The 72,089-nt window shown below is 41.3% G+C and overlaps 4 protein-coding genes and 4 pseudogenes across 4 annotated transcripts; 3 read left to right on the forward strand and 5 right to left on the reverse strand.

Moving 5' to 3' along the window:
• Positions 1 to 12,833: 12,833 nt before the first annotated feature.
• LOC114706974 lies at positions 12,834 to 13,305 on the reverse strand (annotated as a pseudogene).
• A 3,282-nt stretch (positions 13,306 to 16,587) lies between these two features.
• Positions 16,588 to 17,671, reverse strand: LOC114706973 (keratin-associated protein 9-2-like). The gene has a single exon (XM_037200944.1). The coding sequence runs from the start codon at positions 17,635 to 17,637 to the stop codon at positions 16,888 to 16,890; it is 750 nt and encodes a 249-aa protein (XP_037056839.1). The 5' UTR covers positions 17,638 to 17,671; the 3' UTR covers positions 16,588 to 16,887.
• An 11,202-nt stretch (positions 17,672 to 28,873) lies between these two features.
• LOC114706980 (keratin-associated protein 9-8-like) lies at positions 28,874 to 30,019 on the reverse strand. The gene has a single exon (XM_028889561.2). It carries the CDS (start codon positions 29,980 to 29,982, stop codon positions 29,323 to 29,325), a length of 660 nt encoding a protein of 219 aa, XP_028745394.1. The 5' UTR covers positions 29,983 to 30,019; the 3' UTR covers positions 28,874 to 29,322.
• Positions 30,020 to 30,374: 355 nt separating this feature from the next.
• LOC114706975 lies at positions 30,375 to 30,927 on the forward strand (annotated as a pseudogene).
• Positions 30,928 to 41,742: 10,815 nt separating this feature from the next.
• On the reverse strand, positions 41,743 to 42,444 carry LOC114706982 (keratin-associated protein 9-1-like). Its single transcript, XM_037201221.1, has one exon. It carries the CDS (start codon positions 42,408 to 42,410, stop codon positions 41,766 to 41,768), a length of 645 nt encoding a protein of 214 aa, XP_037057116.1. The 5' UTR covers positions 42,411 to 42,444; the 3' UTR covers positions 41,743 to 41,765.
• A 358-nt stretch (positions 42,445 to 42,802) lies between these two features.
• LOC114707005 lies at positions 42,803 to 43,356 on the forward strand (annotated as a pseudogene).
• A 7,868-nt stretch (positions 43,357 to 51,224) lies between these two features.
• LOC114706983 (keratin-associated protein 9-9-like) lies at positions 51,225 to 52,337 on the reverse strand. Its single transcript, XM_028889562.2, has one exon. It carries the CDS (start codon positions 52,293 to 52,295, stop codon positions 51,651 to 51,653), a length of 645 nt encoding a protein of 214 aa, XP_028745395.1. The 5' UTR covers positions 52,296 to 52,337; the 3' UTR covers positions 51,225 to 51,650.
• Positions 52,338 to 52,687: 350 nt separating this feature from the next.
• On the forward strand, positions 52,688 to 53,240 carry LOC114707006 (annotated as a pseudogene).
• Positions 53,241 to 72,089: the final 18,849 nt, after the last annotated feature.

Genomic DNA, 72,089 nt, shown 5'->3' on the forward strand with positions numbered 1-72,089 from the left:
TTCCCCCACCCTGCAGAAAAAAACAGCAGATAGCTTGGACAAATAGGAGCCACAGGAAAAAAGAAGACAGTTTATTTTCTCCCATTGACCTAGCAACGTATAGATTCTTAACATTTTCTACTAATCACATTTAAGATTATAGTTGAGCTCGTAAGATTCCCTCTTCTTAGATGTTACCCGAATTTAGCCTTTAGTTAATTCATTTCTCCATTGGTCACTTCCATTTGCGGTTGCAAATGATAATTAATGGTTATTGCCTCCCTATGTGATTCTTATCACGCCTCCGTTTGACCCTGGAAGCCTGGCTTTGCACTGCCAAGGGATTACTGCTTGTAAGTGTATATTAACCAGGACTTCCAGGGCACAGGAGGACAGAGAAGAGAAAAGAGAATGGAAGAACTAGATGGGTAAGAACTTGAGAGGAACAAACTGAGACGGGGAAGAACTAGATTGAAGGGCTAGAAGAGAGTACTAGAGGAATGAGATGGAAGATGAGAAAGAGTCAGATGGGAAAGCCCTAGCTGGGTAAGAACAAGGTGAAAAGAATCTAGATGAGGCAGAATTAAGACGAGAGAATTATGATAGAACTTAAGAGGGAACAGTAGATAAACAGAGAGAAATCAGGCAAGAAAGGAGCTAGACATGAGAACAGAACTGAAGCTGTGTATAAAGGATGTTATGCCAGAGGAATTAAAGCAAGTGAACTATAGAGCTCGGTGTGCTGAGATTCTATTTCCTGAAAATAGTCCTCGCCGTTAGTAGTTCTCTGTCCTGAGCCCCTGGGATGTATAATGTGAAGGCTGGTCCTTATAATATTATATAAGAATTTTCAAGAGTCAGGTTCTCTCCTTTCTCCATGCCAGGATCATTTTCAAGCTCAATACAGATGATACTTAAGAAAGAAAATATAAATGTAAGTCCTGGAAAGTAAATGCCAGACAGAAAGTGATACCACAGAACAGGTTGGATGACACCAAGGCTTTACTGGGAGGGACTAAGGGAGGCTTCTGCAGAGCTGGGAAGATAATGTTAAGCAACCAGGAAAAGAGGATAGCAAGACAGAAGAATGAGTACATTAGAAAAGCTGTGATCACAGTCTAAGGGAAGTGTACCCTTGGAAGAAACATGAGAAAACTCTCATACGTGTTTGTATGTTCGATTATATAGAGGGCATGTGATCATTTTCCAAGGTTGAGGCGGTGGTGGTAAGTTACCTTTCCCAGAGGTCAAGAGCAGATAAAGGCAGAGGAAATTAGGGCAAAGGTGACTGCATCTTACTGAGCAGACTCACAAGATGGCAGCGACATGCTAGGTGCTACCAAGGTGTGATAATGGAGTTTGCAGCAGAAACCAAGGAACTTGGCTTTGTCACATGATTCTATGGTGGGAGAGTTAGAAACAGGAAGGCTGTCAGCATCTGGACATACAGGAAGGGTGGTAGGGCAGCTAGGGAGGCAGCATGAGTGGTCTGACCATAGGCAAGCCTGGAGCAGGCCTGGCAGGAGTTGAATCCATAGCTCTGGGATGACGGCAGGGTTTTGTGGACAGGGGGCAGCAGGGAATGGTGCCACAGCCGGGCTGACAAGGGGGGGCAGCAGTCACAGGTCATCATGTGGACAGTGGGGAGAGGGGTCTTTTTCACAGGTGTTTTCCAGGGTGTGACTTTTTGTTTTTTAAAGTCTGGACCTTCTGAATGTCAGGTCTCCAAAGTCTGGACCCATCAGCAGGGCTTTTCTCAGTTGTTGCTTACATTAATTTCCATATTCATTTTGGACATTGACAAGGACGAGGTTGTTCCTCAAATTCAAATGTCATGAACAGATTAAGAAAGCTTAATCTGTTCCTAGGAACATTTTTTTTTTTAAAAAATTTTGGATAAAAGGAAGATGGTTACATCATCAGCATCCTTCCTGCCACAGTCCTCATTTGGTTATCTGAAAGGTCAGGGTAGTGGTCACTCCACAGCTTGATCTCTCGGGAAGTGTCTCTGATGAGAGCCATCACGCTGCTGTCACAGCGAAAGGCTGGCTCCACACCTGGTGTCAAGGGTGTCCGGGCACCACTTTGGCTCAAGGTTACCAGGCACCTGTCTCTGCAGCAGGTCTTCCCCCTTTCACATCCCAGGTCTGCCACAGGCACTCAGAGACTGTTGGGCACTATGTGTTCCTCGTAGAGAAGGGGTGAAGTGGGGTACAGGAAGCCCCCAGGTGGACAGTCATCATGTCTGCTGCATCACACTGAGCAGGGTGTGAGACTTTCCGCCATGAATGAGGAAAGCTGTGGGCCAGCCGAGATGATAGTTGCTCTAGTTCTGACTGTTCACGAGTCAGATGTGTCAGGTGAATCACAAACTGCTCCCTCCTTCCCTCTCCTCTCCTCTCCCCTCCTTCCCCTCCTCCCTTCCCCTCTCTCGCCCATCCCCTCCTCTCCTCCCCTCTTTCTTCTCCTGCTCCCCTCATCCCTTCTCTCCCTTCCCCTCTCCCCTCCCTCTCCTCCCCACTCCCCTCTTCTCCCTCCCTCTCCCCTTCTTCCCTCCCTTCCCCTCCTCTTCTCCCCTCCCCTTCCCTCCCCTCTCCTTCTCTTTCCCTCCCCTCCTCTTCTCTCCTTCCCTCCCCTCTCCTTTCTCTTCCCCCTTCTCTCACTTTGCATCCCTCTGCTTCTTTGTTTTACTGTGCAGCTCAGACTGGCCTAGAACACCTGATCCTCCTGCCTCAGTCTCCCAAGGGCTGGGTATTATAGCTGTATAGGACTACAGTTCTCTCCTCTCTCTCTCTCTCTCTCTCTCTCTCTCTCTCTCTCTCTCTCTCTCTCTCTCTCCCTCTCTCTCTCTCCTTTCTACCTCTCCCTCCTCTCTTATTAATAGTATCTCAACATATTTAATGGTAATTTATATAGTCATATCCATAAATGATGTTTTATCTACTTGACAGTAATTTGTTTAATTACAAATTATTCTTGCCTTAGTATATTGTAAGGCATTTTTGTATGATATGCAGGATATACTTATATTCTCCATATATGAGGGAAATTTCCTGATATTCAAAAATTAAATATTATTTTTATGTATATTTTCCCACTGGACTAATATAATTTTTATCTTCCTGATTTGCTAAATTATTCTATCTTGAAAACATGTTGATGATTTTAAAACCCTTTTATATGCAAATACCTGTGATTATTCTGCCTTTTTCAGTCAGTGCAATGAAAACCGTTGATGAATCCTAAAGTATTAGAGCAACTTTGCATTTCCGGTAATAGTGTAAGAGGGTGGTGGTCATACGCCCATGGAACTGAATTTGGTATGCTTAAATTCTGTTTAGGATGGACACTGATCTGGGCTTCCACTATTCAGCCCTCCTGTTCTTCCTATACTGCATCTGCCTTCTCTAATGAAGTCAGTTCTGAGGCTGCCAAGATTCTCCACCCTTTTATGACCCTACTTGGATTTGCCATGCCTCTGCATTGATTTTTCTACAGAATCTCATGCCCGTGTGTGGCACCATTGATTCTGTTGCACAGGTTGGCTTGGGGAAGAGCAGTTATCTTTTCAGTAAGAATGTTAGATCGACCCATGGGCCCTGTTGTGGAACATACGCTATGGGAGAAATTTTAAGGAGAAACTTGTGGCCGAATTGTTGAGCCTCACTTTGTATTATGAACAAAAGCAACAGAGTACAGAACAAGTTTATGAAACCAGTACTGGGGATTTCTACAATATTACCAGAGAACATGAATAAAGAAATGTGTTTGGGGTTGACATTCACTCCTCTGGGACACTGTCATTGCAACCACAAAGAGGCCCAGTCCAGCCTCCTTGAGGACAGGACCACAGCAGAAAGCGACCTGGCCTTCTTCAGTGTCACCGCCCACCCATTGGAGGAATCCGCAGAACTTTCTGCATGCAGCTGTGTGGAAGGACCTGGGGTTACCGAAGTAAGATGAAGCCAAGGACTCACCGAATTGTGAAAAATGATAAATGGCATATATTGGAAGCCATTAAGTTTTAGGGTGGTTCGTTATGTGGCAATAGACAGATGATCAGCTTACTAAAAGGTTGATTTATTTAATTACTCAAAAAAAAAAAAAAAGAAATGTGTTTAACTTTTAACTCAAATTAAGAGAAAAATAATTTACTTTAGGCATATTTAAACTTCAGTTAAACTCACCAGTTCTCACTGAAGAGAACTTGGGAGAAAAGCATGCTCTGCAATCACATTCAAGAAGCAGATTTCCGTCCCCATGCCTTGTTATTACTTGCCCTTTCCCCATTCTCCTTAGCTCCCTCCACCTCTCACGCTGGCTTCCTGTGCCTCCTCTCCTGCTTCAGGCCACATACACTCCAATGTCATCTCTGTTTTCTTCTCTCCTTCCCATGAGATCTCTGCTTCCAACACAGTCCCCTTTCTACTTTTGTGCCCTCCTAGACATGTATATACACAAATAAATTTAATGATAGATTTCATCTATGAGAGGAAAAAATGCAGTGTTTGACTTTGTGAGTCTGGCTTATTTCACTTAATTGATCTCCAGTTCTATTGATCTCCTGGAAATTTCATTCTTTCCGGATGAAAAAAATTCCATTGTGCATAATGTGTTTTAGTCACACTGCTAACCCTCTCTTTCTTCTCCCTCACTCCTGCTAACCCCCTTCTTCTCCCCAACTAGCTTCTTATTTTAGTTTTCAGAGGAACCCCATATTGATTTCCACAGTGGCTGGACCAGTTTGCTTTCCTACCAGTGGTGTATAAATGCTCATCCCTCCCCATATCCTCAGCAACGTTTGTTGTTGTTTCTGGAAAAGAAGTTACTAGCAAAGAACTAATCCCAAGAACCGACAAATGGGATTACAGGAATTGTAAAAGCTTTGCAGCAAAGGAGTTCATCAGGAGAGTAAAGAGAGACCCTACAGAATGTGAAAAACCTTTGCCAACCATCCACCAGATATGGCATGAATATCTAGAATGCATAACTCTAGATATCAGAATATTGAATTTCTCATGGCATTAATAATAGCCACAGTCAAGATACTGGAACAACTGAAATGTCCATTAGGAAATGAATGGGTGAAAACTGTGGTAGGGTCTGGAGGGATGGCTCAGGTTAAGACCAGTGACTACTGTCCCAGTATTACTTTAGGGGAAGCAAAGATCTCAGATTTAGAATATGACTTAATGAAGGACACACAGTTAGGGAATGTGTATCCACGAGCACCAAGGAAAGACGAGTGCCTCAGAGTAGCTCAGAGCTCGTAACAGAGTAGATGGTGAATGAACACTATCGGTGATGTGCTGGTGGTTACCAAAGAGGTAAGAAGTGGGCTTGTATAGGTGCGACAAGTCAGTTGCCAGCAAGAGTTTGTGCAGATATTAGTTCTTTGAGAATTTCATCATCATCATCATCATCATCATCACCTTTATCATCATCAGCAGCAGCAGCAACAGCAGGGCTAGTGGCAGGGTGTGCTGCAGCAAATAATCATGCAGGCTGGTTCTCAGCAGGTGGTCCTGCAGCAGGAGGTTGGCAGCAGTTGCTCTGGTAACAGGGTGTGCAGTTACTGGGAGTGCAGCATGGTTGGCAGCAGATAGATCCTCAGCAGCTGGGCTGGCAGCAGCTGCTCACACAGCTGGGCCTCCAGCAGGTGGTCCTGCAGCAGGTGGTCCTGCAGCAGGTGGGCTGGCAGCAAGGGGAGCAGCAGGACTGGGTCATGGTGTTTGACGTGGAAGGCTGGGCTCCTGTTCACTGGTCAGCTTTCCAGAAGACAATGACTTATTTCTGTGCAGGTCTTTTATATATCAGGTCTTTATAGTCTGGACCAATCAGCAGGTCTTTCCTTGTTTTTGTAATATTTCACATTCGGTTTGAAGTTATCAAAGTAAACATTGCTGGATTCCTGGTCTCCGGGCTTGGACTTGCCTCTACTGAATGTGCCTCCACATGGGAGGCTTTGCCTTCTTGTGGGAGGGAGTGGGGGATGGGTTGGGAGTGGAGGCTGAGGGGCTGGAGGAGGGAAGAGGGGGATCTTTGATTGGTGTGTAAAACGAATGAAAAAATTTTCTTAATAAAAAGAAAAATGAAAAAATCCACGAGAGAAGAAACTAGACTGTGAAGCTCATTAATACCATTTTGTGTGTTTTATTTTCTAAACAGGAAGCTCCTGAGTTTAAACTGTAATGGCTAAAGAAATAAATGAATTAAATACAGGCTTAGATTTGACACTGATGTTTCTACCAATCAACCTAATACAACATTTAGTTTCAGGTCAATATTATTAATCATATATATTATTTCTTTGTCTAGTATACATATCTATTTATGTACCAGTTACAGTGTTCCTTGCTGATGATACAAAAAAGGAAATAAAAATAATAATTAAAAAAAAGAGAACACTGCTCTCTCAATGTTATGAAGTTTTTCAAAGCAAAGATCTTAACTGAGAGCAACTCATAAGAAACCTTTGCAGGCAGAAGGAAGCTGAACCTACCATCAGCAGCAGCTTGATTAGATCATCAATTGATCATGTAATCACGCCTGGAACCCTGGGAGACTCAGGGTAGTTGTCCTTTCAAAGATTTGTTCCATTGGCTCTAATTATATTGGGAAGAGACTGCTTGGTGGTTCTCGGAGATGGACTGAATGACTAGTTCATTGTTTACTCACAGAAGCCTGACTCCACAGGCCAGTCCAGGCATTTTTTCTGTAACAGCTCCTCCACCTGGGTGTTCCAGATGCCTTAAAGACATTTGAGGTGAGGGACTGGTGATGTAGCTCAGGTGGAAGGATGCTTGCTTAGGGTGTATGAAGCCCTGATTTAAATCCCTACCACTACATTAGCCAGGCTTGGTGGCACATGCCCATAATCTCATCACTTGGGAGTTGGAGATGGAGGATCAGAAGTTCAAGGTCACCCTCAGATACATAGGGAGTTTGAGATCAGGTTGGGCTATATGAGATTCTGCCTAGAAAAACAAAAGACAATCTGGGAAGATGTCCAGTACAATGCTACAGTGCTACTACATTCATAGTAGAACACAGCTAGACAGAGCAGGTGGACTAAAGCAGCAGGATACACTGGAGGGAAGAGAGTATTCACAGATGTAGTGATGGTTTATTGTCATTTCCCAGGTCTGAGGTCGTACTAGGATAAACATACAGGACTTGAACTGTTGCTGATCTGAAAAAAAACCAGGATCCAGACAAATACAGTCCTAATCTGTAGAGAAGTGTCTCTAATGTTCTGCCTGTCTGAGTTTCATTATTTGTTTAACCATTCTCTTTTCTTTTTTTCAAGGGAGAAATGTGTTGTTGTTGAACCTGACTTAACTGAGACATTAACTGTTTTACTTAGGTCTGTCAATCACCTTAAGTGAGCATAATTAATTTCCAATCCAAGAGAACATCATGAAGTGAACACAATCATGTTGCTGCTATGGCTAGAGTGGGAAATAGAAATTAACTTCAACCTCTACCAAACACATACTCTCATCCCCTGGAAAGGAACTGATGTCTATGTGATCTCTTTTGTTTTCAATAACTCTCTTCCAACTGACTTTAATTTTGGAGGTCATCAACTTTGGAGGCTGTGCTAAGCAATGTTGTTAGGTGCTCACCAATTTTGCTCTAGACAACACCCATGCTATGTGATAATAGCAGGTCCTGATGATAGTAGTTGCCTGAGATGTTTTGTAAGAATCTGGAAGACAGATTCATCTAACTCAATGGGGTTGAAACCATTGATACTTCAACTGAGACTGTGGACATTTCCAGTGGGTGACTTCTTTGAGGTTGGAGGGTGGAAAAGCACACTGACAGGCTATCTCTTCACCTGTGTCCCAGACAAGCCATGGTGTTCAATCGTATATGTACAAATTGTGGATTGGTTCACTTCTCATCTACCCACTATGCCCAAGCCACACTTCACTCTGTTTCTCTATCACATCAATATCCCTGGACTGTATCCCTAAGCAGGTAGATTTGAGACATGCTTCCTATCTCTTTGTTTAAATGCTTTGTGAGTTAACCCTTTCTCTTCTGCAGAGCTCCTCCTTTGAGTGAAAGGTATGCTGTGTGATATGTGGTGCTGATTTACAATGCTAACAGCAGATGGATCTCTGTGAGTTTGAGGTTGGCCTAGTATACAGAGCTGATTCTAGGACCAGTCAAGGCTACACAGAGAAACCCTGTCTTGAAAAACAACAAAACAAAACCGGAAAACTCAATGTTTTAGAATTCATATATATATATATATATATTCTGATATACCACCCATTCCACCCCCAACCTCTTCCAGACTCCTTCACTGTGTCTCCCTCCAAACTTCATGTCTTCTTTTTGGCCCAGTGATGAGTCAAATCAGTACTGTCCATATGCACATGGGTGTAGGGCAGTAGTTCTCAGCCTTCCTAATGCCGCAACCCTTTAATACAGTTTCTCATGTTGTAGTGATCCCCAACGATGAAAGTATTTTCATTGCTACTACGTTCTGTAATTTTGCTACTGTTATGAATCATAATGTAAGTATCTAATACGCAGAAAATATATTACACAGCCTCAAAGAGGTCATGACCCATAGATTGAGAACTGTCAGTGTAGGGCTATCCACCGGAGTGTGGGCCATTTCCCTCAAAAATCTTGAAAGAACCTTTAAATTCCTTACCCCGACAGTCTTCAGAGTTCAAAGCACCTCAGTTAGGGACAGAGCTTTTTACCTCTCCTCATATTATGGAATTACGACTACGTTGATTTTATGCAGGTCTTGGGTAGGCAATCACAGCTCCTGTGAGTTCATGAGTGCAATGTTCTCATCATGTCCAAGGCATGGTTTCACAATGATCTTTCCCAATCCTTCAAAGCTAATAAAGAAGAAACCTACAGTGAAAACTATAAAACACCAAAGAAAGAAATTAAATATGCTAAGAGATGGAACAGACTCTCACGATCATGGATTGGTAGGAATAAAATTGTGAAAATGATCACAATCCCAAAAGCAGTCCATAGATCCCAGTGCAAACCCCCACGAAAATTTCAGCACAATTCTTCACACAAATTGAAAAAAATAATCCTAAAATTTATATCAAAGCACAAAAGACCCCGAATAGCCCAGACAATCTTGGACAATAAAAACAGTGTTGTAAGCATCTCCAGTCCTGATTTCAAGTTATACTACAGACTATAGTAATAAAAATGTCCTGGTATTATGCACCAAAAGAGACACATTGATTAGTGGAATAGAATTAAGGACCCAGATAAAAGCCTATGATCCTAAAATTTCTAACACTCAATTAAAAAAAAAATAGTTCTTTGAGCTCAAGTATATTTTTTGCTGATTTTTCAGATTGTGTTTCAGTCACAACATTTCTCCTTTCCATTCCCCCCTCCAAAGTTCCAATATACCCCCTCCCTACTCTTCTTCAAATTCATGCTCTCCTTTTTGACACATGATTTTTGACAAAAATGCTGAAAATGCACATTGGAGGAAAGACAGCATTTTTAACAAATGGTACTTGTAAATTAGATCCTTCTCCCCCCTACCTCACCCACACACAAAAAACCCAAATGCATTGATCTTTTGTAACATGCTTTTAGTTTAAAATTTGAGATATTTGATTATTGTATCTTTTTTTAGTGAACATGGTTAAACACTGAGGCATGTTCAAATGTTAGACAAATATTGCCTTACTGAAATCAATTTGGTTTGGTTATAATTTGTGTATGTTACACTGGATTTGACTCATGGATACCTTATTTGGAGACATATTGAATATATATATATATTATATATATATATATATATATTCCTAAATATAAATTTCCATTCTTCCTGTTTTTACCTCATTTCCTCTAGCTCATCTAATTGAGTCAGTCTTGAATTTATCTAGATTCCCCACCACCTCAGAACACAATTTGGCTTTGCTTTGTCTCCTTATATTTATTTTATTTTATTTTATTTTATTTTATTTTATTTTATTTTATTTTATTTTATTTTATGTGTATGAGTGCTTTGTGTGCATGCATGTCTCTGTGTTACTTGTGTACCTGGTGCCCAAGAGGCCAGAAGAAGGTGTTGGATCTCCTGGAACTAGAGTTACAGACAGTTGTGAGCTGCCATGTGAAGGCTGGAAATCAAACCCAGGTCCTCAAGAAGAACAGCCAGTGCTTCTAACCACTGAACTGTCTCTCCAGCCCTCCCCACTTTGATTTACTTAAGACTTCTCATGCCTGTAGAAAACACTTCAGTGATTCAGAGCTGGTATGGAGCTTCTCTCTGTACATACTCTATGGGGGATTCCAGAAAGCAACATGTGGCCAAGTTACTGATCTATTGTCTATATTTGGAACAAAGAAGACAAAGTATCAGCCAATTGTATGGAACTAACAATAGCCATTTATGTAATACTGAACTATTACAGATAATAAAAGTGAAAAAGTGTCTTTAGTTGTCACCTAGTCATCAGAGGGGGAGTTTTTCTTCAGTACATGTGCCAGCTGAACTTTCTGAGGTGTGATGCAGAAAATGTGAGAGCCCCTGGCATCTCTGGAAGAAAAGTTTACTATTTTGTTACTTTTGTTCATTTAAAATTTATCATTTTGAGATGTATATTTAGCTTTTAAAACTTGTGGATGAACCTCTGAGTTACTCAAAAATATAATTAGATTTGTGTGACAAGCAATGTTCTAACTTGATCTAAAATATTATAAAAGAAAGGACCAAATGAAAATGCTGCCAGTTTTTGATCCCAAACTGGGTTCTTTCTCCTTCAGGTATCATGGAACCAACAACAGAATCTAGATCCTATTGAGCGAAGGATTTTGGAGAAATAATTGGCATCTCAGGCCCTTACCCGAACAATGGATTTGAAGTCAAAGAGATGAAGGGGAAGGTACTATGAGCAGGAACATTATTCACCAAGATTTTGTGAAGGGGGTAGAGTCCATCTTGGAGATGGGAGAGTCCTGCCCTTTAATCTTCAGAGTTGGTTTGCGTCTGAGTTGGAAGCAGGATGGAACAAGATTATATGGTTGGGCAGGGATTTTACTAGGGTAGTGTATGACAAGGAGATGGTAATGAGTCTGGGGGTGAATAGCAGGTCAGCCCAGTGTCCTCTCAGCACGAAACCTGTTTTACCTGGTGCATTTCTACACCTTGTTTTTCCTAGAACAACCAAGATCCTGGGTGTTGTCACCAGCTGCAAAAGAAGGTATGGTGTCTGAAACAGAATTCTAGTTAATGAAAAGAACTCTTTCTCAGGCTTTGAGGGGTGCCAGCTTAGTAACAAATAGAAATACCAGCATGACAACTGTGCACTGAGGTGCCCTAGGACCAAAAGAAAAAGAATGAAGAGAATTTAGGTTCGTTTTGACAAGGGGAATTTGACATAGTTAGAAGAACTGCCAACTTATGAAAAGACAGTTTCAGGAGAGCTGAGCACAAACTGAGCCCAATACAGGGGAAAGACTTCTTCCCTCTGTTGTCAGGTTTACTAGGCACACGGCACATTCTGCCAGACTAGTAGTATATTATTGGAATATTATTCAGCAATTGTAACATTGGAATACTATATCCATCTATTATCAGAAAACAACTAGAGACACAGGTGTTGACAAGGATGTGGAGAATTGAGAATCCTTACACAGTGGTGGGATGGAGAAGGGTATAGCAGCTAGTGGAAATGTATGGACGCTTCTAAAGCAATCTTAAAAAGAAAAGCAAAAATATGTCTGGGTAGGGTATAAAGTCCTTTGGGCATATGCCTAGGAGGTTATAGGTGGGTCACATGGAAGTTCTTACTTTAATTTTTAGAAAAACTTCATACCAATTTCCATAGTGGCTGTACTAGTTTTTATGTTGAGGTTTGTTCTCTCTACTGCTGCGTTCTCAAGGACTTTTATTATGAAGGCATGTTGAATTTTGCCAAAGGTTTTTTCAATGTCTCTTGAGATAATTCTGTGGTTTTGTGTTTCTAAGTTCACTTATGTGGTTTATTGCATGTAGTGACTTGGGTGTGTGTGTTGAATTATCCCTGAATCTCACAAATTGGTTATGGTAGATAATCTCTTTTGATGTATGTCTGTACTCGGCTTGCAAGTATTTTATTGAGTATTTTTGAGTCTATGTTTATCAGATATATGATGATTTCTTTTTTGTTGTTGTTGTTGTGTCTTTACCTGGTTTGGGCATCAGAGTGATACTGGCTTCATAGATGGGGTTTCTAACAGTGAGTCGATAATCAGTGAGTATTTCATTTCAAATATGCAAGATGAATAACTCCAAGAGACCTGCTTTGCAGCGTTGTGAGCTTTGTGTCTGATACAGTGAAACATACTGTACATTTAAAAACTGATTGTGCATGTAGATCATGTATCGCATGGTTTTACCACAGAATAGTAAACACAGACAATATGGAATGAAATATGGGGCATAATATATTAAGAATTTGTGAAGGCTGTATACGTTTTAGGAGACAGCTTGAAGTGACCAGGAAGAACAAAGTAGCCCCAGAGTGTGGAGTGCGCTGTAGAATGAAGCACGATTATAAAGGTGCATGAAAGCATTACATTTTTAATGAACATGCTCTCCCTAAGTGACTTAGAGGTAGAGATGAAGACCTTGGCACAGAATTTAAGCTGAAGCAAGATTTTCACGCGAGATGGCATGAGCTCTGCATACCAGGAAGAGAGTGAAAGTAAGAACTCTGTATTCACTCAAGGAAATTAACAAGGTTTGAACAAGAATTTGATAATTAACAGAATTTTGGGGCTTAGCCTAATGGCTTTTTAGCACAATAAGAAGAGAGTTTACGTAAGTTGTGTGGATATTTGTCTCTTGGGGAAATCGATCAACAGCAGCAGGGCTGGCAGCAGCTGGACACACAGCAGCTGGGCTGGCAGCAGGGCTCACTGCAGCAGCTGGACACACAACGACTGGGCTAGAAGCAGGGCTCACTGCAGCAGCTGCTCACACAGGTTGGTTTAGAACATGTGGTCTTATAGCAAGTGGTTTCATAGCACGTTGATTGACAGCAGGGCAGGCAGCAGGATGTGATGCAGCAGGGCAGCTGGCAGCAGCTGGTCTCATCTGTTGGTTTGCAGCAGGTGGTCTTGTAACATGTAGTTTCACAGTAAGTTGGTTGGCAGCAGGGCTGATAGAAGCTGCAGATGGTGTTAATTTGGCCACAGCAGCTGGACCCACAGCAGCTGGGCTGGCAGCAGCTGGTCGGTCACACAGGATGGCTTACAGCAGGTGGTCCTGCAGCAGGGGGTTTCACAGCAGCTGGGCTGGCAGCAAGGGGAACAGCAGAAGTTGGTCATGGTTTCAGGTGTGGAGGGTGGTGTTCTGTTTACAGGTGAGTTTTCTAGAATACCATCCCTTCATTTTAGTTGGGTCTTTTATACATCAGTTCACCTAGGTTTGGGCCAATCACAGTTTTCCCTGTTCGTTACATTATTTTCCATATTTAAAGTTTGTTTATCAAGGAAGAAGCTGCTCCTTAATAGGAATCTTTTTTTAAAAGACTTAATCTGTTTCTTATTTGGGAATAACTCCTGGGAACTTTTTCAGATGAAAGGAGGGAGTCATACCATCAGCTTCATCACAGTTCTGGACTTCATGCAGAATGTATTTGCTCCTTGGGGAAGAGAGCGTTGGGAGAGTTTTGCTTCTATGGCCTTCTTCCTTAGTTTGGACTTCGATTAGGAAGTAGCTATGGATAGCGATGAGATGGCTTTATGCTCATATCAATTAGCTGAATGTGTAGCTCCTTGTCTATTCATCCAGAAAAAAAATGTATCTTCAGATGAGTCAGGCATCTCTGTTGGTACCAGCTCTATCCCTGTGTCCCAGATGTGTCAAATGCATTTGGGAAGATGACGTTTGGTGGCTGTGTATCTGTGCATTGGTTTCTCAGTACTATATCCATCACCATTGGTCTACCTGTCTCTCTTTATTCCTATACAGATGGTTTGTGTCACTTTTGTTCTGTAATATATTTTGAGGCCATGCATTTTGAAACCTCTAATAGTGTTTTGTTCTGTGTAGGATTGCTTTGGATATGTGTAGTCATTTGTATTTCACATAAAGTATTTGACTTTTTTTTTTGAGTTTTGTGAAGAATGTTACTGGAATTTTTGTGGGAATAGGGATCAGTCTGCAAATAATTTTTTAGCATTATGGTCATTTTCAAACTATTTACTTGCCAACAAGAAGTGTGGAAGGTTTTTGCATCATTTGATATCTCCTTTCATTTTGTTTTTTAGCATGTTACTCTTCATTGCCCTCGTCTTTCACATCCTTTGTGTGTGGGGAGCTATTGCGAAGGGAATGGTTTTCCTAACCTCCTTCACAGTGGGTTTATTATTGCTATGTAAGCTACTGATTTTCGTATGTTGGTTTTGTATTTTGCAAATTAAAAGTGCTTGCTAAACATAAAAGTTTTCTGGCAGAGTCCATGAAGCCTTTTAACTATAGAATAATTAACCTGTGAACAGACGTAATTTTGCTTCCTCCTCCCATGTTGTTGTCCTTTCATATCTGTCTCTTGTTGTTCTGACTAAGACTAAGCACAACACAGAACAAGAGTGGAGATAGTGGGGACCCTTGTCTCAGTCCAGGCTCTACAGGAAATATTCCCAGTACAATAGCAATTGGGAGAGTTTAGTGCCCCACTCTCATATTGTACCCCAAATCATAGATTATGAAAGTGAACCTCAGCAAAGAAACTTTAGTGTTGAATTCTACCATATGTCAACCGGACTTAATAGATATATACAGAATATTCTACCACACACATAAAGAATACTCATTCTTTTCACCAGCACACGGAATCTTTCCCAAAATTTATCACATCCTACATCCTAGGCCACAAAGCAAGCCTTAACAAGTACAAAAAAGGACACAATTCCTTGTATCCTACCAGGCTGCAGTGGAATAAATGTAGAAATCAATAGTAAGAGCATGTACAAAAACTACATAAATTCTTAGAGACTGAAGAGATTGCTTTTGAGGAAACAAGTGGGTCATCGAAGAAATAGGGAAGAAATTAAAATTTCTAAGATGCAAATAAAAATCAATGGGTAGGAAAACATCTCCTCTGGGGAACAGTTTAAGCATTCAATAAAGTTATAGCTATAAGTTTTCCATACACAAAACCCCAAAGAAATCTCAAACAACCTAATGATGCACCTGAATACACTAGAAAAACATTAAACAACTAATCAAAAACTTAGTAGATGGCAAGAAATAATAAAAAGTAGGGCAGAAATTAATGAGACAGAGTCTAAAAGAACAATATTTAGATTCAGCTGACAAAGAGCTGATTCTTTAAAAGCTTAACCGGATGGACAAACCTATGGCCGAATTAATCAAAAGGAAAGAATGAGAATGTCAAAATGAATAAAATCAGAGAAGAAATGGAGACGTTACAGTGGACCCCAGAGAAATTCAGATCATTAGGAGATCCTGCAAAAATTATTTTCCCTAAAACTAGAACAGACCCATAATGAACAATGAGATTTATGTAGTAATTAAAGATCTTCTCACAAGAAATGTCTAGAACATAATCACTGCTTAATTCAATCAAATTTTATGAATCTGATAACAATGTTTCCAATTCTTTTATGAACTAAAAAGGGAAGAAACAGTACCACATTCATTCCATGAAGTCAGGGAAGAAGAGAGCAGGACAATTCTTTCCAGGGAATGGGGTAAGGGCCATGGGGATCTGGTAACCATTGGCTGTTAACTTCCAATTGTTCCAGAGATCTGATGGATAGCATTAGGTTCTCTCTCTGTCTCTGTCTCTGTCTCTGTGTTCTCTCTCTCTAAGTGTGTGTGTTACAGTACTGTTCTCTAAGCCAAAGAACTGCCATTTTGGAGCATTCAGCAGTGGCCCTTGGTAAAAGATCTTCCCAGCTGGGCTTGGTTATTGTTTACATCCCTCACAGAGAAGTATGTGTGTGTGTGTGAGTGGTCCAGGAGTCCCTCACATAAGTACCCAGCTAATCCCTACCACCAGTTTTATGCACTCTGCTCTAACTGAGGGTGGTCTTGGAGAGGGGACATGGAAGACTAGGGGTGGGACTCCATCCATGCAGCTATGGGAAAAGCCCTCATTTCTGCTAAGTAAAGTGCAGCCTTTTCAGGGAGGCACACCCATACTCCTGTAAGCAGTCCCTCAATTGTGCTTTGAAAGGAAACATGATAAATTCATTGGCTGCTCAGAGTCAACTTTGGTGGAATCCTTCTTTGATTTGTTGATGGGACCTTAGGAGGAGTAGATGCTATTTATGTTTCCTGCTGGGAAGAAGTTTTAACAACTGTGTGTGTGTGTGTGTGTGTGTGTGTGTGTGTGTGTGTGAGAGAGAGAGAGAGAGAGAGAGAGAGAGAGAGAGAGAGAGAGAGAGGAAGAAGAGAGCTTATTATATTGCACAATAAAAAGTCTTTTGAGCATGTGGAGCTATGACTTATCAAAGTGACTTATCAAAGTGTAATAATGACAGACAATATGGAATGAATAATAGTCCAGAATTTATTAAGTTTCCATACATTTTTGATAATTTTAATTAATGCATTTTTCTCATTTGTTTAGAGGGAAAGATAAAGATCTGGGTTCAGAAGAGAAGCAGAGGACTGGGCTCCATACAGAGAGAAAAGGAGAGAGAGAGTGAATGGACTTGCATTCCACCAAGGTGACTGACAGGCTTCCAAAGTGGTGATAGCCTCATAGTCAGATGTGAGCTTATACCCACATGGCAAGATTGGTGTGACAGAAGTACAGTTGATTGGGTGTTGCTCAGTTGGAAAGTTGTTCAGCAGTGGGGCTGGCAGCAGCTGGACTCACAACTGCAGGGCTGGAAGCACCTGCTGGTCACCTAAGTAGGTTAAAAGCAGGTGGTCTAGCAGCAGGTGGTTTCATAGCAGGTTGGGCAGCAGCTAGGCTGGCAGCAGCTGGACTCACAACAGCTGGGCTGGCAGCAGCTGGATTCACAACAGCTGGGCTGGCAGCAGCTGGATTCACAACAGCTGGGCTGGCAGCAGGGCTGGCAGCAGCTGGACTCACAGCAGCTGGGCTGGCAGCAGCTGGTCACACAGGTTGGCTTACAACAGGTGGTCCTACAACAGGTGGTTTCACAGCAGCTGGGCTGGCAGCAGGGCTGGCAGCAGCTGGTCACACAGGTTGGCTTACAACAGGTGGTCCTACAACAGGTGGTTTCACAGCAGCTGGGCTGGCAGCAGGGCTGGCAGCAGCTGGTCACATAGGTTGGCTTACAACAGGTGGTCCTACAACAGGTGGTTTCACAGCAGCTGGGCTGGCAGCAGGGCTGGCAGCAGCTGGTCACACAGGTTGGCTTACAGCAGGTGGTCCTCCAACAGGTGGTTTCACAGCAGCTGGGCTGGCAGCAGCTGGTTACACAGGTTGGCTTATAGCAGCTGGTCCTGCAGCAGATCGTTTTGCAGCTGTTGGGTTGGCAGCAGTAGCTGGTCTCACAGGTTGGCTTACAGAAGGTTGTCCTGCAGCAGGTGGTTTCACAACACCTGGGCTGGCAGCAAGGTGTGCTGCAGCAGGTGGTAACACAAGTTGGCTTACAACAGGTCATCCTGCAGCAGGTAGGCTGGCAGCAAGAGGTGCAGCGGGAGTTGGCCATAGTGTGAATTGTGGTTGGAGGGTTCCTGTTCACAGGTGAGTTTTCCACAATATGGTGAGTTCTTCCATTCTGGACCTTTTATATGTCAGGCCTCTAAGATTTGGACCAATTAGCAGGACTTTTCCTTGATATTGTTTACATCATTTTCCATATTCAGTTTATGGTTCATAAGGAAGTGTTTGCCAATGCTATGCATCATTGGAAAGTTTAATCTGATTCTTATTCCAGAATAATGTCTAGAGATTCTTTCAATAAAGGGAAGACTTGCACTACTGGTCTCAATTGTATCCTTGATCATCATCTGGTCGTGTGGTGGCCCTTGCTGTCTTGGGAGAGTCAGAGTATCTGTTTGTCTACATTTTGTCTCTCCTTTGTAGGTGGATTTTTCTTTCAGCCACCAGCTCACAAAAAAGCCACAAGGATTTATTATTAATTATGAAAGTTCGGCCTTAGCTTAGGCTTGTTTCTAACTATCTCTTACAACTTAAATTAACCCATTTCTGTTAATCTATGTGCTGTCATGTGGATCATAGCTTTTACCTCTCCTCCTGCATATACTGTTTCCTCTGCATCTGGCTGGAGACTCCTTTCTTTTTCTTAGACTTCTCTGTCTCCAGAAGTCCGACTTAACCTTTTCCTGACTACCTACTGGCCACTCAGCTCTTTATCAAACAATCACAATGACACTTCTTCACACAGTGTAAAAGAATATTCCTCTACATTCCTTAGTTCATAAAATATCTACATGATGGTGCTATGCTCACAGTGTTGAAAAGTTGGGTCTCTGTCCTTTTACACACAAAGTCCTCATTTCAGATTGGCCCAGATATCTGTTTCTTTAGCAGCTCCTCCACCAGTGTGTCTCAAAGGCAATTGGGATGAAGATATCTGGCATAACATGTTTCATGTCAGTGCAGACTAGAGGACTGATGTGTAAGTGGAAGTATATTAGAGTGAGAAGATGTGTGTGTGTGTGTGTGTGTGTGTGTGTGTGTGTGTGTATGTCTGTGTGTGTTGTGTGTGGTTGTGTGTGTGTCTATTGGTCCTGACTTCTCCTATGCTGAGGTGCTCACTAGGAGGATCATGTTGGGATTCCTGCCATATAACAATTCACCTGAGGCAAACCTGAGCATGCAGGTAACTGCTGATAGCAGATTCAAGGCTCTCAGGTTAGTGTTCTTTTCTCTCTTTCTGTCTTTTTCCTTCTGTCTGCTTGTCTTAGCATCTCATTTTGTGATCCCCTCTTGATTCTCTTCCTCTATTGCTTTTCTCTGTGTGCAGTGATGGATTTGAGATAGGTTGAAATGATATCTAATGATGCAAATATACTTAAATTTATTTAAAATGTTTACACAACTTACTATATTTTGAAAGGCAATAAATAATGTCATGATGGAGAGAGAATCACAAGATGAACATGTCTGTTATTAATCAGGTAAGAAATAAATATTCACCCTTTTTAAAACTGACATTCTCTCATTCTTTTCCAAGGCGAGACGATTGTTCTATGTCAACTTTACTTTTCAGCCAATGATGCCTCCTTTGGCTTCTTTGGCCCTTTGCAAATAAAAATTATAATTGGTTTCTCCATTCAGCTTATGATTGTGAAATCCATCAGTGTAATGATCTATTCTTTCTTCCTCTCATTGGCCTATATTCTTCCCATGAATGAATTTGACAGAATCTCTGTGTGGGTTTTCTTTCTAGAAACCTGCAGCCTGTTTGCAGCTTGTGTAAATTAAAATTAATAATTTGATAAAAGCTTTATATGGCACATTTGTCAAGTAGATATGAACACTTCTGTTGGGTTGTGTAACTATGTAGATGATTGATTATAGGATTCCTTTTCGAAATGTTTATTCCTTTGTACATTTTGAGCCACACTTAATTCATAGCAGTATTTACATATTAAATAACACTGTAATAGAATAATCTGATGTTATTTTAAGCAAAAGAAAGAGAACGTTTTCAGGTTACAGAGCCCTCCACATCTTCTGAACACATTTATAAAAAAGTCACTTCTTCTAAATGGGTCAGTGTGACAAATGTCTGGCCTATAGTTGACTAGATTATTCTTAGATATTTGATTTTTCTGCTACTATATGTGTTCTAATTACAAATATCACATCTATTGCTTGTAGAAATGTAGAACAGATGAATTTTATTAGCATATATTAACTGCTCAAAATAATATATTTGATAGTGACAACTTCTTGCGTGTGCACAGCACACTCTGATCACACTCACCTTTGCCATAACGCTCTCTGTTACACTCACTGCTGCTCACTCAGGTCTATTTTTCTCCCGTTACGTTTATGGCATTTTTTTCTTCTACTTTCCATATGCAATACTTGCCCTTCTGAGTCTTATTTCCCCTAATTCGGCAACTCCATTTCCAATCTTTTGGGTTCAAATCAAGTAATTTCATTAAGGCTGAATGATTTCAATCACTTATATACTACACATTTTATCTGTTCATTAAATACAACCATGGGCTCTTGGACTGAACTTACAAACTGACTAATGTAATCGTCGCTTGATGGCCATGGTGGCAGACATTTCTCCATTGTATACCACTTTTGGTTTCTTTAGATGCATACAAAGGAGTAATGTAGCTTGATCATGTGGCAATCTTATTTTTAGCTTTATGAGGAAACTCCAAACTGATTTCCATAGGTATTATGCCAACTTATATTCTAATCAACACTGAAAAGAGTTCTTTTTTCCTCCCTAAATAAGCATTTATTGTTTGTTTCTTTGATGGCAGCCTTCCTGACTGGGGTGAGATGGAATTTCATAGATAGTTTTGATTTGCATTTTCCTGATGACTTCTTACATTATAATTTCTTTTATGGATTTACAGGATATTTGTACTATTTTTTTTTTTTTTAGATATTCTGAACTTTGACCCACTTATGGATTGGTTTACTTGGAATTTTGTTGGTAATTTCTAACATCATTGTATATTCTGGTTATGAATGACCTGGATGAATAGCTGGCAATGGGTTTTCTTCTGTTTTTCTATTCTGTTGGCTGTCTTTCACTCTTTTTATTGTTTCCTTATTTTCAGCGAAGCCATTTAATTTGATGCATTACATCTGTCATTTCTTCCAATTGTTGTCTGAGCTATTGAAGAACTATTGAGAATCTTATTGCTTGTGCCCATGTCCTGAAATGTTTTCCTCAAACTGCTTCCAAATTTTATATAAAGTTCTTTTATTTTAATCATTTTTATTATTATTATTATTATTGTTATTTTATTCTTATTATTATTTGAGTATTTCCTTTTTTTTTTTCAACACAAGATCTCATTATGTAGGTCTGGCTGGCCTTGGAATTCACTATGCAGACCAGGTTGGCCTCAATCTCACAATCTACCTCTGCCTCTTGAATGAGGGGATTAAAGGCTTGTTTCACTATGACTTGTAATAATGTTATATATTTAAACAACATATTTTGATCATTACATTTCCTCACCACTCTCTTGAATCTCTCTTCCACTGAGACTTTTTTTCTTCCTCCAATGTTTACCTCCTATGTTCATTTGTGTGTGTGTGTGTGTGTGTATGTGTGTGTCTGTCCGTCCGTCCCACTCAGTTTAATTAGAGTTGCTTGCATGAGCATGGGTAGGCACTTATGGGCAACATAACTTTGATTACACTACTGAAGAAAATCACTCTTCCTCTGCCAGGGGCCAATAATTGTCAGTAGCTCTTCAAGGAGGAGTGGGGACTCATGCTCCCTCCCCCACCTATGATGGAATGTTCATAGATCCTATCTCTTTCAGAAAGCTGTATTCCACAGCACTCCTCCCCATCATCTGGCTCTTAGATCAAAGTTCTCCTCTTTTTCAAGCTGTTCCCTGAGCCTTGGAGGGCATAATATTGATATTGGTTTAGGGCTGTACTCAGTAATTGCTTGTTTTAAACCCTATAACCAGTCATGTGTCTCTGCCAGAACCATCATCACCCACAGCAAACAGAAGTTTCTCTCACCAGAGATGAGAGCAGCAATAATTTAAAGGTTAAAAACTTTAATATTTAGAAGTCAGTTTGACATGGTGTTTATCACAGTATCAGTGTAGCTTCTGTCCTAGGTTCTATGAGCTCCCCGGCAATGGGCTTTGGACCAGATGTTCAGTACACATTATGCATGAATTTCTTCATTTAAAAGGAAGTTCATCGAGTCAAAAAGTGATTGGTTACTACCATAATATTCATCCCACCATTGCACAAATGGACACATCTTTCCTGACTAGTTGGTAAAGCAGCTTGCAGCATTTGTAGCTAGATAAGACCCTTGATTATTTTTCTTCCCTGGCAGCTTGCATCACCATGCTGGTACCATGATGTTAGCTAGCAGGAAGGGAACATCCAGTTAAATTCTGGCTTCTTTTCTCTATATCCTGTAACCAAAGTATATGATGTCTTCAACAGCAGAGTCTTACTGCTAGGTCTGGTGGGCAATCAAAAGAAAAGCTAATAGTGTGTGTTGTTATGGAGACCTGTGGGCTTCTCATAGGGTTTTTATCACATACTCTGAACTAGGATTTTGTTTAATTGCCTATAGCTTCTGGGAACTGCACTACCCATGCAGGGTACTTCCATTCAGACTCTTCTTATTATACTTGTCAACTAGTGTAGAAAATAGTCAGTCTCCAGTTAACTTTTAACACATCATTAGTTTTGATTAACTCTCTCCTTCACTCCACTCTGTATTATTCTCCATTCCCCTACTACTAGCTCCCTGTCCACCACAATAGTCTACCTCTCTATTTTTATTGGCATGTGTTCTACTGTCTCCTGTCTTTTAAGCCCTTCCCACATCATCAGTCCCTGTCAATCTCCCTGGCCTCTACAGGCATTCCAAGATAAACACACAAATGTAAAAATTCAAAATTCAGATTCACATATGAGAAGAGGCATTAGTTAGGGCCAGAATGGAGTGTGTTCCATTCTATGCTGGGTTTTGCCTAGAGTGAGAGACAGGTATCTACTATCAGTCTTGTACAATTAGACATCTCAGTTTCTCAGTGCTGTCTGTTAAAGGGCCCATGTTATCCTTTACTATGTGCTATTGGTACATTTTAATGCATGTATGTATGCATACACCCATTTGTGTGTGTTTGTGTTCATAGGTGTGTGCATGAGGGGCTGGAGGACAATTTCAGGTGTCATTATCACACATGCCATTCATCTCTTTTGAGACAAAGACTCTTCTCCCTGCCCCCACCCAAACAGGATAAGCTCTTGTTAGTCCTCTAACAAGGGCTGTTTTTCATGTTGGCCCTCAGAAATAGAGAATAAGACCATATGGCTGAAGAAAGGACATACCATGGTCAAATGTTCAGAGAAAGCAATCTGGAACTGAGTTTGAAGCTTCCTCCCTATGATGAGATATCAAAGTGCCAGAAGGAACTATAGAGGCTACTGGAGTGGAGCTTGGGGTGGTGTCAGTTATCAACAGTCTTTCCTAACTTTGAACACTACAAACTACAAAAGCAACCTGTCAAGCAAACATGTCTACCTTGTGTAACAATGACACAAATATTTATGCCCTTCAGTTACATTGGAGGGCTGCTGCACAGGAAGGAATCCATGCCTGGTATTGTAAACCCATTCAATTACCCATGACTGGCAAGTTCATAGGTATGAGAGAGGAACTTATACTGCTATTGTTTAACTCATTGACATGGCATCAAACTGCCTTCTAAATATCTGTGTTTATTCCTACAGACCAAAGCTGTTTTCTCAGCCTTAATCAGAGAAACTTCTCTGCAGCCAATGGTAGTAAATGCACAGTCTCATGGCTGCCCAAGATGCTGAGAATATATAATGATTGATGGACCAGCACTAAGGAAGACATTTATGCCACCCAGTGTAAGGCTCGGAGAAAACTGAGTAAAAGGGGCAGGTAGAATGTAAGAGCTGGAAGATGGGAGAATGTCTATAGAATGTTATCCTCCAAGGCCCAAGACATCATTGATTTTTACAACCTCATAGCAGCTGTAGTGACTTTCACTGAACATGCACAAGAATGGTCCTGTTAATAATCAATGCCAGATGTGGGAGGGGCTCATAAGACCCAATGCTTCATTGTTAACTATTGGCTGTTGATAAATTCTGGGAGAAGAAGAGTCATTGTCTTCAGTTTGGTGCCCACTGCTGAGCTCACCATGCTCCAGTGGATAGCTCCAAACCCATGGTCACATGGGTAGCCCTGTTTAAACTCTGGGTCACACATGGAAACAAATAAAAATGAGTATGGAAAAGAGATTTGTATGAAGGGGATGGGTAAATGTAAGTGGCAGTGAATTAAGGGAAAGTAGGGGGTGAGAGTAATCAGTGAGCATTATATACATGTATGAAACTGTCAGAACAAATTTAATAAATTAAATAATAATAACTATAAAATTAAAATTGCTCAAAAAGTAGAAAAAAGGGAACACAGCTATCCCATTAAAAGTCTATGCTTAGATTCATAGTAGCACACTAATACTTTGCCTATGTTAATGTTTCTTCTGAGCACTTATAGGTTATAGCATTCTCCTTTTGTCTCTTTTCACTTATAGAGGTTGAAGGTTAAAAAAAGGTATGTGCCAGCTAAACTCACTGAAGAGAAGCTGAAGAAATGTGCTTGCTAACTAAACATAGCCAAGAAGCTGATGCTACCAGATTATCACCAGATCTACAAGCACAAAAACAGGCAAACTCTCTAGCCTTTGGGAAGACAGCTAGCTACTCTACTAACAGAGACATTCACACTTTCAGAGGCATCATAGATGAAACTCTGAATTAGTGAAGAAGACACTTTGGGGTGTGGGGAGGTGGCTCAGTTGTTAAGAGCACTGGATGCTCTTGTAGAAAGCACAGATTTTCTTCTCAGCACCCATATGGCAGCTCACAACTGTCTGTAACTCTATTTCAGGGGATCAGATGCCCTACTCTGGCCTCTGTAGGCACTGCACTCATATAGTGCACATAAAACCTGTAGGCAAACATTCATATATTGATACATTCATAAATCTTGATTTGTATGCCAGACAAACCCATACCTGGCTTTAATGCATGTCATGAAGGGACAGAATAGAAGGATTTCTATTTTCTCACACTATTGCTGCCTGGGGGGTCCAGCCTCCAGGCAACACAGGGCTTATATGGAAATCTACAGCATCAGTGCATACTAGACTTTTCTATCTGAGGGGGTGAGGGAAAAAGACACTTATACTCTCTTGGTAGTTTTCTTCTTTATTCTTCTCAGTTTTTCTTTCATTCTCTCTCTCTCTCTCTCTCTCTCTCTCTCTCTCTCTCTATATATATATATATATATATATATATATATATATGGATCATAACGAGATTACATTCTATTTTTAAAGTAAATGATTATGATGAATACAGGTAAAATCATGTTTTACATCTTCCTTACATGATTAAAAAGAGTCACTCTGATAATCCACATAAAATATATCTAAGTAACTTTTTACAGATTAATAGAACATGGGCAAACAAGGAGCATTTTTTCTCAACTAATGCTTTTATTGGTAGGCTAGATATTGCAGTTACAAAGAAAGAATCAATCACCTTATTATCTACCTTGAAAGGTAATTTTATAAGGAATCTTAAAGGAGTCACAAACCTAAAATTTTATACATAAAAAAAACAGTCAGTCAGTTGAACTTTGAATCTTTAGGATATATACCCATTCATCAATAGTTTTTTTTTTTTATCAGAAAACTGAGGTCAGGAATAGGTATAAGGAATTAATTATCACCTTTGATCATCAACCAGACCTGGCAAAGAAAGTATGTCAGCTAGCAACAATTGGGTTACTTTGCATTTTTGACCCTAGCCTAATGAATCAGAAAGCTCAGCTATGTGTCCTTGTGGAGTTTAGATTGTTTTCTGGGGTTATTTATCTTAAAACTATTAGTAAAGTATCTGGTTTAACCTGAAGTTATTTTGAAGCTTTGTTTCAGCTAATGGCGCACACTGAAATCCATGATTGCCCCTTCTTTGCATTAAGAAAATCAGAGTCAGCCTGACTCCTGGGGTACTCAATTGTTTCCCTTAACCATTAACTTGGGCTTTGATCTAATGCAGCTCTTTAGGGTTAACTCATAGGCCCTAGCAAAATAACATTTCCTTGTATTTATATTTATTCATCACTGTATATTTATATTTATTCATCAAACTGTATAAACTATCATTATTCTTATCAACTTGACAGTACAATTTACAGAAATCCAGTCTTCATGAAAATTCATAGGTAAAAATGCCCAGTAGAATGGGATGTTTCCATGAGATGAACACACTACGCCACAGGCGGTGGGGATCTTCACACACCCATTCACACCATGCCAGATACCAGAGAAAGACAGTAGCAATAAGCATGTAAAGGCACAGCAGAAGCAAAAGACATTTTAGGGTCTGTGGTCTCAGAGCCCTGCCTGAGATTGACCCATCAGAGAGTTTCCTTCTGATGGGCTGACATCTTGAACTTCAATTGCCATCCACTGCCACTCTGACACAGCCACCAGCAAGACACCAAACCAGGTCTTCTTATCCCTTTGGGAGTCATGGGAAAAGCTACGGTACCACTGAGCTGTGGCCCCCATTCTTGGCCAGAGTACAGGAAGGGAGAAGTGACAGGTCAAACAACTTTTTATATAAATGAAGAATGAGAAGGTCTCCTGTGGGTCAGGGGAGACAGAGGAGGAGTTTACATAATGAAGAAGAACATCATCCTTGAACTATTTAGGGTGGGAATCCAGTGTTGGTATACTTCCTATTCTTTTAACTCTCGTATGACCTGGCTTGAGTCGGGGTTGAAAGCTGGCCAGCTGGTGGTGATGTAGGCAGGCAGGAATTAGTTATGGAGGTGTATAATAGGATGGTAATGAATCTCAGGGTGGACTTCAGGTCAGCATAGTGTCTTTTAGAGCAGAAGCCCTTTTAACTTGGATTCCTACTGTGCTCTGTTTCCTAGGAATAGGCAAGGTCCTGAATGTCTTCATGGCTGGCTAGAGAAGTGTCTTGTATGAAATCTGAACTCTGGGTTCCAGAAAAAGACATTTTCTGGCTTTGAGAGGGTTTTAAATGGCAGCAAAAATTTACACTAAGTAAGAAATTGTGTCATTAAAACTACATCCAGGTGCCCAAGACAGAAATCAAGATGTCAGAATCCCTTTGGAGTGTACAACTTAAAACTAGCACAGGTATCAAGTGTGCATCATCATATCTTTAATCCCAGTAACTGGGAGGCAGAGGCAAGCAGATCTCTTTGAGTCTAAGCCAGGGTGGTTTACAGAGAGAGCTCCAGGACAGCCATGGCAACATAGAGAGATTCTGCTTTTTGTTTGTTTGTTTAAAGAGAATAACACAAGCAGCTACAGAGCCATTTTGTGGAAAGGAGTAACTCAGAGATGAGGAGAGCAGGTCCTGGTGCAGGTGGTAGGAAGGAATGCTATTCCTCTAAAGATAACTACATGATGAAGCATGGAAGTCTAGAGTCCAGGGAGCTGCACTGAGACAGGCATGCCCAGCACAGCACAGCAGAGGGACATGGTTCCTTCCTTGTCTTCTTTATTTTTCCCTGATGGCATGAGATATTACCAAGCACTGGAATATTATTTGAGTGTATAACAAATGCACTCAAATTATTATTAGAATGTTGTTTATCTAGTATCAGAAAAAGAAGAGCTTCAAAGGTATTGACATGTATGTGGAGAAATTGGGGTTCTTCAAATTTAAAAAAATTAAAATGATTTATTATGTTTTATGTATATGAATGTTTTGTCTGCATGTATTTATGTGCAGCACATGCCCAGGGATGTCAGAAGAGGGCTTTGGATGCCTAGTAATTAGAATTATAGGTGGTTGTGAACTGCTATGTGGATGCTGGGAATTGAATCCAGGTGTTCCTCAACAGACATGTATACTCTTAACAGCTGAGCCATCTTTCTAGCCTCACAAACTGGAACTTTTACACAGCAGTGGGAATATGAAGAAGGAGAGCAGGTGTGCAGAACTTTATAAAGATGCCTCACATAAAAAACAAAACAAAAATAAAGATATTTTACGACCCAGTAGCCATATCTCAGAATATTTGTTCAAGTTCACTGAAATCAGAATCTTTTTTTAATTTAAATTTTATTTTTAATCATGCCCATTTATTGAATATAGAGAACAAATATGAAGTCCCTTTAAGTATATCATGTACTCATGTACTTTGATGATATTTGCTCTTCCATAGCCCCTCACATGACAGTCACCCTCTTTCTCACAGACAATCTATAATATTTGTGTTTCTGTGTAAAATCGTCGTTTCCAAATGAGAGCACTTGGTTGATAATTTGTCATATTGAGTTTGGTTTATTTCATTCAACATGATAATCTTTTTTGCATAGTTATGTTTTTATTTATTTGGGGTAAATAAGTAGAGGTGGGATTGGTGGGCCATGTATGGTTAACTTGATGGGAACACCAAAATGTTTTTCAAAGTGACTGTTGTATTTGGTTTTCCATCAGCAAAGACTGTATCTGCCTTCTTTCCACTACCTGGTATTGTCAGAGTAAAACCTAGCCAGAGTATTTCCAGGTCTATCTTTGTGATTTCAATTTTTACTAATGAGGTTGAATGTTTTTCATTGTATATTTGTCCTCTGAACCTCTTTGATGGGTTTTATAAATCTTTGCCTTTGCTTTTTCCTCCTTGGTGACTGGGATGGAACCCAGGACTTTGTGCAAACTAGGCAAGTCAACATGAAAATCTTATGCACCCATTAACTAGCAAATGGCATGGTTGAAATCTGATTCCTAGAGGGATATTGACATTCCCAAGTTTATGCCAATCCCATTAAGAATTGATAAGATGTGGCTGAAACTGAGATGCTCTTTGACAAGTAAATGGATAAAGAAAATATGACAGAAAAGCCACTGTTATAAACGATTGCATCCAAGTGATGTTTATAAAAGTCAGACAGCAAAGGAGAGAACAGACCCTTGGTTTATGGGAGCTGAGGTGGAGGAACTAGGAAGACGGCAACCACTGGGTGTTAATTTTCAATTATTCCAGCTAGAAACTCTCCATGGATCTGCTGCCCACCACAATGCTAGTGTTACTAATGCAGGGTACCATGTTGAGGATTTGAGAGTCTATAGATTATGTATACATTTCATTAAGTGATTTATTAAATTTATAAAATGATAAACAATATGGAATGATGATAGCACAGATTTTTATTAAAATTGCTTGCTTCCAGGGACACAATTCATAAGTAAGCAGAAAGAAGAAAAGAGTACACAAAAATCTAAGGTAATTCAAAAGAAAATCCAGTTGAGAAGATAAGTGGTTAAATAGTTATTGTTGGGGAAGTGTTTTGTTAAGGTATTTGGTGAGAGATATAAAGATCTTGGCTCAGAACTTAAACTGATTCCAAAAATTCACATCAGCCCCCCATGAAGATGGCACAGGATCCATAATCTCTGGAGATGAAGAGAATGAGGGTGAAGACTCCCTCCTTCCTCAAAGCATTTCCCACACTTAAGTAGGGATTTACATTGGTCAGGTTTCCTGGTGAGAACATGAAGGTGGTCAGCAAAGGTTGAGATGTGGCTTTGTGCAGCTAGGTCACATAAGCTCTCCTCAGAGCATGGCAGTGCAGATGTTCCTTTGTGGAGCTGGTCAGCAGCAGCAGGGCTGGCAACAGGGTGTGCTGCAGCTGATGCTCACACAGGTTGGTTGAAAAGAGGTGGTCTTGCGGCAGGTGGTTTCACAGCAAGTTGGTTGACAGTTGATCTTTATGGAGCTGGGCTGGCAGCAGGTGGGCACACAGCAGCAGGGCAGGCAGCAGGTGGGCACACAGCAGCAGGGCTGGCAGCAGGGTGGGCTGCAACCAATGGTCACACAATTTGTTTTGCAACAGGTATTCTTGCAGCAACTGGTTTCACAGCAAGCTGGTTGACAGCTGATGTTTATGGAGCTGGGCTGGCAGCAGCTGGGCTCACAGCAGCAGGGCTGGCAGCAGCTGGACACACAGCAGCAGGGCTGGCAGCAGGGTGTGCTGCAGCAGATGCTCACACAGGTTGGCTTGCAACAGTTGGTCTTGCAGCACATGCTTTCAGAGCAGGCTGGTGGGCAGCAGGGCTGGCAGCAGTTTTTGACAGACTTGATGTTGCAGCAGCTGGACTGGCAGCAGGGTATGCAGCAGCAACTTGGGGGACAGCAAGGCTGGCAGCAGATGGACTCAGGGCAGCTGCTGGATTCACAGCAAGAGGTGGTCTTGCAGCAGGTGGTGCTGCAGCAGCTAGGCTGACAGCAAGGTGGGCAGCAGCAGAGGGTCATGGTATCAGGTGTGGAGGGTGATAGTCTGTTCACAGGTGAGTTTTCAACAGTGTAACAAGTTCTTCCAGTCAGGGCCTTTTATACAACCGTCCTCCAAGGTTTGGGCCAATCAGAAAGACTCTTCCTCTTTGTGTACCATTTCCATATTTAATTTGTGTTTTTGAAGAAGGAAATTCTCACCTAATGCTCTGAATCATTTGAAAGTGTTCATTGCTTACTTGGGAATAGCTCACTTGAACTTGTTCCAGTAAGTCATGGGTTCATTCCTTCAGCGCTGTTGTAACTCTCATCACTATCTGGTCCTTTGGTAGCTCCTGCCTCCATGGGAAGGTCAAGATTAGTTTGTTTGAGCACTTCCTCTTCCTGTAAGTGGCCTCAGGTGACCCCTGTAGATGGTTCACTACTCACTTGACCCAGAAAACCCTACAAAATCATGCAAATCCAGAGGTTCAAATCTTCGGGTTCACTTTAAGAACACCCGTGAAACTGCCCAGGCCATCAAGGGTATGCATATTCGAAAAGCCATCAAATATCTGAAAGATGTCACTTTAAAGGAGCAATGTGTGCCTTTCTGGCGGTATAATGGTGGGGCCAGTAGTTGCGCCCAGGTTAAAAAGTAGGGTTGGACACAGGGCCGGTGGCCTAAATAGAGTGCTAAATTTTTGCTGCACATGCTTAAGAATGCAGAGAGTAATGATGAACTTAAGGGTTTAGATGTGGATTCTCTAGTCATTGACAACATCCAGGTGAACATGGCACCTAAGATGCGCCTATGGACTTACAGAGCTCATGGCTGGATTAACCCATACACGAGCTCCCCCTGCCACATCGAGATGATCCTCACTGAAAAGGAACAAATTTTCCAAAGCCAGAAGAGGAGGTTGCACAGAAGAAGAAGATACCCAGAAGAAACTGAAGAAACAAAAACTTATGGCACAGGAATGAATTCCACATAAAAAATGCAGATAGAAGTAAAAAAAAAAAAAAGGATTAGTTTGTTCTTACATCTTTCTTCTGCTCTCTGCACTTAGATTGATACATGTCTCTGGGTATGTGTAGCATGAACCTTAAAAGGTCTTCTTAATAAAAACAAACCTGGAGCCAGGTATTGGGGTGAATGCTGGAAGATCAGAGAAGCAGAACAAGCCACAGCTACCTCACCTTGCCAATTCCTCAGCTGATTCTGTTTCCTCAGACCGGAAGCCTCTGAGTCGTCATCCAGAATGAATCTCAGCTGAACTGCTGCTAGAAGCCTGAAAGCTTAACCAGCCAAATGCTTCTAGTTTCTGGTCTTCATGCCTTATATATCTTTATGTTTTTGCCATCACTCCCTGGGATTAAGGCTCACTTCTTGGGATTAAATGTGTGTGTCACCATGACTAGCTGTTTCCAATGTAGCCTTGAACTCACAGAGATCCAGGGGGATTTCTGTCTCTAGAATGCAAGGATTAAAGGCATGAGTTTTGCTGGAGGGCTTCTCTCCAGGTTCCCCAAGCCCCGCATTCCCACAATCCACTTATAAAATAATTACTCAGACGCTTATATTACTTATAAACTGTATGGCCATGGCAGGCTTTTTGTTAACTGTTCTTATATCTTAAATTAACCCATTTTTATAAATCTATAACTTGCCATGTGGCTGGTGGCTTACCGGCCTCTTTACATGCTGCTTGTTCTGGCGGTGGCTGCAGTGTCTCTCTTCCTTCTTCCTGTTTCCCCAATTTTCCTCTCTCTTTGTCCCACCTATACTTCCTGCCTGGTCCCTGGCCATCAGTGTTTTATTTATATAGAGTGATATCCACAACACATGAGTGCCCTCATTTTCTAGCCTCTCTATCTAGCGGATGTCCCTTCACTGACCCCAGGAAAATTTATTAGGGTGCACAATATTTTGGGGAACACAATATCACCACAGGTATGATGGTGCTGTATTCACAATGATGTACTCTCTGCCTAGTTCCTGGAGTGTTGCCCACAAAGCCCAACTAAAGTGTCCCAGGTGTCAATCTCTGTGTAATTTCCTATCCCTGTGTCTGTGGGTTTCATTTAAAGGTGGTTTGAGATAAGGGTATATGGAATGATGTGTTTCATAGATTAGAACCCAGAATTTATGGGTATAAAAAGAAACAGCATATTAGAAATAAGGAGACATCAGTGGAGTGTGGTGACCACCAGTCTTGACTGTCCTCTCCAGGGTAGTTGTGCTGACCATCAATCCCGACTGACTGTCTGCTCCTGGGTAAATGTAGTGACAATTAATCCTGACTGACTGTCTGCTCCTGGGTAGATGTAGTGACAGTTAATCTTGACTGACTGTCTGCTCCTGGGTAAATGTAGTGACAATTAATCCTGACTGACTGTCTGCTCCTGGGTAGATGTAGTGACAGTTAATCTTGACTGACTGTCTGCTCCTGGGTAGATGTAGTGACAATTAATCCTGACTGACTGACTGACTGCTCCTGGATAGATGTGGTGACCATCAGTCTTGACTGTCTGCTCCTGGGTAGATGTGGTTATCAATTATCCTGGCTGACTGTCTGCTCCCAGGAGCTCATGTGGATGAAGTGCTAAGATCCAGACAAATGAGGGTGAGCTGGTGACTCCAGTGCACAACTGGCTGTCAGCAGGAGCAGTGATCTTAGACTTGTGATCTCCTGATTTCCTTCCATCTGCCTGGCTCTCTAAACCCCTGTCCTCATCTCTCTAAGTCTGTCTTTCTTCTTCATTTTCTGGACTGTTCCACGTCTTCACTTTTCAGAAATCTGTCTTGAAGTTTTTTTATGAAAATACCTTGAATTTTATTGGGTTTATTTAAAATATTTTATTTTCCTTTAGCCGGGGATTGGTAGCGCACGCCTTTAATCCCAGCACTCGGGAGGCAGAGCCAGGTGGATCTCTGTGAGTTCGAGGCCAGCCTGGGCTACCAAGTGAGCTCAGGAAAGGCGCAAAGCTACACAGAGAAACCTGTCTCGAAAAACCAAAAAAAAAAAAAAAAAAAAACCAAATATTTTATTTTCCTTTTTTTTTTACTTTTATCCTTTTATGCTTCATTATTTTTCTTTCAAAACAGTTTCACTATGAAGCACCGACTGCCCTGGATTTCACTGTGTAAACAAGGATGGCCTGAATATCACAAAGATTTTCCTAACTCTGTTTCTTGTATGCAAGAATTAAAGGCTTCTTTCATGATGCCTTTTATTGATTTCATATATGCAAATAATATGTTTTGATGATACCGTTTCCTAATCACTCTCTTGGATCTCTCTTCCACTGAACCTCTTTTTCTTCCTCCAAAGATTCCCTCCACTGTTCATTGTGTGTGTGTATGTCTCTATATATTTTTCTGTGTCTTTCTGTGTTTTTTTTGTGTGTCCATCCCACTGAGTTTAATTAGTGTTGCTTTCATAAGCATGGTAGGCAGTTATGGGCAACATAACTCTGGTCACACTACTGGCTTCTTTTCTCTATGTTCTATGTCCAAATCATACGATGTTTTTGGCAGTAGGGTCTTACTAGCTGGGTCTGATGAGTAATCAAAAGAAAAGTTAATAGTGTGTGGTATGTTAGAGACCTGTGGGCTTCTCATAGGGTTTTTATTACATGCCCAAACTAGAATTTTGTTTAATTGCCTATAGCTTCTGGGAGCTGCACTACCCATGCAGGGTACTTCCATTCAGACTCTTCTTATTATACTTGTCAACTAATGTAGAAAATAATCAGTCTACAGTTAACTTTCAACACATCATTAGTTTTGATTAACTCTCTCCTCCACTCTGTATTATTCCCCATTCCCCTACTACTAGCTCCCTGCAAACATTTCCACCACAATAGTCTACCTCTCTATTTTTATTGACATGTGTTCTACTGACTCCTGACTTTTAAGCCCTTCCCACATCATCAGTCCCTGTCAATCCCCCTGGCCACTACAGGCATTCCAAGATAAACACACAAATGTAAAAATTCAAAACTCAGATTCACATATGAGAAGGGGTGTTAGTTGGGGCCAGAATGGAGTGTAATCCATTCTATGTTGGGTTTTGCCTAGAGTGAGAGACAGGGATCTACTATCAGTCTTACACAATTAGACATCTCAGTTTCTCAGTGCTGTCTGTTAAATGGGATGGGTTCTACTCCACTATGTGTTTGTGGGACATTTGAATGCACGTATGTATGCACACAGTGATATGTGTGTGTTTCTGTTCGTGTGCGCACGCACCAGGGGCTGGAGGACAATTTCAGGTGTCATTATCACACATGCCATTCACCTCTTTTGAGACAGAGATCTTCTCCCCTGCCCCCATCCAAGCAGGACAAGCTCTTGTTAGTCCTCTAACAAGGACTTTTATTCATATTGGCCATCAGAAATAGAGAATAATTTTTGCTTCTTTGTCAAAAATTAGGTGTTCATACATGTGTAGATTAATGTCAGGGACTTCAATTTGATTTCATTGGTCCACATGTCGGTTTTTATGCCAGTACCAAGCTGTTTTTATTCCTGTATCTCTATAGTAGAGAATGAATTTAGGGTAGTGATTCTTCCAGAGGTTGCCTTATTGTAAAGGATTGTTTTAGCTATCCTGGGTCTTCTGTTTTTTTCATATGAAGTTGAATAATGTTCTTTCCAGATCTGTCAAGAATTGTGTTGGGATTTTTATGGGGATTGCATTGATTCTGTATATTGCTTTTGGTAAGATTGCCATTTTTATGATGTTAATCCTATCTATCCATGAGCATCTACAACAAATGGTACTTTCATAACTGGATGTCAACATGTAGATAATTGCAAATAGAACCATATCTGTCACCATGCACAAAACTTAAGTCTAAGTAGATGAAAGAAATCAACATAAATCCAGTTACTCTGAACCTGATAGAAGAGAAAGTAGGAAGTTGTCTGAATATATTGGCAGCAGAGATCATATCCTAAATATAATACCAGTAGTACAGACACTGAAAGCAACAATTAATAAATAGGACCTCGTGAGGCTGAGAGGCTTTTGTAGGGTAAAGGAGGCGGTCAGTAAGACAAAATGACAGCAAAATGACAGAATGGGAAAAGATCTTCACCAACATTACATCTGACAGAGGGCTGATCTCCAGAATATTTAAAGAACACAAGAAACTAGACATCAAAATACATAACATTCCAATTAAAAAATGAGCTATATTGCTAAACAGAGAATTCTCAATAGAAGAATCACAAATGGCTGAAAGACATTTAAGGAATTGCTCAATCCTTAGTCATCAGGGAATTGCAAATCAGAATGACTCTGAGATACCATCTTACACCTGTCAGAATGGCTAAGATTAAAAAAAAACACTGAAGAGCTTATGTTGCAGAGGATGTGGAACAATGGGGACACTCCTCCACTGTTGGTGGGAATGCAAACTTGTACAGTCACTTTGGAAATCAGTATGGCATTTTCTCAGAAAATTGGGAATCAATCTTCCTCAAGACCCAGCTATAGCACTCTTGGGCATATACCCAAGGAATGCTCAATCATACCACAGTGACACATGTTCATAGAAACATTATTAGTAATAGCCAGAACTTGGAAATAATCCAGATGTCCCTCAAATGAAGATAGGATAAATAAGATGTGGTACATATACACAATGGAGTACACTTTAGCAGAGAAAAACAATGACATCATGAGGTTTGCAGGCAAATGGATGGAGCTAGAGAATATCATCCTGAGTGAGGTAACCCAGACTCAGAAGGACAAACATGGTATGTCCTCACTCCTACAAGGATACTAGATATAAAGCAAAGAATAACCAGACTGTAACCCACAGATCCATGGAGGCTAGCTAGTAAAGAGGACCCTAGGAAGGATGCATGGATTGCTGAGTGATAGAGAAACGGATGAGATCTACATGAGCAAACTAAGAGTCAGGGAGGTAATGGAGTACAAGGGATGGGGGATGAGAGCTTAGAGGACTGGGAGGTTTGAGCTGGAATGGAAACAGTGTGAGAGAGCAAGGAAAGAGATACTATAATAAATGAAGACACCATGGCAAGGTTCCCAGGAATCCACAAGAATGACTCCATCATAGACTACTAGCAATAGTTGAGAAGGTGCCTGCGATGGCCTATACTGGTGTGTGGTAGCTGAGTACCCTAACTGTCATCATGGAACCCTCATCCACTGACTGATGGAAGCAGATGTAGAGATCCATGGCTGGGTCCCAGGCAGAGCTACAGGAGTCCAATCGATGGGAGAGAGGGGGATTCTATGAGCAAGGGATATTGAGACCAGGACTGGAAAAAGTACAGAACTAGCTAAACTTGTTGAAACACATGAACTGTGGACCAATAGCTGAGGAACCCCCATGGCACTGGACTAGGCCCACTGGATAAGTGAGACAGTTGTTTAGCTTGAACTGTATAGGGGGCCCACAGGCAGTGGGATCAGGACCTGTCCCTAGTGCATGCACAGGCTTTTTGGAACCTAGTGCCTATGGTGAGACACTTTGTGCAGTATTGGTGCAGGAAAGAGGGACTTAAACCTGCCTCAATTGAATGTACCAGGCTCAGCTGAGTCCCCATGGGAGTTGCCTTGGAGGAGGTGGAAATGGGGGTGGATTTGGGGTAATGCTGGGGTACGGGAGGAGGGAAGACAGGGGAATCTATGGTTGGTATGTAAAATAAATAGAAAATCCCTAAATAAAAAATATATTTAAAAAAGAAACAAAAAGAAATACAGAATAAGACCATATGGCTGAAGATAGCACACACATGGTCAAGTGTTCAGAGAGAGCAATCTGAAACTGAGTTGGAAGCTTTCTCCCTATGGTGAGATATCAAAGTGCCCGAAAGAATTATAGAGATTACTGTGGGGGTGCTGTGGGTGGTATCTGTTATCAACAGTCTTTCCTAACTTTGACACTACAAACTACAAAAGAAACCTGCCAGGCAAATATATCACCTTGGATAACAATGACAGAAGGATTTATGTGTACCAGGAATCTTAAAGAGTGTTATTAATAAAAACATACCTGGATCTGGCTATTAGGGTAAATGTTGGAAGATCAGAGAAGCAGAACAAGCCACAGCTACCTCACCTTGCCAATTGCTCAGCTGATCCTGTTTCCTCAGACTGGAAGCCTCTGAGTCCTCATCCAGAATGAATCTCAGCTGAACTGCTGCTAAAAGCCTGAAAGCTTAACCAGTCAAATGCTTCTAGTTTCTGGTCCTCAAGCCTTATATATCTTTCTGCCTTCTACCATCACTCCCTGGGAATAAGGCTCACTTCTTGGAGTTAAAGGCCTGTGTCACCATGCCTGGCTGTTTCCAATGTGGCCTTTAACTCACAGAGATCCAGAGTGATTTCTGTCTCTGGAATGCTAGGATTAAATGCACATGCTACCACTGCCTAGCCTCTAGGTTTAATATTGTGGCTGTCCTGTTCTCTGACCACAGGTGAGTTTATTAGCATGTACAATATTTTTGGGGACACAATACCACCACATTTATGCCTTTCAGTTACACTTGAGGCCTGCTGCACAGGAAGGAATCCATGCCTGGTATTGTAAACCCATTCAATTACCCATGACTGGCAAGTTCATAAGTATGAGAAAGGAACTTATACTGCTATTGTTTAATTCATTGACATGGCATCAAACTACCTTCTAAATATCTATGTTTATTTCTATAGACCAAAGCTATTTTCTCAGCTTTAATCAGAGAAGCCTCTCTGCAGTCAATGGTAGTGAATGCACAGTCTCATGGCTGCCCAAGATGCTGAGAATAAATGATGATTTATAGACCAGCACCAAGGAAGACATATGTGCCACCCCCTGTAAGGCTCAGAAAAAACTGAGAAAAAGGGGCAGGAAGAATGTAAGAACTGGAAGATGGGAGAATGTCTGGAAAATGTTATCCTCCAAAACTCAGGACAGCCATTGACTTTTACAAACTCATAGCAGATGTGTTTAGTTTCACTGAACATGTACAAGATCAGCCCTGTCAATAATCAGTGATTGATAGGGGAGGGGCTCATTAGACTCAATGCTTCTTTGTTGAACTATATTGATAAGTTTTGGGAGAGGAAGTCTTCAGATTTGTTCCCCTTGCTGAGCTCACCATGCTCCAGTGGATAGCTCCAAATACATGGACACTTGGACAGCCCTGTTTTAAGTCTTTGGACCACACACCAAAAAAATAAATGAGTATGGAAAAGAGATTCATATGAAGTGGATGGGTTGACATGGGTGGCAGTGAAATCAGGGAATGTAGGGGTAAGAGCAATCAGTATGCATTATAAACATGTTTGAAACTGTCAGGGAACAAATTTGATTAATTAAACAACAATAATAACAATAAGTAAATAATAATAATAACAATATGTAAATAATAATAATAATACTCACAAAGTAAGAAAAAGCCAACACAACTATTCTGTAAGGGTCTGTTCTTAGTTTCCTGGTAGCACACTAATGTTTTCATATATTAACATTCTTCTGAACACTTACAAGTTATAGCAGTCTGCTTTTTGTCTCTTCTCACTTATAGAGGTTTTAAGGTTTAAATAAAGGATGTGCTAGCTAAATTCACTGAGGAGAATCTGGAGAAATGTGCCTGCTAACTAAACATAACTAAGAAGCTGAGGCTACCAGATTGTCACCAGATCCATAAGCACAAAAACAGGCAAGATCTGGTTCTTTGGGTAGACAGCCAGCTACTCTACTGACAGAGAAACTGAGACTTTCATAGACATCATAGGTGAAGCTCTGAGTTGGAGAGGAGGCACTTTGGGGTCTGGGGAGATAGCTCAGTTGTTAAGACCACTGGATGCTCTTGCAGAGAGCACAGACTTAGTTCTCAGCCCCTATATGGCAGTTCACTACTGTCTGTAACTCTAGTTCCAGGGAATCAGATGCCCTCTTCTGGCTTCTGTGGGCACTGTGCTTGTATGGTGCACAGAATACCTGTAGACAAACATTCATATCTTTATATATTCATAAACAAGTTGGCTTTTATGACAGATGAACTCATAACTGGCTTCAAAGCATGGTATGAAGGGATAAAATAAAGGAGTTTCTATTCTCAGACATGGTATTCTTATCCTTCTAGGATTAATGGAAAGGGCTGAGATACCACTGAGCCATGGCCCTCATTCTTGGTCAGAGTTCAGGAAGGGAGAAGTGACAGGTCAAACAACTTTTTATATATGAAGGATGAGAGAGTCTCTGGTTGGTCCGGGGAGACAGAGGAGGACTTTAGATAATGAATAAGAACATCATCCTTGAACTATTCAGGGTGGTAATCCACTGTTGGTGAACTTCCTATTCCTTTAACTCTCCTATGATCTGACTTGAGTGAGGGCTGAAGGCTGGCAGGCAGGAGATGATGCTGTCAGTCAGCAATTAACTATGGAGGTGTATCGACGGATGGACATGAATCTCAGGGTGGACTTCAGGTCAGCATAATGTATTTTAGAGCATTTTTACTCATCCTCCTACCATACCCTGTTTCAAAGGATATGGATGTCTTCATGGCTGGCTAGAGAAATGACAAGTATGAAACATTAATTCTGGGTTCCAGAAATAACATTTTTCAGGGGTTAAGAGAGTTTTCAATGGTAGCAAAAGTTACATTAAGTCAGAAAACTCATCATGAAATCTCCACATCCTGTTGCTCAAGACAGAATTCAAGAGTTGAGATTCCCTGTGGAGAGCACAACTTGTAAGCACATATGTGTCCAGGTGTGCAGCACACACCTTTAAAACCAGCAGTTGGGAGTAAGAGGCAGGCAGATCTCTGTGAGTTCCTGCCAGGGTGCTTTACAGAGAGAATTCCAGAACAGCCAGGGCTACATAAATAGATTCTGGTTGGTTTTTTTTAAAAAAGACAATAGTACAAGTAGCTACAGAGTCATTTTGTGGAAAAGAGTAACTCAGAGATGAGGAGAGCAGACCCTGGTGCAGGTGGTGGGAAGGAATGCTATTCCTCTAAAGATAACTACATGATGAAGCACGGAAGTCTAGAGTCCAGGGAGCTGCACTGAGACAGGGCTTGCCCAGCGCAGCACAGCAGAGGGACACAATTCCTTCCTTGTCTCCTTATTTTCCCTGATGGCGTGAGATATCACCAAGCACTGGAATATTATTTGAGTGTATAATAACTGCAGTATTAGAATGTTGTCTATCTAGTATCAGAAATAGAAGAAATCAAAAGGTGTTGACAAGTGTGTGGAGGATTGGACCTCTTCAAACTTTAAAAAATTTAAAACGGTTTATATAATTTTTTTTTTGTACATGATTGTTTTGACTGCACATATGTATGTACACCTATTATATTTTATGTATACAAGTATTTTGCCTGTATGTATGTATATACAGCACATGCCCAGGGATGCCAGAAGAGGTCAGTGGATGTCTTGGCACCCGAATTATAGGTGGTTGTGAGCTGCTATGTGGATGGTGGGAACTGAGCCCAGGTGCCCTCAAGAGCTGTGTGTGCTCTTAAGAGCTGAGCCATCTCTCTAACCCCAGAAACTGGTACTCTTACACAGCAATGGGAATGTGATGAAAAGCAGGTGTGCAGAACGTTACAAAGACTCCTCAAAAATGTAAAAGGAAGGGACATTATGACTTGGTAGCCATATCTCAGGATATTTGTTCAAGATCATTGAAATTGGAGTATTTTATAATTTACATTTTTTATTTTTAATCATCTCCATTTATTGAATGTAGTGACTTGAATCTATGAAGTCTCCTTAAGCATATCATGCACTCATGTACTTATATGATATTTGTTCTTCCACAGCCTCTCCCCTTGTTCTTACAGACAATCTATCAGAATTGAAATTCCTGTGTAAAATCTTGGGATTCCAAGTGAGAACACTTGCTTGATAATTTGTCTTTTTCAATTTGGTTTATTTTATTCAACATGATAATCACATATGCCCCTGTTTTTTTTTAGCAAATGACATGGTTGAAATCCAAATCCTAGAGGGATATTGACACTTCTAAGTTTATGCCTATCCCATTGTGAACTGATAAGATGAGATAAAGAAAATATGACAGAAAAGCCACTGTTATAAATGATTCCATCCAAGTGATGTTTATAAAAGTCAGAGAGCAAAGGAGAGAATAGACCCTTGGTTTATGGGAGCTGAGGTGGAGGAACTAGGAAGACGGCAACCACTGGGTGTTAATTTTCAATTATTCCAGCTAGGAACTCTCCATTGATTGGCTGTTCACAAACATGCTAGTGTTACTAATGCAGGGCACCAGGTTGAGCATTTGAAAGTCTATTGATTCTGTGGATTTTCATTAAGTAATTTATCAAAATAAAATGATAGACAATATGGAATGATGATAGCACAGAGTTTATTAAAATTGCTTGCGTCCAGGGACACAACTCATAAGTGAGCAGAAAGAGGAAAACAGTACACAAAACTCTGGGGAAATTCAGAAGAAAATCCAGTTGAGAAGATAAGTGGTTAAATAGAGTTATTGTTGGGGAAGTGTTTTGTTAAGTTATTTGGTGAGAGATCTAAAGATCTTGGCTCAGAACTTAAACTGATTCCAGACCTTCACATGAGCCCCTATGAAGATGGCAAAAGATCCATAATCTTGGGTAAGAGGAGAGTGAGGATGAGGGACTCCATCCTTCCTCAATGCATTTCCAACACATAAGTAGGAATTTACATTGGTCAGGTTTCCTGCTGAGAACATGAAGGTGGTCAGCAAAGGTTGAGATGATGCTTTGTGCAGCTCGGTCACATCAGCTCTCCCCAGAGCATGGCAGTGCAGTCCTTCCTTTGTGGAGCTGGTCAGCAGCAGCAGGGCTGGCAGCAGGGTGTGCTGCAGCTGATGCTCACACAGGTTGGTTGAAAAGAGGTGGTCTTGCGGCAGGTGGTTTCACAGCAAGTTGGTTGACAGTTGATCTTTATGGAGCTGGGCTGGCAGCAGGTGGGCACACAGCAGGAGGATGGGCAGCAGGTGGGCACACAGCAGCAGGGCTGGCAGCAGGGTGGGCTGCAACCAATGGTCACACAATTTGTTTTGCAACAGGTATTCTTGCAGCAACTGGTTTCACAGCAAGCTGGTTGACAGCTGATGTTTATGGAGCTGGGCTGGCAGCAGCTGGGCTCACAGCAGCAGGGAGGGCAGCAGCTGGACACACAGCAGCAAGGCTGGCAGCAGATGCTCACAGAGTTTGGCTTGCAACAGGTGGTCTTGCAGCATGTGCTTTCAGAGCATGTTGGTGGGCAGCAGGGCTGGCAGCAGTTTTTGACAGACTTGATGTTGCAGCAGCTGGACTGGCAGCAGGGTATGCAGCAGCAACTTGGGGGACAGGAAGGCTGGCAGCAGATGGACTCAGGGCAGCTGCTGGATTCACAGCAAGAGGTGGTCTTGCAGCAGGTGGTGCTGCAGCAGCTAGGCTGACAGCAAGGTGGGCAGCAGCAGAGGGTCATGGTATCAGGTGTGGAGGGTGATAGTCTGTTCACAGGTGAGTTTTCAACAGTGTAACAAGTTCTTCCAGTCAGGGCCTTTTATACAACCGTCCTCCAAGGTTTGGGTCAATCAGAAAGACTCTTCCTCTTTGTGTAACATTTCCATATTTAATTTGTGTTTTTGAAGAAGGAAATTCTCACCTAATGCTCTGAATCATTTGAAAGTGTTCATTGCTTACTTGGGAATAGCTCACTTGAACTTGTTCCAATAAGTCATGGGTTCATCCCTTCAGCGCTGTTGTAACTCTCATCACGATCTGGTCCTTTGGTAGCTCCTGCCTGGATGGAAAAGTCAAGATTAGTTTGTTTGAGCACTTCCTCTTCCTGTAAGTGGCCTCAGGTGTCCCGTGAAGATGGTTCGCTACTCGCTTGACTCAGAAAACCCTACAAAATCATGCAAATCGAGAGTTTCAAATCTTTGGGTTCACTTTCAGAACACCCATGACACTGCCCAGGCCATCAAGGGTATGCATATCCAAAAAGCCACCAAATATCTGAAAGATGTCACTTTAAAGAAGCAATGTGTGCCTTTCTGGCGGTATAATGGTGGGGCCAGTAGGTGACCCACGCCAAACAGTGGGGCTTGACACAGGGCCGGTGGCCTAAAAAGAGTGCTGAATTTTTGCTGCACATGCTTAAGAATGCAGAGAGTAATGCTGAACTTAAGGGTTTAGATGTGGATTCTCTCGTCATTGAACACATGCAGGTGAAGAAAGCACCTAAGATGCTCCTATGGACTTACAGAGCTCATGGCTGGATTAACCCATACATGAGCTCCCCCTGCCACATGGAGATGATCCTCACTGAAAAGGAACAAATTGTTCCAAAGCCAGAAAGCGACGTTGCGCAGAAGAAGAAGATATCACAGAAGAAACTGAAGAAACAAAAACTTATGGCATGGGAATAAATTCCACATAAAAAATGCAGATAGAAGAAAAAAAATTAGTTTGTTCTTACAACTTTCTTCTGCTCTCTGCACTTAGATTGATACATGTCTCTGGGTATGTGTAGCATGAATCTTAAAAGGTCTCCTTAATAAAAACAAACCTGGAGCCAGGTATTGGGGTGAATGCTGGAAGATCAGAGAAGCAAAACAAGCCACAGCTACCTCACCTTTCCAAATGCTCAGCTCATCCTGTTTCCTCAGACTGGAAGCCTCTGAGTCCTCATCCAGAATGAATCTCAGCTGAACTGCTGCTAGAAGCCTGAAAGCTTAACCAGCCAAATGCTTCTAGTTTCTGGTCTTCATGCCTTATATATCTTTATGTTTTTGTCATCACTCCCTGGAATTAAAGGCTCACTTCTTGGGATTAAAGGTGTGTGTCACCATGACTGGCTGTTTCCAATGTAGCCTTGAACTCACAGAGATCCAGGGGGATTTCTGTCTCTGGAATGCTAGGATTAAAGGCGTGAGTGCCATCATTTTCTAGCCTCTCTATCTAGTGGCTGTCTGTTCACTGACCCCAGTTAAATTTATTAGGGTGCACAATAGTTTGGGGAACACAATATCACCACAGGTATGATGGTGCTGTATTCACAATCATGTACTCTCTGCCTAGTTCCCTGAGTGTTGCCCACAAAGCCCAATTCCAAAGTGTCCCAGGTGTCAATCTCTGTGTAATTTCCTATCCGTGTGTATGTGGGTTTCATTTAAAGGTGGTTTGAGATAAGGGTATATGGAATGATGTGTTTCATAGCAGATTGGAACCCAGAATTGATGGGTATAAAGAGAAACAGCATATTAGAAATAAGGAGACATCAGTGGAGTGTGTGGTAACCATCAGTCTTGACTGTCTTCTCCAGGGTAGTTGTGCTGACCATCAATCCTGACTGACTGTCTGCTCCTGGGTAGATGTAGTGACAATTAATCCTGACTGACTGACTGCTCCTGGATAGATGTGGTGACCATCAATCTTGACTCTCTGCTCCTGGGTAGATGTGGTTATCAATAATCCTGGCTGACTGTCTGCTCCCAGGAGCTCATGTGGATGAAATGCTAAGATCCATACAAATGAGGGTGAGCTGGTGACTCCAGTGCACATCTGGCTGTCAGCAGGAGCAGTGATCTTAGACTGGTGATCTCCTGATTTCCTTCCATCTGCCTGGCTCTCTAAACCCCTGTCCTTATCTCTCTCTGTTTGTCTTTCTTCTTCATTTTCTGGACTGCTCTACATCTTTACTTTTCAGAAGTTTGTCTTGAAGTTTTTTATGAAAATACGTTGAATGTTATTTGGTTTATTTAAAATGTTTTATTTCTATTATTTTTATTTTTATCCTTTTATTCTTCATTTTTTTTTCAAAACAGTTTCTCTATGAAGCACTCACTGGCCTGGAATTCCTTAAATAAACAAGGATGGCCCGAATATCACAAAGATTTTCCTAACTCTGTCTCTTGCATACAAGGATTAAAGGCTTCTTTCATGATGGCTTTTACTGATTTCATATATGGAAATAATATGTTTTGATCATACTATTTCCTAATCATTCTCTTGGATTTCTCTTACACTGAACCTTTTTTCTTCCTCCAAAGATTCCCTCCAGTGTTCATTGTGTGTGTGTGTGTGTGTGTGTGTGTGTGTGTGTTTGTGTGTTTGGTTGTGTCTGTGTCTTTCTGTGTTTGTTTGTGTGTGTCCATTCCACTGAGTTTAATTAGTGTTGCTTTCATAAGCATGGTAGGCAGTTATGGGCATCATAACTCTGGTTACATTACTGACTTCTTTCCTCTATGTCCTATGACCAAATCATATGATGTTTTCAGCAGTAGGGTCTTACTAGCTGTGTCTGGTGGGTAATCAAAAGCTAATAGTGTGTGTTGTTTTGGAGACCTGTGGGCTTCCCATAGGGTTTTTATCACATACCCCAAACTAGGATTTTGTTTAATTGCCTATAGCTTCTGGAGCTGCACTACCCATGCAGGGTACTTCCATTCAGACTCTTCTTATTATACTTGTCAACTAGTGTAGAAAATAATCAGTCTCCAGTTAACTTTTAGCACATCATTAGTTTTGATTAACTCTCCCCTCCACTCTGTATTATTCTCCATTCCCCACTACTAGCTTCCTGCACACATTTCCACCACAATATTCTACCTCTCTATTTTTATTGGCATGTGTTCTGCTGTCTCCTGTCTTTTAAGCCCTTCCCACATCATCAGTCCCTGTCAATCTCCCTGGCCTTTACAGGCATTCCAAGATAAACACACAAATCTAAAAATTCAAAACTCAGATTCACATAGAGAAGGGGCATTAGTTGGGGCCAGAATGGACTCTGTTCCATTTTATGTTGGGTTTTGCCTAGAGTGAGGGACAGGTATCTACTATCAGTCTTGTGCAATTAGACATCTCAGTTTCTCAGTGCTGTCTGTTAAAGGGGATGTATTGTACTCCACTATCCATTATTGGGACATTTTAATACTCGTATGGATGCATACTCCAATATGTGTGTGTTTGTGTTCATGTGTGTGTGTGCACCAGGGGCTGGAGGACAATGTCAGGTTTCATTATCACACATGCCATCCAACTCTTTTGAGACAGAGACTCTTCTCCCCTGTCCCCACCCAAACAGGACAAGCTCTTGTTAGTCCTCTAACAAGAACTTTTATTCATGTTGGCCATCAGAAATAGAGAATAATTTTGGCTTCTTTGTCAAAAAATAGGTGTTCATATGTGTGTGGATTAATGTCAGGTTCTTCAATTCGATTCCATTGGTCCACATTTCTGTTTTTATGCCAGTACCAAGCTGTTTTTATTACTGTAGCTCTATAGTAGAGCTTGAAGTCAGGGTAGTAATTCTTCCAGAGGTTGCTTTATTTGTAAAGGATTGTTTTAGCTATTCTGGGTTTTTTGTTTTTCCATATGAAGTTGAGTATTGTTCTTTCCAGGTCTGTGAAGAATTGTGTTCAATTTTGATGGGGATTGCATTGAATCTCTAGATTGCTTTGGTAAGATTGCCATTTTGCTATGTTAATCCTACATTCCCATGAGCATCTACAACAAATGGTGCTATCATAACTGGATGTCAACAAGTAGAAGATTGTAAATAGATCCATATCTGTCACCATGCACAAAACTTAAGTCCAAGTGGATCAAAGATGTCAACATAAATTCAGTTACTCTGAACCTGGTAGAAGATAAAGTAGGAAGTAGTCTTGAATACGTTGGCAGCAGAGATCGCTTCCTAAACATGACACCAGTAGTACAGACACTGAGAGCAACAAGTAATAAATAGGACCTCTTAAAACTGAGAGGCATTTGAGGGCAAAGGACATGGTCAATAAGACAAAATGACAGCCTACAGAATGGGAAAAGAACTTAACCAACCTTACATTTGATAGAGGGCTGATCTCCAGAATATATAAAGAACTCAAGAAACTAGACATCAAAATATGTAACATTTCAATTAAAAAATGGGCTATAGAGCTAAACAGAGAATTCTCAATAGAAGAATTCCAAATGGCTGAAAGACATTTAAGGAATTGCTCAACATCTATAGTCATCAGGGAAATGCAAATCAAAATGACTCTGAGATAACATCTTACACCTGTCAGGATGACTAAGATAAAAAATACTTATGTTGGAGAGAATGTGGAGCAAGGGGAACACTCCTCCACTGTTGGTGGGAATGCAAACTTGTACAGCCACTTTGGAAATCAGTATGGCAGTTTCTCAGAAAATTGGGAGTCAATCTTCCTCAAGACCCAGCTATACCACTCTTGGGCATATACCCAAGGAATGCTCAATCATACCACAGGGACACATGTTCAACTATGTTAATAGCAGCATTATTTTAATAGCCAGAACTTAGAAACAATCTAGATGCCCCTCAACTGAAGAATGGATAAGTAAAATGTGGTACATATACACAATGGAGTACACTTCAGCAGAGAAAAACAATGACATCATGAGTTTTGCAGGCAAAAGAATGGAGCTAGAGAATATCATCCTGAGTGAGGTAACCCAGACTCAGAAGGACAAACATGGTATGTACTCACTCCTACATGGATACTAGATATAAAGCAGAGGATAACTAGACTGTAACCCACAGATCCATGGAGGCTAGCTAGCAAGCAGTACCCTAGGAAGGATGCATGGATTGCCCAGTGATAGAGAAATGGATCAGATCTACATGAGCAAACTGGGGGGAGGTAGGGGGTGTAATGGAGGACAAGGGATGGGGAATGAGAGCTTAGGGGAAAAGGAGGTTTGAGCTGGAATGGAAACAGTGTGAGAGAGCAAGGAAAAAGATACCATAATAAATCAAGACACTGTTAAAAGTTTAATAGCTGAGGAGCCTCCATGGTACTGGACTAGGCCCACTGGATAAGCAAGACAGGTGTTTAGCTTGAACTGTATAGGGTTCCCACAGGCATTGGGATCAGGACCTGTCCCTAGTGCATGCCCAGGCTTTTTAGAACCTAGTGCCTATGGTGTAGGGGTAAGAGCGATCAGTATGCATTATAAACATGTTTGAAACTGTCAGGGAACAAATTTGATTAATCAAACAATAATAATAACAAGTAAATAATAATAATAATAATTATAGTAATAATAATAATATTGCTCAGAAAGTAAGAAAAAGCCAACACAGCTATTCTGTTAAGGGTCTGTGCTTAGATTCCTAGTAGCACACTAATGTTTTCATATGTTAAAGTCTTCTGAACACTTACAAGTTATAGCAGTCTGCTTTTTGTCTCTTCTCACTTATAGAGGTTTTAAGGTTTAAACAAAGAATGTGCCAGCTTAATTCACTGAGGAGACTCTGGAGAAATGTGCCTGCTAACTAAACATAACTAAGAAGCTGATGCTACCAGATTGTCACCAGATCCATAAGCACAAAAACAGGCAAGCACTGGGTCTTTGGGAAGACAGCTAGCTACTCTACTGAAAGAGACATTGAGACTTACAAAGACATCATAGATGAAGCTCTGAGTTGGAAAGAAGGCACTCTGGGGTCTGTGGAGATAGCTCAGTTGTTAAGACCACTGGATGCTCTTGCAGAGAGCACAGATTTAGTTCTCATCACCTATATGGCAGTTCACTACTGTCTGTAACTCTAGTTCCAGGGAATCAGTTGCCTTCTTCTGGCTTCTGTGGGCACTGTGCTTGTATGGTGCACATAATACCTGTAGACAAACATTCATATCTTTATATATTCATAAACAAGTTGACTTTTAAGACAGATAAACTCATAACTGACTTTAAGGCATGTTATGAAGGGATAAAATAAAAGAGTTTCTATTCTCAGACCTGGTCTTATCCTTCTAGGAATAAGAGAAAGAGCTGAGATACCACTGAGCTATGGACCTCATTCTTGGCCAGAGTATAGGAAGGGAGATGTGACAGGTCAAACAACTTTTTATATAAATGAAGGATGAGAGAGTCCTCAGTGGGTCAGGGGATACAGAGGAGGATTTTAGATAATGAATAAGAACATCTTCCTTGAACTATTCAGGTTGGGATTCCAGTGCTGGGAGAGTTCATATTCCTTTAACTCTCCTAATACCTGGCTTGAGTGTGAGCTGAAGGCTGGCAGTCAGGAGATAATACTGTGGGTCAGGAATTAAGTAGGGAGATGTAGAATGGGATGGTAATGAATCTCACGGTGGACTTCAGGTCAGCACAATGTATTTTAGGGAATTTTTACTCATCCTCCTACCATACCATGTTTCTCTCTCTCTCTCTCTCTCTCTCTCTCTCTCTCTCTCTCTCTCTCTCTCTCTCTCTTTCTTTTCCTTAATTTTTTTTTTTTGGTTTTTCAAGACAGGGATTTTCTGTGTAGCCCAGTGCCCTTCCTGGAACTCACTTTGGAGACCAGGCTTGCCTCAAACTCACAGAGATCTGCCTGCGTATGCCTCCCAAAGGCTGTTTCTTTAGAAGAGCAAAGGATCTTGATGTCTTCATGGCTGGCTAGAAAAGTGTCATGTATAAAACATTAACTCTGGGTTCCAGAAATAACATTTTTCAGGGTTTGAGAAGGTTTTCAATGGTAGCAAAAGTTACACTAAGTCAGAAATCTCATTATGAAAACTACACATCCTGGTGCTCAAGACAGAAATCAAGAGAGATTCCCTGTAGAGGGCACAACTGGTAAGCACATATGTGTCCAGGTGTGCAGCACACACCTTTAAAACCAGCAGTTGGGAGGAAGAGGTAAGCAGATCTCTGTGAGTTCCTGTCAGGGTGCTTTACAGAGAGAGGTCCAGAACAGCCAGGGCTACATAAATAGACTCTGTTTTTTTTTTTTTTTAAGAGAATAGCACAAGTAGCTAGAGAGCCATTTTGTGGAAAGGAGTAACTCAGAGATGAGGAGAGCAGACCCTGGTGCAGGTGGTGGGAAGGAATGCTATTCCTCTAAAGATAACTACATGATGAATCATGGAAGTCTAGAGTCCAGAGAGCTGCACTGAGACAGGGCTTGCCCAGCGCAGCACAGCAGAGGGATATGGTTCCTTCATTGTCTGCTTTATTCTCCCTGATGGCGTGAGATATCACCAAGCACTGAAATATTTTTTGAGTGTATAACAATTGCAGTATTAGAATGTTATCTATCTAGTATCAGAAATAGAAGAGATCAAAAGGTGTTGACAAGTGTGTGGAGGATTGGGCCTCTTCAAACTTTAAAAAATTTAAAAAGGTTTATATATTATATTTTATGTGCATGGTTGTTTTGACTGCACATATATGTACATTTATTATATTTTAAATATACGAGTATTTTGCCTGTATGTATGTATGTGTGTACATACATACCCATATGTATGTACAGCACATGCCCAGGGATACCAGAAGAGGTCATTGGATGTCTTGGAACCCAAATTACAGGTGGTTGTGAGCTGCTATGTGGATGGTGGGTACTGAGCCCAGTGCCCTCAATAGCTGTGTGTGCTCTTAAGAGCTGAGCCATCTCTCTAGCCCCAGAAACTGGTACTCTTACACAGCAATGGGAATGTGAAGAAAAGCAGGTGTGCAGATCATTACAAAGACTCCTCAAAAAAGTAAAAGGAAAGGGACATTATGACTCGTTAGCCATATCTCAGGATATTTGTTCAAGATCATTGATATCAGAATTTTTTTAATTTAAATTTTTGTTTTTAATCATGCCAATTTATTGAATGTAGTGAGTGAATCTATGGAATCCCTTTAAGTACATCATGAACTCATGTACTTATATGATATTTGCTCTTCCACAGCCCCTTCCCTCACTAGTCCCTCTTTCTCATAGACAATCTACAGGATTTGAAGTTTATGTGTAAAATCTTGGTTTCCAAGTGAGAACAATTGCTTGATAATTTGTCTTTTTGAATTTGGTTTATTTCATTCAACATTATCGTCTCATATGCACTCGTTTTTTAGCAAATGACATGAAATCAGAATCCTAGAGGGATATTGACACTTCTAAGTTTATGCCTATCCCATTGTGAACTGATAAAATGTTATAAAGAGAATATGACATAAAAGTCACTGTTGTAAATGATTCCATCCAAGTGATGTTTATAAAATTCAGACAGCACAGGAGGAAACCAACCCTTGGTTTATGGGAGCTGAGGTGGAGGAACTAGGAAGACGGCAACCACTGGGTGTTAACTTTCAATTATTCCAGCTAGAAACCCTTCATGGTTCTGCTGTTCATCATCATGCTAGTGTTACTAATGCAGGGTACCATGCTGAGCATTTGAAAGTCTATTGATTATGTGTACTTTTCATTAAGTGATTTATCATAAAAAAAGATAGACCAGATGGAATGATGATAGCACAGAGTTTATTAAAATTGCTTGCTTCCCAGGACACAACTCATAAGTGATCAGAAAAAAAATAGTACACAAAATTCTGGGAAAATTCAGGAAAAAACAGAGTTCAGAATATAAGTGTTTAAATAAAGTAGTTTTGGGGGAAGTGTTTTGTTAAGTTTTTTGGTATGAAAGATAAAGATCTTTGCTCAGATGTAAACTGATTCCAGACCTTAACAACAGTCCTCCATGAAGATGGCACAAAATCCATAATCTTTGGAGATGAGGAGAGTGAAGGTTGGAGACTCCATCCTTTCTCAAAGCATTTCCCAAATTTAAGTAAGAATTTACATTGGTCAGGTTTCCTGGTGAGAACATGAATGTGGTCAGCAAAGGTTGAGATGATGCTTTGTGTTGCTAGGTCACATCAGCTCTCCCCAGAGCATGGCAGTGCAGACGTTCCTTTGTGGAGCTGGTCAGCAGCAGCAGGGCTGGCAGCAGGGTGTGCTGCAGCTGATGCTCACACAGGTTGGTTGAAAAGAGGTGGTCTTGCGGCAGGTGGTTTCACAGCAAGTTGGTTGACAGTTGATCTTTATGGAGCTGGGCTGGCAGCAGGTGGGCACACAGCAGCAGGGCAGGCAGCAGGTGGGCACACAGCAGCAGGGCTGGCAGCAGGGTGGGCTGCAACCAATGGTCACACAATTTGTTTTGCAACAGGTATTCTTGCAGCAACTGGTTTCACAGCAAGCTGGTTGACAGCTGATCTTTATGGAGCTGGGCTCACAGCAGCAGGGCAGGCAGCAGCTGGGCTCACAGCAGCAGGGCTGGCAGCAGGGTGTGCTGCAGCAGATGCTCACACACGTTGGCTTGCAACAGGTGGTCTTGCAGCACGTGCTTTCAGAGCATGTTGGTGGGCAGCAGGGCTGGCAGCAGTTTTTGACAGACTTGATGTTGCAGCAGCTGGACTGGCAGCAGGGTATGCAGCAGCAACTTGGGGGACAGCAAGGCTGGCAGCAGATGGACTCAGGGCAGCTGCTGGATTCACAGCAAGAGGTGGTCTTGCAGCAGGTGGTGCTGCAGCAGCTAGGCTGACAGCAAGGTGGGCAGCAGCAGAGGGTCATGGTATCAGGTGTGGAGGGTGATAGTCTGTTCACAGGTGAGTTTTCAACAGTGTAGCAAGTTCTTCCAGTCAGGGCCTTTTATACAACCGTTCTCCAAGGTTTGGGCCAATCAGAAAGACTCTTCCTCTTTGTGTACCATTTCCATATTTAATTTGTGTTTTTGAAGAAGGAAATTCTCACCAATGCTCTGAATCATTTGAAAGTGTTCATTGCTTACTTGGGAATAGCTCACTTGAACTTGTTCCAATAAGTCATGGGTTCATCCTTCAGCGCTGTTGTAACTCTCATCACTATCTGGTCCTTTGATAGCTCCTGCCTGGATGGGAAGGTCAAGATTAGTTTGTTCTTGAGCACTTCCTCTTCCTGTAAGCGGCCTCAGGTGACCCGTGAAGATGGTTTGCTACTCGCTTAACCCAGAAAACCCTACAAACTCATGCAAATCGAGAGGTTCAAATCTTTGGGTTCACTTTCATAACACCCGTGAACTGCCCAGGCCATCAAGGGTGTTCATATCTGAAAAGCCACCAAATATCTGAAAGATGTCACTTTAAAGAAGCAATGTGTGCCTTTCTGGTGGTATAATGGTGGGGCTGGTAGGTGTGCCCAGGCCAAACAGTGGGGCTGGACCCAGGACCGTTGGCCTAAAAAGAGTGCTGAATTTTTGCTGCACATGCTTACGAATGCAGAGAGTAATGCTGAACTTAAGGGTTTAGATGTGGATTCTCTAGTCATTGAACACATCCAGGTGAACAAAGCACCTAAGATGCGCCTTTGGACTTACAGAGCTCATGGCTGGATTAACCCATACATGAGCTCCCCCTGCCACATCGAGATGATCCTCACTGAAAAGGAACAAATTGTTCCAAAGCCAGAAGAGGAGGTTGCGCAGAAAAGGAGATATCACAGAAGAAACTGAAGAAACAAAAACTTATGGCACGGGAATAAATTCCACATAAAATAAATGCAGATAGAAGAAAAAAAATTAGTTTGTTCTTACAACTTTCTTCTGCTCTCTGCACTTAGATTGAATCTTAAAAGGTCTTCTTAATAAAAACAAACCTGGAGCCAGGTATTGGGGTGAATGCTGGAAGATCAGAGAAGCAAAACAAGCCACAGCTACCTCACCTTGCCAGTTGCTCAGCTGATTCTGTTTCCTCAGACCGGAAGCCTCTGAGTCCTCATCCAGAATGAATCTCAGCTGAACTGCTGCTAGAAGCCTGAAAGCTTAACCAGCCAAATGCTTCTAGTTTCTGCTCTTCATGCCTTATATATCTTTATGTTTTTGTCATCACTCCCTGGAATTAAAGGCTCACTTCTTGGGATTAATGGCGTGTGTCACCATGACTAGCTGTTTCCAATGTAGCCTTGAACTCACAGAGATCCAGGGGGATTTCTGTCTCTGGAATGCTAGGATTAAAGGCGTGAGTGCCATCATTTTCTAGCCTCTCTATCTAGTGGCTGTCTGTTCACTGACCGCAGTTAAATTTATTAGGGTGCACAATAGTTTGGGGGAACACAATATCACCACAGGTATGATGGTGCTGTATTCACAATGATGTACTCTCCGCCTAGTTCCATGAGTGTTGCCCACAAAGCCCAATTCCAAAGTGTCCCAGGTGTCAATCTCTGTGTAATTTCCTATCCCTGTGTATGTGGGTTTCATTTAAAGGTGGTTTGAGATAAGGGTATATGGAATGATGTGTTTCATAGCAGATTGGAACCCAGAACTGATGGGTATAAAAAGAAACATCATATTAGAAATAAGGAGACATCAGTGGAATGTGGTGACCATCAGTCTTGACTTTCCTCTCCAGTGTAGTTGTGCTGACCATCAATCCTGACTGACTGTCTGCTCCTGGGTAGATGTAGTGACAATTAATCCTGACTGACTGTCTTCTCCTGGGTAGATGTAGTGACAATTAATCCTGACTGACTGTCTGCTCCTGGATAGATATGGTGACCATCAGTCTTGACTGACTGCTCCTGGGTAGATGTGGTTATCAATAATCATGGCTGACTGTCTGCTCCCAGGAGCTCATGTGGATGAAATGCTACGATCCATACAAATGACTGTGAGCTGGTGACTCCAGTGCACATCTGGCTGTCAGCAGGAGCAGTGATCTTAGACTGGTCATCTCCTGATTTCCTTCCATCTGCCTGGCTCTCTAAACCCCTGTCCTTATCTCTCTCTGTTTGTCTTTCTTCTTCATTTTCTGGACTGTTCTACATCTTCACTTTTCAGAAATCTGTCTTGAATTTTTTTATGAAAATACTTTGAATGTTATTGGGTTTTTTTAAAATATTTTATTTTTATTTTTATCCTTTTATTCTTCATTTTATTTTCAAAACAATTTCTCTATGAAGCACTGACTGGCCTGGAATTCTGTGAATAAACAAGGATGGCCCGAATATCACAAAGATTTTCCTAACTCTGTCTCTTGCATACAAGGATTAAAGGATTCTTTAATGATGACTTTTACTGATTTCATATATGCAAATAATATGTTTTGATCATACCATTTCCTAATCACTCTCTTGCATTTCTCTTCCACTGAATCTTTCTTATTCCTCCAAAGATTCCCTCCAGTGTTCATTGTGTGTGTGTGTGTGTGTGTGTGTGTGTGTGTGTGTGTGTGTCTTTCTGTGTTTGTTTGTGTGTGTCCATTCCACTGAGTTTAATTAGTGTTGCTTTCATAAGCATGGTAGGCAGTTATGGGCAACATAACTCTGGTTACATTACTGACTTCTTTTCTCTATGTCCTATGACCAAATCATATGATGTTTTCAGCAGTAGGGTCTTACTAGCTGTGTCTGGTGGGTAATCAAAAGCTAATAGTGTGTGTTGTTTTGGAGACCTGTGGGCTTCTCATAGGGTTTTTATCACATACCCCAAACTAGGATTTTGTTTAATTGCCTATAGCTTCTGGGAGCTGCACTACCCATGCAGGGTACTTCCATTCAGACTCTTCTTATTATACTTGTCAACTAGTGTAGAAAATAGTCTCCAGTTAACTTTTAGCACATCATTAGTTTTGATTAACTCTCCCCTCCATTCAGTATTATTCTCCATCCCCGACTACTAACTGCCTGCACACATTTCCACCACAATATTCTACCTCTCTATTTTTATTGGCATGTGTTCTACTATCTCCTGTCTTTTAAGCCCTTCCCACACCATCAGTCCCTGTTAATCTCCCTGGCCTCTACAGGCATTCCAAGATAAACACACAAATCTAAAAATTCAAAATTCAGATTCCCATATGAGAAGGGGCATTAGTTGTGAGCAGAATGGAAATGTTTTCCATTCTATGTTGGGTTTTGCCTAGAGTAAGGGACTGTGATCTAGAATCAGTCTTGTGCAATTAGACATCTCAGTTTCTCAGTGCTGTCTGTTAAAGGGGATGTGTTATACTCCAGTATCTGTTATTGGGACATTTTAATACACGTATGGATGCATACTCCAATATGTGTGTGTTTGTGTTCATGTGTGTGTATGCACCAGGGGCTGGAGGACTATGTCAGTTGTCATTATAACACATTCCATCCATCTCTTTTGAGGCAGAGATTCTTCTCCCCTGCCCCCACCCAAAGAGGACAAGCTCTTGTTGGTCCTCTAACAAGGACTTTTATTTATGTTGGTCATTAGAAATAGAGATTAATTTTGGCTTCTTTGTCAAAAATTAGGTGTTCATACGTGTGTGGATTAATGTCAGGGTCTTCAGTTCGATTCCATTGGTCCACATTTTGGTTTTTATGCCAGTACCAAGCTGTTTTTATTACTGTAGCTCTATCGTAGAGCTTGAAGTCAGGGTAGTGATTCTTCCAGAGGTTGCTTTATTTGTAAAGGATTGTTTTAGCTATATTGGGTTTTTTGTTTTTCCATATAAAGTTGAGTATTGTTCTTTCCAGGTCTGTGAAGAATTGTGTTCAATTTTGATGGGTATTGAATTGAATCTGTACATTGCTTTTGGTAATTTTGTCATTTTACTATGTTAATCCTATATATCCATGAGCATCTACAACAAATGGTGCTATTATAACTGGATGTCAACATTCAGAAGTTAGATCCATATCTGTCACCATGCACAAACTTAAGTTCAAGTGTATCAAAGATGTCAACATAAATTCAGTTACTCAGAGCCTGGTAGAAGAGAAAGTAGGAAGTAGTCTCGAATACATTGGCAGCAGAGATTACTTCCTAAACATGACACCAGTAGTACAGACACTGAGAGCAACAATTAATAAATAGAACCTCTTGAAACCGAGAGGCATTTGAGGGCAAAGGACATGGTCAATAAGACAAAATGACAGCCTACAGAATGGGAAAAGATCTTTACCAACCTTACATTTGATAGAGGGCTGATCTCCAGAATATGTAAAGAACTCAAGAAACTAGACATCAAAATATGTAACATTTCAATTAAAAAATGGGCTATAGAGCTAAGCAGAGAATTCTCAATAGAAGAATTCCAAATGGCTGAAAGTCATTTAAGGAATTGCTCAACATCCTTAGTCATCAGGGAAATGCAAATCAAAATGACTCTGAGATACCATCTTACACCTGTCAGAATGGCTAAGATAAAAAATACTTATGTTGGAGAGAATGTGGAGCAAGGGGAACACTCCTCCACTGTTGGTGGGAATGCAAACTTGTACAACCACTTCGGATATCAGTATGGCAGTTTCTCAGAAAATTGGGAGTCAATATTCCTCAAGACACAGCTATACCACTCTTGGGCATATACTCAAGAAATGCTTAATCATACCACAGGGACACATGTTCAACTATGTTAATAGCAGCATTATTTGTAATAGCCAGAACTTGGAAACAATCTAGATGCCCCTCAACTGAAGAATGGATAAGTAAAATGTGGTACATATACACAATGGAGTACACTTCAGCAGAGAAAAACAATGACATCATGAGGTTTGCAGGCAAAAGGATGGAGCTAGAGAATATCATCCTGAGTGAGGTAACCCAGACTCAGAAGGACAAACATGGTATGTCCTCACTCCTACATGGATACTAAATATAAAGCAGAGGATAACCAGACTGTAACCCACAGATCCATGGAGGCTAGCTAGTAAGGAGGACCCTAGGAAGGTGCATGGATTGCCCAGTGATAGAGAAATGGATCAGATCTGCATGAGCAAACTGGGGTGGTGGTGGAAGGGGGGTTAGTGGAGGACAAGGAATAGGGGATGAGAGCCTAGGTGAAGAGGAGGTTTGAGCTGGAATGGAAAAAGTGTGAGAGAGCAAGGAAAGAGATGCCATAATAAATGAAGACACCATTGGACGTTTCCCAGGAATCCACAAGGATGACTCCACCATAGACTACTAGCAATACTTGAGTGCCTGAGCTGGCCTACACTAGTGGTTGGATAGCTGAATACCCTAACTGTCATCATAGAACCCTCATTCACTGACTAATGGAAACAGATGCAGAGATCCACAGCTGGGTCCTAGGCAGAGTTCCAGAAGGCCAATTGATGAGAGAGAGGAGTTATTCTATGAGCAAGGGATATCGAGACCACAACTGGAAAAAGTACAGAGACAACTAGCCAAACTATTGGACTATAGCTGAGGAGCCCCCATAGTACTTGACTAGCCCCACTGGATAAGCAAGACAGGTGTTTCGCTTGAACTGTATAGGGGGCCCACAGGCAGTGGGATCAGGACCTGTCCCTAGTGCATGAACAGGCTTTTTAGAACCTAGTGCCTATGGTGAGACTTTGTGCAGTATTGGTGCAGGAAGGAGGGGCTTGGACCTGCCTCAACTGAATGTACCAGGCTCTGCTGACTCCCCAGTGGAGACATTGCCATGGAGGACGTGGGAATGAGAGGTGGGTTGGGGGGCATGCTGGAGTGTGGGAGGAGAGAGGACAGGGGAATCTGTGGTTGGTATGTAAAATAAATAGAAAATCTCTAAATAAAAAGTGTATTTAAAAAAGAAACAAAAGGAAATAGAGAATAAGACCACATGGTTGAAGATAGCACGCACCATGGTCAAATGTTCAGAGAAAGCAATCTGAAACTGAGTTGGGAGCTTTCTCCCTATGGTGAGCTATCAATGTGCCAGAAAGAACTATAGAGGTTACTGTGGTGGTGCTGGTTGTGGTGTCTGTTATCAACAGTCTTTCCTAACTGCGACACTACAAACTACAAAAGCAAACTGCCAGGCAAATATATCACCTTGGGTAACAATGTCACAAGTGTTTATGTGTAGCAGGAATCTTAAAGTCTTATTAATCAAAACAAAATTGGAGCTGGGTATTACAGTGAATGTTAGAAGATCAGAGGAGCAGAACAAGCCACAGCTATCTCACCTTGCCAATTCCTCAACTGGTACTGTTTCCTCAGACTGGAAACCTCTGAGTCCTCATCTCAGCTGAACTGCTGTTAGAAGCCTGAAAGCTTAACCAGTCAAATGCTTCTAGTTTCTGGTCCTCACGCGTTATATATATCTTTCTGCCTTCTACCATCATTCCCTGGGATTAAAGGCTCTCTTCTTGGGATTAAAGGCATGTGTCACCATGCCTGGTTGTTTCCAATGTGGCCTTGAACTCACAGAGATCCAGAGGGATTTCTGCCTCTGGAATGCTAGGATTAAAGGCATGTGCTACCACTGCCTATCCTCTAGGTTTAATATTGTGGCTGTCCTGTTCTCTGACCACAGGTAAGTTTATTAGCGTGCACAATATTTTGGGGGAACACAATACCACCACATTTATGCCTTTCAGTTACACTTGAGGCCTGCTGCACAGGAAGGAATCCATGCCTGGTATTATAAACCCATTCAATTTCCCATGACTGGTAAGTTCTTAGGTATGTTGGAGGAACTTATACTGCTATTGTTTAACTCATTGACATGACATCAAACTACCTTCTAAGTATCTATGTTTATTTCTATAGACCAATGCTATTTTCTCAGCCTTAATCAGAGAAGCCTCTCTGCAGCCAATGGTAGTGAATACACAGTCTCATGGCTGCCCAAGATGCTGAGAATACATGATGATTGATGGACTAGCACCAAGGAAGACATTTGTGCCACCCCCTGTAATGTTCAGAGAAAACTGAGAAAAAGGTGCAGGAAGAATGTAAGAACTGGAGGATGGGAGTATGTCTGTAAAATGTTATCCTCCAAATCTCAGGACAGCCATTGATTTTTACAAACTCATAGCAGATGTATTTAGTTTCACTGAACATGTACAAGATCAGTCCTGTCAATAATGAATGATTGATGGGGGAGGGGCTCATTAGACCCAATGCTTCTTTGTTGAACTATATTTATAAGTTCTGGGAGAGGAAGAGTCTTCAGATTTGTGCCCCTTGCTGAGATCACCATGCTCAGTGGATAGCTCCAAATCCCTGGAGACTTGGACAGCCCTGCTTAAAGTCTTTGGGCCACTCACCAAAACAAATAAAAATGAGTATAGAAAAGAGATTCATATGAAGTTGATTGGTAGTTATCGGTGGCACTGAAATCAGGGAAAGTAGGGCATAAGATCAGTCAGTATGCATTATAAACATGTTTGAAACTGTCAAGGAATAAATTTGATTAATTAAACAATAATAATAACAATAATTAAATAATAATAACAATAAGTAAATAATAATAATAATAAATAATAATAATAATAATAATAATAATAATAATAATAATAATGTTACTCACAAAGTAAGAAAAAGCCAACAAAACTGTTCTGTAAGGGTCTGTGCTTAGATTCCTGGCAGCACACTAATGTTTTCATATATTAACATTCTTGTGAACACTTACAAGTTCTAGCAGTCTGCTTTTTGTCTCTTCTCACTTATAGAGGTTTTAAGGTTTAAACAAAGAATGTGTCAGCTTAATTCACTGAGGAGACTCTGGAAAAATGTGCCTTCTAACTAAACATAAGTAAGAAGCTGATGCTACCAGATTGTCACCAGATCCATAAGCACAAAAATAGGCAAGCTCTGGGTCTTTGGGAAGACAGCTAGCTACTCTACTGACAGAGACATTGAATCTTTCAAAGACATCATAGGTGAAGCTCTGAGTTGGTAAGAAGGCCTTTGGGGTCGGGGGAGATAGCTCAGTTGTTAAAACCAATGGATGCTCTTGCAGAGAGCACAGATTTAGTTCTCAGCCCCTATATGGCAGTTCACTACTGTCTGTAACTCTAGTTCCAGGGCATCAGTTGCCTTCTTCTGGCTTCTGTGGGCACTGTGCTTGTATGGTGCACATAATACCTGTAGACAAACATTCATATCTTTATATATTCATAAACAAGTTGGCTTTTATGACAGATAAACTCATAACTGGCTTCAAGGCGTGGTATGAAGGGATAAAATAAAGGAGTTTCTATTCTCAAACAAGGTCTTCTTATCCTTCTAGGAATAATGGAAAGGGCTGAGATACCACTGAGCCATGGCCCTCATTCTTGGTCAGAGTTCAGGAAGGGAGAAGTGACAGGTCAAACAACTTTTTATAAAAATGAAGGATGAGAGAGTCTCTAGTGGGTCAGGGGAGACAGAGGAGGACTTTAGATAAAGAATAAGAACATCATCCTTGAACTATTCAGGGTGGTAATCCACTGTTGGCGACCTTCCTATTCCTTTAACTCTCCTATGACTTGGCTTGAGTGTGGGCTGAAGGCTGGCAGGCAGGAGATGATGCTGTCAGTCAGCAATTAACTAGGGAGGTGCATCATAGGATGGAAATGAATCTCAGGGTGGACTTCAGGTCAGCATAATGTATTTTAGAGCATTTTTACTCATCCTCCTACCATACCCTGTTTCAAAGGATCTGGATGTCTTCATGGCTGGGTAGAGAAATGACAAGTATGAAACATTAACTCTGGGTTCCAGAAATAACATTTTTCCGGGGTTGAGAGAGTTTTCAATGGTAGCAAAAGTTACATTAAGTCAGAGAACTAATCATGAAAACTATAAATCCTGGTGCTTAAGACAGATATCAAGTGTTGAGATTCCCTGTGGAGGGCACAACTTGTAAGCACATATGTGTCCAGGTGTGCAGCACACACCTTTAAAACAAGCATTTGGGAGGAGGAGGCAGGCAGAATTCTGTGAGTCCGGCCAGGGTGCTTTACAGAGAGAATTCCAGAACAGCCAGGGCTACATAAATAGACTCTTGTTGGTTTTTTAAAAAAGAGAATAGCACAAGTAGCTAGAGAGCCATTTTGTGGAAAGGAGTAACTCAGAGATGAGGAGAGCAGGTTCTGGTGCAGGTGGTGGGAAGGAATGCTATTCCTCTACAGATAACTACATGAGCACTGAGACAGGGCTTGCCCAGCACAGCACAGCAGAGGGACATGGTTCTTTTCTTGTCTCCTTTATTTTCCCTGATGTCATGAGATATCAGCAAGCACTGGAATATTAACAACTGCAGTATCTGAATGTTGTCTATCTAGTATCATAAATAGAAGAAATCAAAAGGTGTTGACAAGTGTGTGGAGGATTGGGCCTCTTCAAACTTTAAAAAATTTAAAAAGGTTTATATATTTTATTTTTTGTACATGATTGTTTTGACTGCATATATGTACGTACACCTATTACATTTTATGTATACAAGTATTTTGCCTGTATATATGTATGTACAGCACATGCCCAGGAATGCCAGAAGAGGTCATTGGATGTCTTGGCACCCGTATTATAGGTGGTTGTGAGCTGCTATGTGGATGGTGGGAACTGAGCCCAGGTTCCCTCAAGAGCTGTGTGTGCTCTTAAGAGCTGAGCCCCAGAAACTGGTACTCTTACACAGCAATGGGAATGTGATGAAAAGCAGGTGTGCAGAACGTTACAAAGACTCCTCAAAAAAGTAAAAGGAAAGGGACATTATGACTTGGTAGCCATATCTCAGGATATTTGTTCAATATCATTGAAATTGGAGTATTTTATAATTTACATTTTTATTTTAATCATGCCCATTTATTGAATATAGTGACTTCAATCTATGTAGTCCTTTTGAAGCATATCACGCACTCATGTACTTATATATTTGTTCTTCCACAGTCCCTTCTCTTGTTCTTACAGACAATCTATCCAATTTGAAATTCCTGTGTAAAATCTTGCATATCCAAGTGAGAACACTTGCTTGATAATTTGTCTTTTTCAATTTGGTTTATTTTATTCAACATGATAATCACATATGCCCCTGTTTTTTTTAGCAAATGACATGGTTGAAATCCAAATCCTAGAGGGATATTGACACTTCTAAGTTTATGCCTATCCCATTGTGAACTGATAAGATGAGATAAAGAAAATATGACAGAAAAGCCACTGTTATAAATGATTCCAAGTGATGTTTATAAAAGTCAGAGAGCAAAGGAGAGAACAGACCCTTGGTTTATGGGAGCTGAGGTGGAGGAACTAGGAAGACGGCAACCACTGGGTGTTAACTTTCAATTTTTCCAGATAGGAACTCTCCATTGATTGGCTGTTCACCAACGTGCTAGTGTTATTAATGCTTTGCACCATGTTGAGCATTTGAAAGTCTAATGATTCTGTGTACTTTTCATTAAGTGATTTATCAAATTTATAAAATGATAGACAATATAGAATGATGATAGCACAGAGTTTATTAAAATTGCTTGCTTCCAGGTACACAACTCATAGGTGACCAGAAAGAAGAAAACAGTACAAAAAAATCTGGGGAAATTCAGAAGAAAATCCAGTTGAGAAGATAAGTGGTTAAATAGAGTTATTGTTGGGGAAGTGTTTTGTTAAGTTATTTGGTGAGAGATCTAAAGATTTTGGCTCAGAACTTAAACTGATTCCAGACCTTCACATGAGCCCCTATGAAGATGGCAAAAGATCCATAATCTTGGGTAAGAGGAGAGTGAGGGTGAGAGACTCCATCCTTCCTCAATGCATTTCCAACACATAAGTAGGAATTTACATTGGTCAGGTTTCCTGGTGAGAACATGAAGGTGGTCAGCAAATGTTGAGATGTGGCTTTGTGTTGCTAGGTCACATCAGCTCTCCCCAGAGCATGGCAGTGCAGATGTTCCTTTGTGGAGCTGGTCAGCAGCAGCAGGGCTGGCAGCAGGGTGTGCTGCAGCTGATGCTCACACAGGTTGGTTGAAAAGAGGTGGTCTTGCGGCAGGTGGTTTCACAGCAAGTTGGTTGACAGTTGATCTTTATGGAGCTGGGCACACAGCAGCAGGATGGGCAGCAGGGTGGGCTGCAACCAATGGTCACACAATTTGTTTTGCAACAGGTATTCTTGCAGCAACTGGTTTCACAGCAAGCTGGTTGACAGCTGATCTTTATGGAGCTGGGCTCACAGCAGCAGGGCAGGCAGCAGCTGGGCTCACAGCAGCAGGGCGAGCAGCAGGGTGTGCTGCAGCAGATGCTCACACACGTTGGCTTGCAACAGGTGGTCTTGCAGCACGTGCTTTCAGAGCATGTTGGTGGGCAGCAGGGCTGGCAGCAGTTGCTGACAGACTTGATGTTGCAGCAGCTGGACTGGCAGCAGGGTATGCAGCAGCAACTTGGGGGACAGCAAGGCTGGCAGCAGATGGACTCAGGGCAGTTGCTGGATTCACAGCAAGAGGTGGTCTTGCAGCAGGTGGTGCTGCAGCAGCTAGGCTGACAGCAAGGTGGGCAGCAGCAGAGGGTCATGGTATTAGGTGTGCAGGGTGATAGTCTGTTCACAGGTGAGTTTTCAACAGTGTAGCAAGTTCTTCCAGTCAGGGCCTTTTATACAACTGGCCTTCAAGGTTTGGGCCAATCAGAAAGACTCTTCCTCTTTGTGTACCATTTCCATATTTAATTTGTGTTTTTGAAGAAGGAAATTCTCACCTAATGCTCTGAATCATTTGAAAGTGTTCATTGCTTACTTGGGAATAGCTCACTTGAACTTGTTCCAATAAGTCATGGGTTCATCCGTTCAGCGCTGTTGTAACTCTCATCACCATCTGGTCCTTTGATAGCTCCTGCCTCGATGGGAAGGTCAAGATTAGTTTGTTCTTACAACTTTCTTCTGCTCTCTGCACTTAGATTGATACATGTCTCTGGGTATGTGTAGCATGAATCTTAAAAGTTCTTCTTAATAAAAACAAACCTGGAGCCAGGTATTGGGGTGAATGCTGGAAGATCAGAGAAGCAGCATAAGCCATAGCTACCTCACCTTGCCAATTGCTCAGCTGATTCTGTTTCCTCAGACTGGAAGCCTCTGAGTCCTCATCCAGAATGAATCTCAGCTGAACTGCTGCTAGAAGCCTGAAAGCCTAACCAGCCAAATGCTTCTAGTTTCTGGTCTTCATGCCTTATATATCTTTATGTTTTTGCCATCACTCCCTGGATATAAGGCTCACTTGTTGGGATTAAATGTGTGTGTCACCATGACTGGCTCTTTGCAATGTGGCCTTGAACTCATAGAGATCCGGAGGGATGTCTTTCTGTGGAATGCTGGGATTAAAGGTGTGAGTGCCATCATTTTCTAGCCTCTCGATATGTGGATGTTTGTTCACTGACCCCAGATAAATTTATTAGGGTGTACCATATTTTGGGGAACACATTATCACCACAGGTATGATGGTGCTGTATTCAATGATGTACTCTCTGTCTAGTTCCCTGAGTGTTGCCCACAAAGCCCAATTCCAAAGTGTCCCAGGTGTCAATTCTGTGTGATTTCCTATCCCTGTGTATGTGGGGTTCATTTAACGGTGGTTTAAGATAAGGGTATATGGAATGGTGTGCTTCATACCAGATTAGAACCCAGAACTGACGTGTATATAGCATATTAGAAATAAGGAGACATCAGTGGAGTGTGGTGACCATCAGTCTTGACTGTCCTCTGCAGGGTAGTTGTGCTGACCATCTATCATGACTGAATGTCTGCTCCTGGGTAGATGTAGTGACAATTAATCTTGACTTAATGTCTGATCCTGGGTAGATGTGGTGACCATCAGTCTTGACTGACAGCTTCTGGATAGATGTGGTTATCAATAATCCTGGCTGTTTGTCTGCTCCCAGGAGCTCATTTGGATAAAGTGTTAAGATCCAGACAAATGAATGTGAGCTGGTGACTCCAGTGCACATCTGGCTGTCAGCAGGAGCAGTGATCTTAGACTGGTGATCTCCTGATTTCCTTCCATCTGCTTGGCTCTCTAAACTCTGTCTTCATCTTTCTCTGACTGTTTTTGTTCTTCATTTTCTGGAATGTTCTACATCTTCACTTTTCAGAAATCTGTCTTAAAGTTTTTTAAGAAAACATTTTGAATGTTATTGGGTTTATTTAAAATATTTTATTTTTATTATTTTTATTTTTATCCATTTATTCTTTATTTTTTTGTTCAAAACAGTTTCACTATGAAGCACTGACTGGCCTGGAATTCACTGTGTAAACAAGGATGGCCCGAATATCACAAAGATTTTCCTAACTCTGTCTCTTGCATACAAGGATTAAAGGGTTCTTTCATGATGCCTTTTATTGATTTCATATATGCAAATAATATGTTTTGATCATACCATTTCCTAATCACTCTCTTGGATTTCTCTTCTACTGAACCTTTTTTTCTTGCTCCAAAGATTCCTCCAGTGTTCATTGTGTGTGTGTGTGTGTGTGTGTGTGTGTGTGTTTGTGTCTATGTATGTGTCTGTGTCTTTCTGTGTTTGTTTTTGTGTGTCCATCCCACTGAGTTTAATTAGTGTTGCTTTCATAAGCATAGTAGGCAGTTATGGGCAACATAACTCTGGTTACATTACTGGTTTCTTTTCTCTATGTCCTATGACCAAATCATATGATGTTTTCAGCAGTAGTGTCTTACTAGCTGGGTCTGGTGGGTAATCAAAAGCTAATAGTGTGTGGTGTGTTGGAGACCTGTGGGCTTCGCATAGGGTTTTTATCACATACCCAAACTAGGATTTTGTTTAATTGCCTATAGCTTCTGGGAGCTGCACTACCCATGCAGGGTACTTCCATTCAGACTCTTCTTATTATGCTTGTCAACTAGTGTAGAAAATAGTCAGTCTCCAGTTAACTTTTAGCACATCATTAGTTTTGATTAACTCTCCCCTCCACTCTGTATTATTCTCCATTCCCCTACTACTAGCTCCCTGCAAACATTTCCACCACAATAATCTACCTCTCTATTTTTATTGACATGTGTTCTACTGTCTCCTGTCTTTTAAGCCCTTCCCACATCATCAGTCCCTGCCAATCTCCCTAGCCTCTACAGGCATTCCAAGATAAACACACAAATCTAAAAATTCAAAACTCAGATTCACATATGAGAAGGGGCATTAGTTGGGGCCAGAATAGAATGTGTTCCATTTTATGTTGGGTTTTGCCTAGAGTGAGGGACAGGGACCTAGTATTAGTCTTGTACAATTAGACATCTCAGTTTCTCAGTGCTGTCTGTTAAAGGGGATGTGTTATACTCCACTATGTGTTATTGGGACATTTTAATACACGTATGGATGCATACTCCGATATGTGTGTGTTTGTGTTCATATGTGTGTATGCACCAGGGGCTGGAGGACAATGTCAGGTTTCATTATCACACATGCCATCCAACTCTTTTGAGACAGAGACTCTTCTCCCCTGACCCCAACCAAACAGGACAAGCGCTTGTTGTCCTCTAACAAGGACTTTTATTCATGTTGGCCATCAGAAATAGAGAATAATTTTGGCTTCTTTGTCAAAAATTAGGTGTTTATACGTGTGTGGATTAATGTCACGGTCTTCAATTCAATTCTATTGGATCACATGTCGATTTTTATGCCAGTACCAAGCTGTTTTTATTCCTGTAGCTCTATAGTAGAGCTTCAAGTCAGGGTAATGAATCTTCCAGAGGTTGCTTCATTTGTAAAGGATTGTTTTAGCTATCCTGGGTTTTTGTTTTTCCATATGAAGTTGTGTATTGTTCTTTCCAGGTCTGTGAAGAGAATTGTGTTCAATTTTGATGGGAATTGCATTGAATCTGTACATTGCTTTTGGTAAGATTGCCATTTTTACTATGTTAATCCTACATATCCAAAAGCATCTACAACAAATGGTGCTATCATAACTGGATGTCAACATGTAGAAGATAGATCCATATCTGTCACCATGCACAAAACTTAAGTTCAAGTGGATCAAAGAGGTCAACTTAATTTTGTTACTTGGAAACTGATAGAAGAGAAAGTAGGAAATAGTCTCAAATACGTTGGCAGCAGAGATCACTTCCTAAATATGACACCAGTAGTACAGACACTGAGAGCAACAATTAATAAATAGGACCTCTTGAAACTGAGAGGGTTTTGTAGGGCAATGGACATAGTCAATAAGAGAAAATGACAGCCTACAGAATGGGAAAAGATCTTTACCAACCTTACATTTGATAGAGTGCTTATCTCCAGAATATAGAAAGAATTCAAGAAACTAGACATCAAAATATGTAACATTTCAATTAAAAAATGGGCTATAGAGCTAAACAGAGAATTCTCTATAGAAGAATTCCAAATGTCTGACAGACATTTAAGAAATTGCTCAACATCCTTAGTCATCAGGGAATTGCAAATCAAAATGACTCTGAGATACCATCTTACACCTGTCAGAATAGCTAAGATAAAAAATACTTATGTTGGAGAGGATGTGGAGCAAGGGGAACACTCCTCCACTGTTGGTGGGAATGCAAACTTGTACAGCCACTTTGGAAATCAGTATGGCAGTTTCTCAGAAAATTAGCAGTCTATCTTCCTCAAGACCCAGCTACACCACTCTTGGGCATATACCCAAGGAATGCTCAATCATACCACAGGGACACATGTTCAACTATGTTCATAGCAGCATTATTTGTAATAGCCAGAACTTGGAAACAATCTAGATGCCCCTCAACTGAAGAATGGATAAGTAAAATGTGGTACATATACACAATGGAGTACACTTCAGCAGAGAAAAACAATGACATCATGAGGTTTGCAGGCAAATGGATAGAGCTAGAGAATATCATCCGGAGTAAGGTAACCCAGACTCAGAAGGACAAACATGGTATGTACTCACTCCTACATGGATACTAGATATAAAGCAGAGGATAACTATACTGTAACCCACAGATCCATGGAGGCTAGCTAGGAAGCAATACCCTAGGAAGGATGCATGGATTGCTGAGTGATAGAGAAATGGATCAGATCTACATGAGCAAACTGGGGGGGGGCGAAGGGGGTGTAATGGAGGACAAGGGATGGGGGATGAGACCTTAGTGGAAGAGGAGGTTTGAGCTGGAATGGAAACAGTGTGAGAGAGCAAGGAAAAAGATACCATAATAAATCAAGACACCGTTAAAAGTTTACCAGGAATCCACAAGGATGACTCCACCATAGACTACTAGCAATAGTTGAGAGGTTGCCTGAGCTAGCCTACACTGGTGTTTGGATAGCTGAATACCCTAACTATCATCATAGAACCCTCATCCACTGACTGATGAAAGCAGATGCAGAGATCCACTGCTGGGTCTCAGGCAGAGCACCAGGAGTCCAATAGATGAGACAGAGGAGGGATTCTGTGAGCAAGGGATTTCGAGGCCATGACTAGAAAAAGTGCAGAGACAACTAGCCAAACTATTGAAAATGTATGAACTGAGGACCAATAGCTGAGGAAACCCCATGGTACTGAACTAGGCCCACTAGATTAGCAAGACAGGTATTCAGCTTGGACTGTAGGGGGCCCACAGGCATTGGGATTAGGACCTGTCCCTAGTGCATGAGCCAGCTTTTTAGAACCTAGTGCCTATGGTGAGACACTTTGTGCAGTATTTGTGCAGGAAAGAGGGGCTTGGACCTGCCTCAACTGAATGTACCAGGCTCTGCTGAGTCCCCATGGGAGACCTTGCCATGGAGGAGTTGGGAATGAGGGGTGGGTTGGGGGGAATGCTGGAGTGCGGGAGGAGGGAGGACAGGGGATTCTGTGGTTGGTATGTAAAATAAATAGATGTCTAAATAAAATACGTATAAAAAAAGAAAGAAAAAGAAATAGAGAATAAGACCATATGGCTGAAGATAGCACACGCCATGGTCAAATGTTCAGAGAAAGCAATTGGAAACTGAGTTGGAATCTTTTGCCCTATGGTGAGCTATCAAAGTGCCAGAAAGAACTATAGAGGTTACTAGGGTGGTGCTGGGGGTGGTATCTGTTATCAACAGTCTTTCCTAACTTTGACACTACAAACTACAAAACAACCTGTCAGGCAAATATATCACCTTGGGTAACAATGACACAAGTGTTTATGTGTAGCAGGAATCTTAAAGAGTCTTCTTAATAAAAACACACCTGGACCTGGGTATTAGGGTGAATGTTAGAAGATCAGAGAAGCAGAACAAGCCACAGCTACCTCACCTTGCCAATTCCACAGCTGGTACTGTTTCCTCAGACTGGAAGCCTCTGAGTCCTCATCCAGAATGAATCTCAGCTGAACTGCTGCTACAAGCCTGAAAGATTTAACCAGTCAAATGCTTGTAGTTTCTGGTCTTCATGCCTTATATATCTTTCTGCCTTCTACCATCACTCCCTGGGATTAAAGACTCACTTCTTGGGATTAAAGGCGTGTGTCACCATACATGGCTGTTTCCAATGCGGCCTTGAACTCACAGAGATCCGGAGGGATTTCTGCCTCCTGAACGTTAGGATTAAAGGCATGTGCTACCATTGCCTATCCTCTATGTTTAATATTGTGGCTGTTCTCTTCTCTGACCCCAGGTAAGTTTATTCGCATGTACAATACCACCACATTTATGCCTTTCAGTTACACTTGAGGCCTGCTGCACAGGAAGGAATCCATGCCTGGTATTGTAAACCCATTCAGTTACCCATGACTGGTAAGTTCATCGGTATGAGGGAGGAACTTAATCTGCTATTGTTTAATTCATTGACATGGCATCAAACTGCCTTCTAAATATCTGTGTTTATTTCTTTTTTTTTTAATCCTGTTTATTTTTTTCTTTTATTTTACAATACTATTCAGTTCTACATAACATCCACAGAATCCCTTGTTTTCCCACTTCCTGCCCCCCCTCCTGTTCCCCCCATTTCACCCCCAATTCCCACCACCTCCAGATAAAGGCCACCCCCGAGGACTGAGATCGACCTGATAGACTCAGTCCGAGCAGGTCCAGTCCCCTCCTCCCAGATTGAGCCAAGCGTCCCTGCATAAGTCCCAGGCCCCGGGTTGAGCACTGGGAGTCTAATTAGTGAGAAAGAGGAGGGTTTATATGAGCGAGAATTGTTGAAACCAAGGTTGGATAAAGCACAGGGACAAATAGCCAAACAAATGGAAACACATGAACTATGAACCAAAGGCTGAGGGGCCCCCAACTGGATCAGGCCCTCTGAATAGGTGAGACAGTTGATTGGCTTGATCTGTTTGGGAGGCATCTAGGCAGTGGTACCAGGTCCTGGGCTCGCTGCATGAGATAGCTGTGTTTATTTCTATAGACTGAAGCTATTTTCTCAGCCTTAATCAGAGAAGCCTCTCTGCAGCCAATGGTAGTGAATGCACAGTCTCATGGCTGCCCAAGATGCTGAGAATAAATGATGATTTATAGACCAGCACCAAGGAAGACATTTGTGCCACCCCCTGTAAGGTTCAGAGAAAACTGAGAAAAAGGGGCAGGAAGAATGTAAGAACTGGAAGATTGGAGAATGTCTGGAAAATGTTATCCTCCAAAGTTCAGGACAGCCATTGATTTTTACAAACTCATAGCAGATGTATTTAGTTTCATTGAACATGTACAAGATCAGCCCTGTCAATAATCAATGATTGATGGGGGAGGGGCTTTTAAGACGCAATGCTCATTGCTGAACTATTTTGATAAGTTCTGGGAGAGGAAGAGTCTTCAGATTTGTGCCCATTGCCGAGCTCACCTTGCTCCAGTAGATAGCTCCAAATCCCTGGACACTTGGACAGCCCTGCTTAAAGTCTTTGGACCACTCACCAAAACAAATAAAAATGAGTATGGAAAAGAGATTCATATGAAGTGGATGGGTTGACATAGGTGGGAGTGAAATCAGGGAATGTAGGGGTAAGAGCAATCAGTATGCATTATAAACATGTTTGAAACTGTCAGGGAACAAATTTGATTAATCAAACAATAATAATAACAATAGTTAATAATAATAATAATAATAATAATGATAATAATAATATTGCTCACAAAGTAAGAAAAAGCCAACACAGCTATTCTGTTAAGGGTCTGTGCTTACATTCCTAGTAGCACACTAATGTTTTCATATGTTAACATTCTTGTGAACACTTACAAGTTATAGCAGTCTGCTTTTTGTCTCTTCTCACTTATACAGGTTTTAAGGTTTAAACAAAGGATGTGCCAGCTAAATTCACTGAAGAGAATCTGGAGAATTGTGCCTGCTAACTAAACATAACTAAGAAGCTGAGGCTACCAGATTGTCACCAGATCCATAAGCACAAAAACAGCCAAGATCTGGGTCTTTGGGAAGGCAGTTAACTACTCTACTGACAGAGACATTGAGAATTTCAAAGACATCATAGGTGATGCTCTGAGTTGGAAAAGAAGGCACTTTGGGGTCTGGGGAGATAGCTCAGTTGTTAAGACCACTGGATGCTCTTGCAGAGAGCACAGATTTAGTTCTCAGCACCTATATGGCAGTTCACTACTGTCTGTAACTCTAGTTCCAGGGAATCAGATGCCCTCTTCTGGCTTCTGTGGGCACTGTGCTTGTATGGTGCACATAATACCTGTAGACAAACATTCATATCTTTATATATTCATAAACAAGTTGACTTTTATGACAGATAAACTCATAACTGACTTTATAGCATGTTATGAAGGGA

The sequence above is a fragment of the Peromyscus leucopus genome, chromosome 8b (assembly GCF_004664715.2).
Source record: "Peromyscus leucopus breed LL Stock chromosome 8b, UCI_PerLeu_2.1, whole genome shotgun sequence".
Taxonomy (NCBI): Eukaryota; Metazoa; Chordata; class Mammalia; order Rodentia; family Cricetidae; genus Peromyscus; species Peromyscus leucopus.

Bases quoted from the DNA above. Each gene is read 5' to 3' on its own strand.
- LOC114706973 (XM_037200944.1), bottom strand. From the start codon at position 17,637: ATGGCCAACTCCCGCTGCACCTCTTGCTGCCAGCCTACCTGCTGCAGG.
- LOC114706980 (XM_028889561.2), bottom strand. From the start codon at position 29,982: ATGACCCTCTGCTGCTGCCCACCTTGCTGTCAGCCTAGCTGCTGCAGC.
- LOC114706982 (XM_037201221.1), bottom strand. From the start codon at position 42,410: ATGACCCTCTGCTGCTGCCCACCTTGCTGTCAGCCTAGCTGCTGCAGC.
- LOC114706983 (XM_028889562.2), bottom strand. From the start codon at position 52,295: ATGACCCTCTGCTGCTGCCCACCTTGCTGTCAGCCTAGCTGCTGCAGC.